The 72,089-nt window shown below is 35.4% G+C and overlaps 1 protein-coding gene across 2 annotated transcripts; it reads right to left on the bottom strand.

The window, feature by feature from the left end:
• Positions 1-16,051: 16,051 nt before the first annotated feature.
• LOC118279940 (NADH dehydrogenase [ubiquinone] flavoprotein 2, mitochondrial-like) lies at positions 16,052-25,733 on the bottom strand. 2 transcript variants are annotated; one of them, XM_050698723.1, is made up of 6 exons: positions 25,606-25,733; positions 24,825-24,947; positions 21,165-21,352; positions 19,052-19,259; positions 16,805-16,881; positions 16,052-16,359 (listed from the first exon to the last, which is right to left on the bottom strand). In XM_050698723.1, the coding sequence occupies exons 1-6, from the start codon at positions 25,654-25,656 to the stop codon at positions 16,233-16,235; spliced, it is 774 nt and encodes a 257-aa protein (XP_050554680.1). In that variant the 5' UTR covers positions 25,657-25,733; the 3' UTR covers positions 16,052-16,232. The 2 variants fall into 2 exon arrangements, with proteins under 2 accessions (XP_050554680.1, XP_050554681.1); XM_050698724.1 differs by lacking the exon at positions 16,052-16,359 and adding an exon at positions 16,571-16,717.
• Positions 25,734-72,089: the final 46,356 nt, after the last annotated feature.

Consider the following 72,089-nt stretch of genomic DNA (forward strand, 5'->3'; position numbering starts at 1 on the left):
CAAAAAGAAAAATAATCTTGAAAGTACAATGTAAGTTTAGCGTTGTATCAGAACATATTTTTGACTCGGTACAAATATATTTGAAAACTTTGTTAGCACTTATCTGGGCAAACATATTATTTATGATAGTGAAACGCCCATATAAACTAGTGATTCCAGCAAATACAATACCATATTCACAGTAGATATCGATCAAAATTAGAATCACTGTGAAACTCTCGACTAGTCATCAATACTCCTTAGGTACGTACCATTTGTCAACTCCACACTAAAGGCCGTAATGATTGTTTTTATTAAATTTACTGGGCTTACTCAACTTTAAAGGGAGTTTTGGTTGCAAATCTTGATTGATAGCTATTACGAGAGCCCATCAATTTTCAGCCCAAAGCCGCATTTGCACTTTAATAGGTACAAAGCAGATACGTATCCATTGTGTTATGAAATCAATAGGCTGACAGTACGTAGCGATGTTAAAATATTCACGTTATCATTATATCGCAGGCTTTTACTTGATTTAGTAGGGTGTGACGTCTTTATCAGCTGTAGAGACTGAGTTAGGGATTTGGAATCTCACACGCGTTGATACAAAAGATTAATTGTTTATTATCTCTGTTATATTTACTTAATCCGCTTAATTAACGGGGATTATATATGTGATGTGGTGCGGTGAGAATCGGCTGATAAGCTGTAAATTAAACATAAGCCGCGGCTTTGTACGTCACTCTTCTGTAATCAGTCTAGACTGCAAGGTAATAATTTAAAGATAAACATTAATTTTAACTGAAAAAGCATTCGGGTTGCTAGCGAAGTTTTTTATAAACATATTTTTTTCGTGGTTCTAGATACGTATCATTAATATTATATAAATACTCAAATGAGTTAAATATTCATTATTCCGTCGCTATGGAGCTTACGAGGTCGAAGAAAAGCCTTCAGTTAATTCGGAGTTAATTAGGAATTCTGTCGTAAGGCTGAGTAGGCTAATACTAGCCGACTAAACAATGCCATTTGACGTCGTTTGTTCCACGTCGGTAGAGACAGGGAACCCTTCCCTCTCATTAAATATGAACTACATGCGGAGGTGTCTAAGTAACATCGGTAGATTACTAGCGATCTTAAAACGTGGGTAGAATAAGTAGAATCCCTCGTATTCCCTCCCAGATCTAACACATGCACATAAACAAAAGTCGGGTAAGTTAGAATCGGGCCAGTCCAGTGTTAATAGGCTGGTTGCTTTTGTCTAGCATGTATGTAGGAACGTAATAGCCCAATGAATGTACTGGAACGTTGAATGATGAATGACAGATGTGAAGCATGATAAACTAAGAGTGAAAGGGATGACGTATAAGGTGTGAAAGAGATAAGAGTATAATGTAAAACATTGAAGGTTAAAAGAGACTGGAAGAAGGACGGAGAACGAAAGGACGTGCAAAAAAAGAAAAATAAAGCTTCAGTTTATATCAAGAATCCAGTGTTTAATTCAGTCCCAATATCCCACAAGAATGTTTAATTCAACTCTTACCTTAGACAAATCACTATTTTAGCTAATAGACCAGAGTCTGTAAATAAGTATGCCAAATAATAATATGCTGTGATATAACAATAATAAGGTATAATTTACTATAACTTAAACATAAGACAAGCAAAAAGACGAACTTTAAATTCTTATTACAACGATATACCAGTATCTTTAGAAAGAAGAACCCTAAAAAAGTACGCATTACAATAGAAGATTTAACACTACATTTACGCCGTTTGGATAAAGTCTATTCCCTAGGTACTTTGGTAACAAAAGTTTGGCTTTCCTTCACTTCACGTTAGATTTAACTAAAGTCTGCGTAGACACTTCAACATGACAGACGCAAATGTCTTGTGTAACATTACTAAGTATAGCTTCCTTGCGTGTGTGTTATAGATGCGGTAAATAGTCTTGTGTAACTATTTAATGAAATGAAAATGCATAATATTAGCCGAGATATAAATGTATACAAATTAAAATAATATAAATATCATAGCAGACTGAAGCCTTTTATAGACCAATTTAAAATTATTTACAAAATAAAAATTATATACCCCATTCTCAAGTTATTTTAATCAGAAATATTTTAATCAGATAATTTGCCCGGAGCAGGGTTTCTGTTGTCCTATTTTAAGAACACAAGGGCCAAAATTGAATAGCACGCACCTGCGGTGGCTCTAAAATCCAGACGTCTGTAGGCGGTGGACTTATCGGCTGACTAATTATACTAACAAAATGCTAATTAAATTACATTACATAACATTGTGCTTTTTATTAAAATTATAGGGGTTTTTCTGCTAGAAATCCCTTAGTCTGTTATTTTAGGTATTGTACTTGAAAGTGACCTTGGTATACTTCTGCTCATGGACTCATTTAGTAATTCTGGCCACAGCACATCAAGAGCCGTGAAAGACTTGACGGATTACCGGCTAAAAGAGAAGGAACATGCTTTTTTTCAGTAAAAGTTTGACACTCCGTCTCGCCACATCCAAGACATTAGATGATTTCTCCTACTCAAAAAAATAGCATATTAAGGAGTTTACTATTAAGTAAAGGTAGACAACTTGCAGACATTATGCTGACTTTGTTAAAAATCCGACATACAATAGAAACTAGGAGGATTGCTCAGTTTTCCCCATCTATTAACTGGCTAAATCACAACTTAACCTCTTGACTAATTAAGGCTTATACTAATAACAACTACAAAATCTAAAGAGCTACTCAACAAGAACTAATTGACTTAATTAAACCCACTTTGAGTAAGATTAAATTCTAACAAAACCATCCAATGATTTGGTTCAACAAAATCTAAATATTAATTTACATTTTCATTTTAGAACTAACTTTCAAATCGGTAATTTAGAAAAAGAACACGATATATTTTTGCGCGTGTGAGTGACGTCATTGATTTTGTCTTTTGTTTCAGAAAAAGTCAAGTTTGAATTTAGAAAGAGAAGACGATAATATATATCCGTGTCCTTGTCATTTTGTGTCTGACGTCATTGATGTGTCAATTGTTTTAGTGCTGGCAACGTAGCAGAAGAAAAATAGTTGAAATTAGAAGGAGCACGAGATATATGTATATGTGTCTTTCTCTGTCATTTTGGGTTTGTCGTGTCATTTGTTTATGGATTGGCAACGTCGCAAAACTATGTTGTAATGTAAAAGCTTCACGTCATATTGCGCTCCACCGCATCGTACCGCACCGTCAACTCATAGCAGATCGATCATAACTTTTAAACTATTCCTTCAAATTACTTAGTGTACAGGACAAAGTTTATCTATGTCAAATATAGCAGTTACTAATAATTATATTAGTATACCAATTGGGTTATTTACTTCTTTTATATAAAGTAACATCGTCCTAGTTGCAAGCGCTCGGGTTCGATTTCCAGGTGGAGCAAATTATTAATACAGAGTTTCTCACAGAGAAGTAGTGTAGCGTATAGCAATACGTTTGCCTACTGTTACATGTTTCATACTAATATAAAAAAATGTGAAAGTTTATTTGCTTGGATGTTTCTTCGTCAATTACCCTGAAACTACTGAACGATTTTTTATTAAATTTGGTATATGGACAGGGTGTGAGTGGACTTAAGTGATGGAATAGTTTTTATCCCACGGGAAAGCGGGTGAAGGCGCTGGCAGAAGCTAGACAAGAACTTAAAAAAAGTTAATATTATATACTCACTTTGGCTCATACCCATTTAGGTAATAATATTCAAAATCCAATACCAAACTCAATTGTTCATAAACTATGTAATTAAAGCTTATAGTTAGATTAGTAACCGCAAGTAAATAGTGACTTGTGGTGGCTTGAGTCGAAACTAATTGTACTCGAGTACAGATAGCTGGGGCCACGCTGGGGCTGTTTTTCTTTAATTTGCGAGTAGACTAAACTATTGAGAGCTACAAGACGAGGTGTCTCCATACTAGTAGGTAATGTTTTTCTACGCTGTTATAAGATAGGGGGTGTTAAAATGCATACAATTTTTGTGTAATGGTGTTATAATGTACTAGCTAATGTCTGCGGTTTCGCTTGCGTAGATTATGGAATTTGTAACTAATAAACTCACTTTACTCCTTAGTACATTAGCTACCCGCCAATAAAAAACCCGTCAAAATTGGTCCAGCTATTTCGGAGATTAGCTAGAAGTAACAGAGAGACAGACAAAGATTATAAAGCATATTATTTTGTTGTATGTATATTTAGGTATAATATGCATGTAGTAAGTAAAACTTAGACTGTTATATATGTTTTCCGCTGCTTTACTTGTAAAAATAATTGGCATGATTTTACAAATTTTGAGTCACTATTTTTATTCAATGCTTTAATCATTTAGTTTTAAGTTAAGTTTTTAATAAAGATTGGGGCTTGTAACAGCCTGTTCGATCGCTAACTTGTTCCTAAAATTCATTATAACTTGTTGAGTTGTTCACATACTACGAAGAAGGATCATTTTTTTCTTCACATAAGTTTTTTTGTTCGATAAAAATTTATTGCTAACCTTTTGCTTCAATTTTCTATTTTTCTACTCAAATAAGTACTTTAATATTATTATAGGAAGTTCGCTTTTGCAGGAAAGTCACAGTTGTCCAGTATCTTTGAAATGTATCTATTCTATTTTTCTACTCAAATAAGTACTATAATATTATTATAGTAAGTTCGCTTTTCCAGGAAAATCAGTTTGTAGCTTTGATATTATATCTAGGTACAAGAACAAGAGAAAATCAAATTCCATGTTTTGTTAGGGCTTAGAACAAAAATAAGTGCTGCAAAAATATAACGAATTTTGCCGTATAATTTTAGAATTTGAGGTAAAAATATCTACGTACGAGGTTATTCTCGCGTACATGGATAAGCTTTTGAAATAACATATTTTCACTATACCTAGCGATTTTGTTGAAGAAAATTTTAAACCCTGAAGTCTACACGAAGCTTATCACCATCACCCACCATGTTAAAGCATGTTCTGCAGAACCATAAAACCAAAATCCTTTCTGTAATATGTCAAGAAATTTTCGCTTTAAATATTTATACAATTTCTGTAATAAATGCATACACGATGCGAACGCGAGCAGAACAGAAAACTACATGTAACTTCTACACCCGAAATCTAACATCGTACACGTAGAAAGTATGAAACTTTACCAACTAATAGCAGTTACTACGACTATTATAAGCTGGTATGAATTAGACCCTGGCCAAGTATTCGGAAGGTAATTTTTGTGTAGATGTAGGTAGGTAGGTTAGGTACAACACCGCATGTCGCGCGCACTTGTTTCACGTAAATTATGGGTGGCGCAGACGCGCCGCGACCAAACTTGCCGTTTTTGTTTCCAAGATTAACGATGAACAACGGCCCTCGAAAAAACGTGTCACTGAGAACGGATATTGCCCAAAACTTTCCCGCATAAATTTACTTTGTTCTGTTTTATAGCGTTTATGTAAATAATGATACAGCCCTTTTATGAGTTTCGTTTTCTTCCCTTGATGTTTATTAACTACTTGTGGGTTCAATCTGCAATAAATAAGATGGGATGCGTAGGTAACTGCCGCAATAAAAAGGCACTTCACATTAGCATGTTGTATAAAGTGAATTTAATCCAGGTCTGGTTTTGTTGAGTGAGTTAATAATTTGGAGTGCCTTAACTTTACATAAAGGTCATTTCATTAGTAGGTACCAGGGCATTTACCGAGTGAGCTGACGAAGTCAGAAACATGTTGAAATTCCTAGTATAATGATGTCCACACATCATTATAATAGGAACACACAGATATAAATAGATTTAAATATATACACAGATATAAATAGATTTAGATAGAAAAAATACCCAAGAGAAACCCATTTAGCTGTAGCAGAAAACCATCAAGAAATCAAAGAAATAAATACAAAACAGTAACTGCCTATTCTTAGACAAAACAATTGTATTGTTCTACGTCTTTTACGAACAAAAAGTTACACATAAGAGGAATCAGAACAATTCGAGGAAGAAAAACAATAATCCCTTATCCATTCTTGCCTATAAATGTTAAGTTAGACAAAGTTATACGGAACAAACTGCCTTCGGTCGTCGAGACCTACGTATACGGAAGCTTCTACTAACTGTTTAGAATTAGGACAAACCCCTTTTTATGGCAGGGACCTCAACATAGTAAGTGGAGGTATTAAAATAAAATATTTACGCGCTCGCAAGTTTGCGCTCCATTTACTCCGGACCCGCCAAAAAGTGGATGTTTGTGACACAATGAAGTTGTTCCTTCGATAAACTAATAATAAACATGACACTTCATTAATTTTGGCCACTATTTACTTTAAAATAACGTTTAGATTAAGTTGCACTGGATCTCATTTTAAAGATATTACCTATAAAATCTCTATTGATTTACTGTCGTACTTAGAGACATTTAATGATTACTTAAACTATTCCTTAATAACGATTTTGTCAAAAACGATTGCTAAGGACTAGGTTAAGTAACCATTAAAATTAAATGACTCTGACTACGGCGGTTAGTAGCATTCGATGATTTTACCGTAAACAAAATACTTTTTACTAAAGTTATCTAGTCTAACCTGATCATCAGACAACTTATAATAACCGAGTTTGATAAACACTCTATTTTCGTCTGAAGAAACTTAGTCTTGGTAGAACTTGGTGAACGGCCGACGTACTATTTCAAAGGGCGCTGAAGTTTCAATATTATTTCAAGTACTTTCAACCGCAAGCAAGGCCATAGGATTCGAAACTTGGAAAGCTTTGCTTTAACCAAGTCATATTTTCTGGGTGAAATGATTCATCTGAAGGTATAGATATACAGTTTACCTATAGTGTCCATTGCAGAAAATTTTACAGGTTATGTTATGACTCATAATCGTGCTTAAAGTTAAACATTTGCAATTTAATGGGAAAGCTAAAGAAACGTGTAAAACTGAGAGAATTATTGGGACACATGTGTGTGGCCTTTCTACCAATCCTTATAGAGCCAAGGTATGTATGTATATAGATATATGTATGTGTAAATTAAGACCAAGTTCCTACCCTAGGTAGTAATTAATCTTACTGTAGTACTCAGAGACATTTACTGATTACTTAGTAAAGATTTTGTTATGTAACCATTAAATGACTCTCAGTAAGGGCGTTAGGCATTTAAACATAGTAAAATAAGTCAGTTTTAGTTTCTCATTCGACTTTGACTGCACGGTTGGTGCGGTGGTTGAGCAAACGGTGGCCGCGTAACGTGTCGCGGGTTCGATTCCCGCATTGAACTACTCTTTGGATTACAATCCACAAATTTTTGTCCCAGGTCTGGGTGTGATGTGTATGTAAATATGTATGTTTGGTAAACGCATCAAAGAAAATCAAAGCGTCAAGCAACATTTCTTTAAAAAAATCTTTCTAAGTGAAAAAAATAAGAATATATCAAATGTATAATATACACCGCTTATCTTTCCGGGCAAGTAAAGCTGGCTGAGATCCTGTGAACAGGACTATAATTTTTATTGTGTTTAGTTCTTGACATGAATCCCGTCGCTATTTATGTAGGAAGTATATTTTTGTCGGTTGACTGTGTTTATGGGTCGCCTCTGTTATTGTGACGTAGAGAATTTTATGGAGGTAATACTGTATTGTCCTTGAAGGAAAAGGGATTTTACTCGCTGGCTTTTATTATGTGTTTATCTATGTGATCTAGAGTTAGCTCAAAGTCCACGTAAGCCGCACGCTTCATTTGACGATTGAAAGAAAAATGTTGGATTCTTGCGAAGAAAAAATTAGGCGTTTGTCTAGCCAAGGCGTTTACGCCATGCAGACGCCGCGCTGACGTCGCGTTGTCGCGGCGTTTAAGCATTAACTGAGTGAGAGCATCGAGCTACGTCGGCTTACGACGACGTGACGCGCCGTCCCACGGCGACGTTGCCGTGCCGTGCAGTAGAACGACTCGGCAACGTAGCGTGATACGTTACCGCACCGTTCCACGGTGACGACGTCGTGTCGTGGAGATGTGGACGCCCTTAGCGCCGCATTAATTCAGCGCATAATTAAGGCAATGTAGTGTTTTTCAATCGTTAAAAACCTAAATTGGTACCTAATTACTTTAATTTTATTCGAGTAGATAATACTGCTAATATAAATAATACAATAAGAACCATGATCAAACTCCACACAGTTTCTAAAACGAAGGAGAAAGACAATATTTTCCTATTGCTGTTTTTCCTAATAACTTCCTGACGCACTAACAAGGGGAACGTCATCCCCTGGGGAGATAACAAAGCGGCATACTGCCACTAATTGCGATACTTAATACACATCTGTAAGTAAAGGACTTAATTAGTAATCAATATCCTTATACCTCAACTGGGAAATATGTGAGAAAATTATTAATTATACACACGAACTCATATTTTGTTACAGGTGCCTTGTTGTTCGTAGATATGGTTACGATGTGCAGATATTGTTGAGATGTGTGGCTTAAATTGTTAAGTACTAGAGTTTTAAGATTAGTATGATGCATCTTACGTCTAGTTATGAATAATACCTATTCTATCCTATCCGTAGTTAAGAATCACACAATCAAATATTTTCGGCAACTACTCTATTAAATTATTAAAATCGAAATCTAAAATTGAAGATAACTAACTTTAGGTTGGTAAGGACCAATTAAATACTTAGTTCCCTCTAATACAAATCAAGGAAAAATATCTCAAAAACAATGGATTTGTATTATATTTGTAAAGAAGACTGTTTAATAATTTTCGCAATTATTTTCTTAACAAAACATGGACTTGATTTGTACTTAAATTTATCGATTGTAATGGCTCTTATGTAGTACGATTTACATCATAAACCGTCTCTGCCACCCCTACGCTCAAGAAGAAGCATAATGTTACGTTGTTTTGTTTTTAATTTAGTCCGTTTAATTGTTACTGCCTTGGCACTTGCCTTAGGCTTCAATATGGACTAGTCTCACAAGGCAGTGTAATAAAAAAAACAAAACAGTTTATATGGCAGCTTTATAATTCCCATCGTATTAGTATCACGTAAATTGACTCTTCTATGAATACATTTTCAATATAATAGTATCTTTGATGTGTTAAAATTTAAACTGCTATAATTACAACAATTTAAACTGCATTGATGATGATTGTATCAAAGAATATTTCTCGTTTATAAAGTTTGAAGTCGTTAAGAGACCTAAGGCCTATGTTTAGGAGAGTCATGCTTCAGCACGAGGTTAACACAGGCCAAATTATACTCCCTCCCAATCCCTGATTCCCCAACAACCCTTAAATTTCTAACTCCCAAAAGGACGATAATGCACTTGTAGCGCTTGTGGTATTTCGGGTGTCCATTGGCGGCTGCGATTGCTTACCATCAGCTGATCCTATCCTATTATATCCTTATACGATAAAAACCACAAACAACACATTCATCTAAATCACTAACAGACATCACAGTGATACAAACATTTATTTCACACAAACAACCCAACGGAACAACCTCTACGAATAGGAAAATATTTAATGGATCCTTCTCCGTTTGCTTAAAAAATCCTAAAAACATTCGCGGCTTGTGAAAACAACTGTTATGGCTCAATGTTTTGAGGCGATTTGTCTCTGAATGGTACTTAAGGCCCGTCCGAATGTCTTTTATGAATTTTTAAAGACACCAGTAAAGATTATGGGGATATTTAAATCTTTGGAACATTAATACGCTTGTTTTCCAACTTGTAATCATTTTAATGTCTAAACTTTTGTATATAAAAACTGGTTAATTACGTGTCATTTCTAAATCCCTTTTGTCGGGTAAACGTATAAATGTAGGGGTGAATGTGAAAATAATTATTCCCATTTATCAATTTCGTTTCCGACAGATTTTATTGCTTCAAAATCGCTATCGAATGGGTTTTGAATAGAAATATCAATTGCTATTTTGTTTTATACAGGTTTTGGTTTACTGATGAGTTTATTTGATCGTAATAAATAGAACCGTCAAACTTTTTTAATTATTATTTTTTTCCACAGGTTTCCAATTTTTGCTGATGATGCCAATGACGAACAGTCACTAAGGACACATCTATTTGATTATAAGATATTATTGATACAGTTGATTTTGCAGTAATTCGTTTTAGATTAATAGATTTTAAAAAATGTAGCTCAACAATTACAATTCCTACACAACACTACTTTGTACCCATTTTCATCAATGATTAATCTGAGACTGCCTGTACCCTTAGTACGAGTTTGCTTTCCATTGAACGAAAACGAAACGAGAGCGCGTTCAGCGCTCTGATTGGTAGGTTCATTCGTGCTATTTCGTTTTTCGACTCCATTTCGTTAAACGTAAAACAAACTACTACTACTATTACTACTACTAATGGTACTGAATTTATTTTAAGAACTTTACCAACTAAGTTAGGATCACGACAAACTCTCAATCAGATTTACACTAGGCTTTGGCTTTCCTTTACTAGATATGATATGACAATCTAACTACAACATCTTTGACACTAAAAACTTTTAGTAAAGTAAAGTAAAGAGCAAAAATCAACTCCGAACGACACTTTTAATTTTCTTCGTGGAAAGTTCGTGTGATATTACGTGGCGGTTGGCGGTGTGTTGGGCAGTTTCCTAAAGCAATAACAACTCAGCCACGACGTCCGGCGAACATTAACTAAGGCATTATCTTGTTGCTGCTCTTTTCAAATATTTGAACATTTTATTAGGCGCCAGGCTCCAGTGTCCGCGTTTTGTGAAAGATAAAATGATAAAATCGTGACATTTCGTCCGCAACGCGATTCGATTTGATAAACACGTCGCTTGATTTGATTTGAAAGGTTGTGTTCTTTGTTTAGGTACTTAGAAAAAAATATTTTTTACACTTATATATTAAAAAAACAAACGTTGCCCCACACTAGTATTTTCTCCTGTAGTGGGTGCGTTTTCAAACATACAAGTTCACATACACATGACACACAGATCCGAAACAATAATTTGTGGATCACACAAAGAGTTGCTCCGTACGGGAATCGAACACACTACACGTTGCACAGCAGCCGGTCGCCCTGCCACCGCGCCAACTGTGCAATCAAATAAATATTGTTGATGCCTATTTAAAGTTCTTAGAAGGTATTTTCTAATACAATAATTGGGTAGTACAGTACTTGTCTTGTCTATACTACCTATTAACACAATAAAAGTTGACTGGTGATTTACAGGCTCGCCTTTCATTATTACCATTACAAATCTAACAACATTACGAGAGAAAATTCGGTTAGTAGTAGGTAGGTAAGTCCCTGTCGCTAAAAATACCTACATTCTATTTTGATATTCTGTAGTATTTCCTACATATCAAATAACAAAACAACATTGCCATAAATCAAAACGATGGCAATTATAAATATCATAAAATATAAAGAACATAATCAACAACATGATCAAACCATAGCATGCATAAAGAGTAGGCTCAGCTTGTATTTAAAAAACCATTTAACACGTAAAGGAATCCAATTATGGCGAATAACGAACCCCGTCCGTAACACACATACCGCCTGTATGAGAAATTGGGTAAATATGACTTTGTTTAAAAAATGCTTCGTAAATACAAGAGCCATTAAATCAACGATCATACGTATATATCTGTCTTTGCGTGAAAAACGATGAGTAAGCGACATTCAATCATGTGGCTATTATAGCTATAAAGCTGAAAATGAAAAACAGATGAAAGTAAAATGTCTTCCTGTAAATAGATGAACACTAAAAGGTGAGTAGTGTACAAATTGCAACGATAACTAGTATACACCAACACATCGACACAACTATCGCTACACAATATCCCTGTGTGGGTATTCCGTAGTAATGTGCATAAAAACGTTTGTCAATTACGCACACATTGGTATATACTATAAATTATTGTGTCGGTATATGTAAGAATTTCGTAAAAGATTTTATGAATAAAAACAAGGGTAGAGATAAAAATAATACTTAACAAACATTTAATAAATCGAACAACGAACGATCGAGCTACACAAATTATACCCATACAAATATATCTAAAGGAATCTTCTCGTCGTATATTTATATTGTTGAATCCATTACAATATTTCGTAACATTTATTGATTGCACGTTTGGCGTAATGGTTAACGGTTTAAGACATCAGACAAAGTGTCGCAGGATCGAACCCAGCACTCAACGATGAGTTCTTTTTGTAGTGTTTATCAAATATTTTTAAACAACATCTAATTCTAAATTTCTAATGATTTGATACTTGAGTATTTTTGTAATGTTTGTGGCGACCATGGAACTCTCGGGTCATTTTATTTAGCCCGTTTATAAAGTAACTACCGTCAATTCTTTAAATGTTTTCCAAATCACCCAACTTACAAAATAATTGCATTCTTAGTTGTCAATTTATGAGCATTTCATTTTCATAGTTTGTTGCTACATAATTCGTGTGCAAAGCTCAACATGTCTCAACACTTCACAAATTTGAAAAAGGCAGAAGTAATTATTTTGCACGAACAAAAGATCTCATTTAGTGAAATAGCAAGGCGCTTAATGATATCGGTGAGTAAATAAGATAATTATTACGTTGATATTCTGGGTAATTGATTGAATTAATTATTTTCACTTATTTATTTAAAGTTCTCTAAAATTATATTTTTAAATATAATAAAATAATGTTATTATTTTTGTTTTATAAAATACAAAAAATAATAACATAAAAAAATATGAATATTAATATTTGAATAATGAATACTTTTTTATTATTATTGATGAATTTATTATTAAGAATAAATAATTATTGCTTAATAAATTTAAAACTTAATCTAATTTAATTTATATGAGTTTAATTTATATTAATAAGATACTAATAATAATATTTTCTTAAATATCCTTATAAATAATTTATTATTAATCCTGTTGTAGCTTAAAGGATTTTAGTAGCATTTTATTACTGTGTAAACCTATATAATTATAATAATATGTTGATTACAAAATATTGTAAAATTGTGTTTACAACTAAAGCTACTTGTAGTTATATTTTATTCCTATTGATAAGTAACTTTATAATGTTTCGTGGTATTTTAAATAATTTATATTTTTTTAATAGTGTAAGACCATGCAGTTATGGGTGCGCAGATATGCGGAGACTGGTGATATTGAAAATTGCCAAGCTGGGCCGAAGCCGAAGGCAAATTCGTCAGCTTGGCACTACGACATCATAGCCAGGCATAAGGCTGATCCCTTTATCAACGCGCACTACAGCAACGGCACACGATGTCTTCACGCAAACAATAAGGAGGCACCTGCATTCTGGTTTAAGGTGCAGGAAGCCAGCCAAAAAGAAATTTTATAAATTTTGATTGGGCTAATAATGTGGTTATATTTACCGATGTAAAGACTTCATTTCATGCTAGCAGCATAAAGTTCAAATTTATTTGTATTGAATTTTTTTTTGGGTCAGTGTTGACTTATATCGATTTCTGAATCAGTTACCGAGCCATCAGCCAAATTATATATAGTCCAAATTAACTACAATGTTTATATATTTTTTAATAATATTAAAATGCAGCCAAGAGAATACAGTGAAGTGATGTTATTGTTATGCGGTTAGAAATTGTCATAATTTCTTTCTATTCAACATGTTGATTCACTTCACTTCTCATTTTTTAATAACTTATGTAACTGCTGTTCAACTTGTTTGAAACATTATATTCACGCTCATCCCTAACCAACTTACAGTATGATTCGAAATGTTATAATGTTAAAAACTTGTTTGTATTAATCGTCACATTTTTTGCTAACATATTGCCCACTGAATATTGAATCTTATAGCAACCGCCTTAAAACACATAATGGAGAATTCTAATAACAAAAATTTGCTAACTTCAACAAATAACAATATTGACTGTGAAGCGGAAATTTGGAAAAAAATGTTTTAATTAAATTTTTATATGTAATAATTTTATTTTTAAATACTTTTTTAAATTTTAATATTTTAAAAAAAATATGTAATGTTTCTTATTGTTTAATAATAAGTAATAAACAATATTAAAATTTAATTTATTATTATTTAAATAATAATAAAAATTATTATTTAATAACATTTATTTTTGTAATAATCATTAATTAACAAAAAATTGTTTATGAAAACAATTAATAACATTTTTTATTTGATTTATATCCAATATTTATACTTTATTTCTATAAAAATAAATTATATGTAATAAAAATAGATATCGTTTTATTTACCGACTTAAATGCTTCTTTTATAGTCTGATTTTATTATACAGAAAACAAAAATAAACTTAACAAAGGCAAACAACGAAATAAAATACATCTAAAAAATACGTTTTGCTGGTTTCGAACCCACATCGGCGTAGAGGGAGACGATTAGAGCAAGCTCGTTAAACCACTCGTCCACGAGCTACTACGTCTAGTTTAGTGAAAATGTTGAATCATATCATCAATTGTAAATATTTTTAACCTTACCCATCAATTAAATTATAAAAATACATATACCGACACAAAATTTATAGTATATACCAATGTGTGCGTAATGGTCAAACGTTTTTATGCACATTACTATGGAATACCCACACAGGAATATTGTGTAGCGATAGTTGTGTCGATGTGTTGGTGTATACTAGTTATCGTTGCAATTTGTACGTTTCGTTTATGTACTTATTAGATTTATGTGCGAAAAGATACCTTTGAATTTGGGCGTAAAGTATTCAAAAATAAAAATCACGGTTTTTCTCACGTAAATTAATGGAGAAATTTTGGCTCTTCATCTTGTACAGCGTACTGTAAAGATACCCTTTAATTTGGGTATTCAATATCGAAACGAATTAACCGCATACCACTACTACACCAACAAAAGGCAACATTTTACTATTCAAATATTTAATATACAACAGTGCAATTCGTTTCATCGCAGAGCAAGTGAAAATTCATACACATTGCACGTCCACCAGTTTAAAAACAAGAAAAAATCTTCAAACAAAACATGAGCGGAAATTTTCTCAATTATACAAACTGCAGACAACAATTAACCGGATTAGTACTATCTCGTTACAAACTTGGTACACACGTACAGAACAAGGCTGCTGTTAAAACAAACTTATAATTATTTACCACTTCTGGCCAACAATTGTAAAACAAAGGCGGCCACCGAACACTACCTATTGTTCTTGGCAACAGTTTTCACCTGTAATTAAAGTTTGCGGCTTGGATTATATTGGTTGTGATTGCAGGCAACTACTTAATTACGGAACAGGGCAATCCCGAGGGAGGCGATTGGATCACGGGCGGCTCCCAAGATTTACTGCTCTTGACCTCACTTGATCTACACCGACTAGTAATTATAACATCCATTTCAATCACTCTAACTATTACTAAGTTTAATACAGCTTGTTTGATTGTTAGTCAAGTGTTCGCAAGTAAAACTGTCCAACAAGATTTCTTGGGTTTGATTGCAGATTCAGAGAAAGTGTGATTGTGGACCCTATTGTGAAAAGTTTACACTTACATTTTCTAAAAACGTGAACATATCACGTAATTTTGATAAATTGACCAGAATAAACCTTCAATTACCCTGGGCATTGGGTTAGTCTACATGAGGGCTAGTTCACATAAGAATCGTGCCTGAAAGTAGTTAGTTTGTCTCTGCCAACCCCCACAAGATACCTTAACGGTGTAATTTCTGTGTTCAAAGCTATGTTCCTCAATTTACGAGCCCCACGATTGATGGCCACGAAAGTAATACACAGTAATGTTTGTCATGGCGTTTGTTCAGTAATTTCAGAGACTTCTAAACTAATTATACATTCGCTCGTCGTCTCCACGTCTCGAGCGCCTCCACTGGAAAATTGGAATTTTATACTGTCGTTTTTCTGACAGGATATTAAAATGTGCACAAAACATTTAAAATTGAAATTTTTAATTTCGTATAACGTGTTTTATTGATATTGTTTTCGAGTGGAACTTTCTCTTTCTTTATTTTAATGTCATCATAAAAAGAAATCCGAATATAAACAATGTTTTTTTATTTCTAAAGTTCCATAATTAAGCACCTACACACACAAAGATGAATTCGAATACAACATAATATATCTGCAAGTTTACTACAACACAAAATTATTTCAAAATTTAAAAGTTCATAAATTAAGCTAGAAATAAACGTTAGCCATCGGAATGAAGTACCAAGAAGTTATTTCTTCTTCTTGCCGTCATCACAACTTGTGAACAATGCTCTCTGGATACAATACCCTGGTGGTGGGGGACACGTGAGGAGTGAGGTCAGACCGCAACAAGGCTCAGCTGCGAATCTACCACTTCTGGAATCCAACATAATAACATTAAAGCTGACAGCACTATTATAACATAACACCCAAAAAGGGGTCGCGAATTACAGACGTAATGTTATGTTATAAGCCCCGTGTAATAAAATAAAATACAAATAATACCTATTAGTCTTGCTTTTATAACACACTAGCCGACCCGATAAACTTTGTGCCGCTTCAAGCATAATTTTTTCTCACCTTTTAAAACTTCCCTGTTCTTCCACAAATAATTCTAGACCAAAATTTGTCAAATCGGTGCAACCTTCCTCGAGACTAACGAACAGCAATTGATTTTTATATAAGTAGTATATCATCATCATCATCATCATCGTCAGTCTGTTCTTGTCCACTCCTGATATAGGTATATTATTATGAAGTATCAAAATTGCCAAGAATGTAATTAAGAGCATGTTAAAAATAAACTTTATTTGTAACTTACTGAGGTCCACACGGCGGTATACCGCCACATCTCAATGTTTGAATAATATTGTAAATATCGCAGACTGTTAAGTCCTCCTGTAAATATAAGACGAAAAATAATAATTATTAATATCATAACACGAAGTCAGTAAAATTTTGTTTAATGTCAAGCCTTTTTAACCCCGAAGAGTAGTAGTGTAATACGGGGTGAGCCTATTGCCATATACTGGGCACAATTCCAGACTCCGTGCTGAGAAATTTTCGAAAAACGGAAATATCCCAGCATTACTTTGCCCGACCCGGGAATCGAACCTGAGACCCCTTGTCCAGCAGTCACACTTGCGACCAATCGATCAACTGGGCGCGAAGTTAATATATCTAGCTTTATCGAGAAATTATTTAGAGAACACTTCTTGCAGTTCAAGAGTGACTGAAATCAAGAGGGGTCAACACAATCTTAACCTTTTTAATTAAGTAGGGTACCTATTACATAAGTACTGCAGTCCGAAACTCCAATTTTAATCCATTGTAGAAAATCATTAATGAGAGATTAGAAAACGCAAATAAACACATTTTTTTCATATGTTTGCTATATGAAAAAATATCTGGGGGCACGGTAGTGCCCCCGCTAAGACGAGCCAAGCGAAGCGCAAGGGCACTACCTACCTTTTCTCGAAGCGCTTCGTCGTATTTTTGAACCTTCATAACTTGAGTTTGGGTTATACCAGATAAACAAAATTTTCAGGATATAATGTCAGTGGTAGACTTAATAAACCTCTAAAGTTTCAATTGCATAGCTCTTATACTTTAGATTTTATTGATATCTAAAATACCCCGATTTCGTCACTCACTCACTCACTCACTGATGATCAACAAAATTCTTAAGGTACTTCCTGAAGTCCTAGAAAACTGAAATTTGGTATGTAAGCTAGTATTAGTACCCAAACAACAAAAAAATCCTAAAACTTGGAACTTTTACCCCCAACCCCTTAAACTAGGGGGTGAAAGTTTGTTCGAGACTTCCGCAACTTTTGACGCTAGAGGTCTGAATGCGGCCGCGGAGGGGTAAAAATCTGAAATAGGGAAACTTAATTCCCTATTTCCTGCTTGAGATCTGAAAATTATACACAAGTACATAGAACAAAAACTTTTCATCAAATCAAAACATTATCCTACCCATAAGTACTTAGATATGAATAATATTACTACACTTCACTTCGGTAAGTGTTTATTAATCAACCTATACTTTTGAACATAAGCATCGTAAGTATAGTATGCGCCAACGCCCGCCGCCTGCCCCCTCGTCCCCGCGCAGTAGCTAAAAATAATCGGCCCGTCAGCGAGCGCGGCACCCGAACGCGGGCAGACGCGCGAGGGCAGACGTCGTTGACGGTTGTCTCGTTGAATGAAAAGTTTTCGGAATATTTCGGTGATTTAAAAGTTTGCTATCGCGGAGAAAAAAACCATTTGCCTAATATTTAATTGTTAGTAGTTTAGTAGGTAAAAGTTTAGATACTAGTGTTTTAATTTTCATTGATAAAAAGTATTAGGATTACGTTTCCAATTTTCTTATAAATTTAGTAGTTTAGTAGGTGAATTTGTCGCTCATTTTATCTTTCTATCATAAGCAACCTACAAAAAGAAATGAAATCCCACAAAAACATTTCATGTTAAATGTTGCCAAGACGAGACCATATAGCTCGCACTGTCAAAAAGTAATCAGATCCCGTGTAGAGCCAAGTTTCTAACCCTATACTTTTGAACTGGCGAGTTGGCCGCACGGAAAGAGTTTAGAAGATTGAATAGATTTTTAAGCTCAAGCCCATATGACGAATAGCAAAAAGTCCGTGCGGCCGACTCGCCAGTTCAAAAGTATAGGGTTAGAAACTTGGCTCTACACGGGATCTGATTACTTTTTGACAGTGCGAGCTATATGGTCTCGTCTTGGCAACATTTAACATGAAATGTTTTTGTGGGATTATGTTTACTGAGTAAGTCCAGTCTGACCCGAAGATGCACAAAAACCTATCTAGAGACATACTAAATGAACTAAAAATCACTGTTCACTCAAGTACAATAATAGAGAAAAGTTCTAGGTACTAGTTTCGAGAGTACTGCGTACGCTGCTCATGATGAAGTGAGAGAGACTGAGACTCTGAGACTCATGCTGAGAAAACTAGTAAAGCTTTTATCCAATAACGTACATGAGTAAACCGTAATTTTTAGTTAATTCAAAGAAAATCTTAAAAACTATGGATATGCTTACATAATAATCGTCATCAATAACTACGACGGGAGCATTGGCACATGCTCCCTGGCACTCGACGAGGTCCACTCCAAACATCTTGTCTTCAGACAGACCGCCGACCTTGCAGCAAGTAGCATCTTCTACCGCTTGAAGTATAATGTCAGACCCTCGCAACATACACGGCAAGGTCTTACAAACCTTCACGTTGAATTTGCCTCTGTATTCCCTGAAAATTAGTACTAAAGTTTGAAATACAAAAGCATTTTTTTTTTTTTTAGGGGGGAAAATCATCCAATGACTTCTCCCGCCCTGGGCGAGGCGAGAGGGAGTGTCAGACTCTTACTGACTAAAAACCACCCCGTTCCTTCTCCTGCTTTTCGAGCCGGAGCCTCGGTAAACCCGCTAGGTAGTCCGCAGCTCCGGATCAGGCATCAGCCCTACTGGGCCCCATCTGTGGTGGTCTGATGGCTCTTTGAGGCGCGCGCGGAACGCGACGCGCCGCACGCACGGGTCTGGTTCTGTTCGGGCGATGAGCTACCCTTGCTCGCCGACCGCAGGCCCGCACTTACGGTGGCCGGAGATCGTCCCGCGATCCCCGACGCCCAGAGTGTCTCTCGCGACGGCTGGGGCGTGAGGAGGTTTGTTCCCTCACGCGCCCCGCCTCCTCCTTAGCTAGCATGACTGCTTCGCAGAAGGAGGAGACGGCATCCCAGTCCCTCTCGCACCGCACCATGGCTTGAACCAGTGCCGGGCGCGAGAGGTCGCCGTCGCCGACCACATCCCTGAGGACTTGGCGGTGCTCAGCCCACGCAGGGCACACCGCCACTGTATGTTCTACAGTGTCCTCCGGGCGGTCCTCGCAGTGAAATACAAAAGCATAGTGTTTGATTTTGATTTTAATTAAATACTATTTAGGTAATGTTAGTTCTTGAGTCAACAATTGTTTATTTTGCCTTTTCAGCGTTTCAATTTTCACACTTTTATGAATTAACTAGCTAGTCACGCGCGGTTTCAGTCGCTGCTTAGTTCCCATTCATCCTATTTTGATGTTTTATAGTCTTCTTCAATAGATTGACTAACCAATACAAAAAGAACTAATCAAATCGGACCGGAAGTTGCGAAAATTTGCGCGTTCTAAGAAATAAAAAAATGCTTTACCTTAGGCCTTTAATACATTTGCTTACTACCAAGTATGCCTATGTATATGATGAAGGAAAATCAAGAAACTTCAGAATCGAGATAACAATTCAGATTTGCACTGCAGCAATTAAATAAAGTAGCGTTAAAGATCAATTAATATCACCTCTTTCAATTTTGATCAACCCACAACAGACTCGTATCTATCTACCAGCTAAAACTAAGCCAAAAAGGTATACAAATATAAAGAAAAATCTTGAAGATAAACAACTTTATCTACGATTTTATAATAAAAGGATTCCGTTTGAGGATATTAGATGAAGAGTATTCAGTATAATCTGAAGAGTTTTATTGAGATTCAAAGTAACCATTCTTGTTATTTAGTTTGTTTATCCCTTTCAGATCTGTCTGTCATTTATTTATTTATTTACTCACGAGAAGATATTGTTCTTGTTTCACAAGAGTTTTAATGTTAGCTATATTTCCTTTTAGAGTATTATTAGGAAAATAATTTTGATGAGTTGAGACAGTAACGTCTCAATGGCATAAAGGTTAAGTTGTTCACTTCTACACTATGAAAACCTTAGTTCCCAAGATAAATAGTAATTTTCTAGATTTTAAACTTTGTCTCTTTATAGTTCAGTAGTTTTTGCGTGAAACAGTTATAAGCATATGTACATTCTCACAAATATTAACATTATACTTTTATGGTATACAATCGCTGCCGCCCATGGTCACCCGAATGCTTTGGGGTCCATGGGCGGCCGTTTGGGTGTTAGGGATTTAAGGGTTGTTGGGAAACGGGGATTGGGAAGATTGGAAATCGAGGTAATGAGGCTTTCGGTAACCTCACTCACGAAACACCACAACGCATTGTTTCACGTCGGTTTTTTGTGAGGCCGAGGTATCACTCCAGTCGAGCCCTTCGTACCGAAGCATGGCTCTCCCACACTAAATTTATTATATTGCATATATAATATTGCAGGATACATACCTTTTGCACATAGTATAAAAGGTGGCCCATTCATAGACCCTCATTCTTGGCATGCTAAGTATTTCTGCGACCTTGTGCATGGCTGATATAGGGATCCAGCCAATTTGTCTCTGCACGATGTCCAGTGCCATCGATACGGCAGACATTTGTGAACCTTCCGGATAGTTCTGCACGAGGGCTTGAATCCTCTGCAAACATAATATAGTGAACCTTGGTTAAGTAGGATCTAGATAAGTGAGACACCTCCACAACTGAAACACATACTGAGGTTGACCACAAGTATTATTTCAGTACAATCACTTAAAGCAAGGTGAAATTTTTATTCAGAGTAATTGGGTCGTCTAAAAATGACATCCTTTTCCAAACTAAAGTAGTTGGCTCAGAATGTATTATTCCATATAACTGAAGCACGATTCAGGATAACGTAAGCAAAAATACAGACAAAAAAATAAAGATTTGTAGCAAGAAGAGTCAAAAGACTGACACAGGTTGTTATTTTTCGTGGATAACACTTAAGTTACTGTAATTTAAAAACTATAGGACTTATATTGTATATTTTCTCAGTTGGAACCTCACCCATAACCTTATGGACATCGACTTCAGAGACACCCTGTATACCACACGTTCGTGATAAAATATAGAGGTAAATTTTAAACCTTAATGGCTTCGCAACCACTGTACCAATTAATAGCTTTTATAAAAAGATGATGAGAACTCTCTCCCATCCATAGTCTCCACCCATTAGTGTAATTGGTGACAAAATTACTGACAAATACATAAAATTTTACTAAAACTAGTCATAATCGGATTACTTATCATTTAAAGTTCACTGTTAAACTGTACATATGTTTGTACTATTTTAAACCAATGATTAAATCAAAATGATTGACAAACGGGGCTGGTATGTTCTAAGAATAAAAGCACCTTTAGTAAATCTCTCTCTCTCATTATTTTAAAAATACCTCTTCTTGTAGTATTTAGGATATAATTATTTACAGGTTGGTTATCACGCATTATATTTTTTCCTGTGTAGAAATGAATAGGAAAACATGGAACACAGCAGCTGGTGTCTTCGAACTTCTAAGACCTGACTCGTTGAACTCCGCACTGTTTAATAGACTATCAAAACTTGGAACTTAGCTCGTTTCGCTATCCTACATAACTTGAATACTCCAGTGTCGCTTAGAGAGCCGTTTAATTTGCTAAAGATAAAAATATAATAAAATAGTTTATTATTATATGGGAATTAATTAATTAAAGACAAGGAAATTAGGCTAGGAATTGGCTGTTTCTAGCCAGCCATGTTACATCTTTGATCACATCGTCACTTACCATCAAGAGAGATCACGGTCAAATGCTTGTCTAGTTTTAGATAAAAAAAAAATACAGTTATTTGTAATTGAAAATTGGTAAGGACTTAGATTTGGCTACTACAGATAAAATGCTTTACATGAGCTCAATACAAAATTTAGCAGCTGAATCTGATGACAAATAGTTTGCTGTTTGTTCTTAAAAAAACCTTAATCTAAAAACCAAAAAATAACTCCCACTGCTAGTTTAAAGGTCGGTGTTACGAGTACTAAAAACCTAAATTGAGAATCTCCTCACTTTTGGAAAGTCGGTTAAAATTGTTCTTAACCAAAACCTCAAATAAACAAACCCCGTAAAATCGTGACGATTTTTACCGACTAAACAAATTGATGCATTAACAGTTGACACGATGACAAATTGTTTCTAAAACAAAACAAATCGACGCAACCAAACAGTATTTAGGTGAAAAATGTACATTAAAACATTCATGTTTATAACACCCAATAATATTCAACCGATACTACGATACGATCGGGCAACGAAAGTCCCTAACCAAACGTAATTAAAATAATTGGAACGACAAACTCATCGGTAGACTCCCCCTCACATATCTTTGTAAAATGGCGGCTCAATTTTATAAATTGCCACTCAACATTAACGTCAAATAACACGTCATGTTAATGGTACACCATCATGTCGGCAGATCATTATAATATAATTTTAATTTAATTAAACAGTGATCGTTTCAATCTCAGCGGATAAAATTTTGACTGCTCATAAAAATCCGATGAAGGCAAATCCTCTGCTAGCGCCGGCCACTTTTGCCCTCTATGGCGTCTAATGTGTTAATTAATCATCGTAATTTTAAGAATATCATGAATTAAGTACCGACATAAGGAACAGTATTCACATAACTTCTGCTCGTCACTAATCAAAACTGCAAAGAAATTGACATAAACACGCTAGTCCCTTTACTGCCATCCTAACACGAAAGATTTGGCTGTTTGCTTCCGCGTTTCATTATTCACTCAAACCTTTAAAAAAGGTAGCCATTTTGGAACATTATTAAGTGTTTCTATACTTACCATGAAGCAAATACAAAGTGGAGGTGTCATAGCTGGATTACCCTTTAACGTAATGCGTGATACTCTACGGGGAGTGCGGTAAGTTACAAACCACGCCCCTCTCTATTTTGGATCTGAAGCCATTGAATGAAAATCCCCCTTTAACAAAAAACAGCCACATACCAACTACAAAAAGTTGTCAATTGTCCACATTTTAATGTCTCACTATTGGAGCGCTAATAACCAGTCTACACCTTTTTACTAAGAATATAATAATGAGCAGGGCCGTTTATTTTATGTCGTTTTTTTTTGTGTGTACAACCAATTACGGCATCTCCTCTTGGTACTTGCTTCATGATACCTATTGATGCTCATATTTGATGTAACCTGTGTCACGTTATACCCTCTAAAATGAACTTTCTGTACCTAATACCAAACTCATAACACTAAAACCTGTACACATAATCCACACATTCGATTTTACTACAGTTTATTAGACAATAACTTTAACACGTTAGTAACACACAAATAATGCACTGACAAATTAATAATTGATAACAATTGTTGCGCTTTGTGTGTAAAATTATTTACATTACCTATTAGTAATATGTGGTTGGTACAATTTTAAACTAACGTCATTCATATCTCGGATTGGTAATGACGTCATAATCCTGATTATTATTGTTGGGTCATTATGAATTTGAGCAATGCTAACCATAAATACTAAAAAGGCTAAAATAATATGCTCATATGAATTAAGCTTAAATTACAAGTTCAAAACCACATTTGTTATTTCAGTTAATTACAAATTACAATAAACGCAGATATGTTTTTATGAGAAATAATACTTGTCAAAGATCTTCACTGCACATATTGTATAGTATGACCAGCGGACCGGCTACTGCGCTACGTTGAAAGTTCAATTTCACGAGAAAAATCTTAAGGTTGTTCCCACATCAGCAGCCTATAAAGTGGCTGCTACTGACCAAAGTCGTCTTCTCACACAGAGAAGGTTTGAGCACTAATCACCACGCTTGCTCAATGCAGGTTGACAATCTCAAACTTATAGGTAATTAAAAATTATAAGTATAGAGTTGCACACACGCAAGTTTTCCGTTTGTCAGTATTGTATACATAATCGTAGAAAGTGATCACACAACTCGGAAAACCTCACATGTGAGTAGAGGCCTTTGGTCAGCAGTTTCGGCCACTTACAGAAACTGGTGTTATATGACCTCTGGGCCACTACGATCCCAAGGTTGTTCGTAGTGCGTTTATATCTCACCTTCATATTAGCTTCAGTAAATTGAAATGGTATTTTCGAATTGTTTTCTTTACTGTCTCGATGCACCAGCAACATGTCAGAGGAAAGACGTGGAGTAGTGTAAATATTTTTCCGACAGATGACCTGTTGAGAAAATAAAATATATGGACGTACATAGATGCGGGTATGCGGGTATAGAACAGATAAAAGTGAAATGTGATTAAAGCTTTTTGTTCAACTTTACCTAGTTAAAGTATAGTTAAAGGTGTTATGTTTTTACCAATCTCTCTTAATTTTTAAAAAGCTAAGATAGGTAGCACTTTGGTTTTTAACCAACCTATAAGTGACATCTAAAGGAAAAGATAATTGGATGTGTGACACTCAATGTCATTTTTGTAGGGAGCATGGGAACAGACTGATCACAGTCACGGTTTTTACTATAAGTGACACCTAAAGGCAAAGAGATAGTTTAGGTGGTCCCTCACGTTACACGTAATAATGCGTAAGTGCGTAATGATTAGGCACAAGTAATTCTTAGTTAAGAGATGGTTTAGAGGTGATTGGTGAAAACGGTCATAAGTCTACTGAGTTGGACAAGTTATCATTTTAATATACGTAACTAAAGTCTCAACGCATGTCTCAAGAAAAAGAAAGCAATTCAAAAATCAAAATCTTAGAATCACGAAAGCAAGAAATATAAATCTTAAGAAAATGTTAACTTCTTTTGAAATCTAAAAAAATAACAATCTAATATCATCACTAACTTTTTACTATAAAAAGCATTAAACAGACAGATACGTACATTTGATGGACTGCTTCTCAAATTTAAAATATTACGTACAAGCAAAGTCATTGTAATAAAAATGAATTATTTTCGACAATTTTCTAAGAACGATGACTGATTCTCTCTTTGACAATGACAGATAAAAATTGCTTCTCAGAAATGTCTTTGGTCATAAAGAATACATTTTATTTCTTTCCATTAGGATACTACCTTTTTGTTGAAAATATTGTAGCAGTTTTCTCTGAAATACGTTTCACCACTATCAACACACTAAACATACATAATAAAGAAGACCCAACTACCCTACTTTGCTTCTAAATCGCAGAGAAATTTAATAACTATTATCAGAATATACGTAAACGTTCCAACCATTACAGGGAACGATGTCACAAACTAATGTACGAAATATTCTAAATATTGCCGCCCGAAATATTCGGGTAAGTTCGTAATGCCGCAAGAAAACATCGAGGAAAGTGATTCCAACAAACTAAAAGTTGTTACCAGCCACCCAATATTAACGGATATTGGAAAAAGATGGTAAAAGATGGCAGTTGCCGGATCAAGGCTAGTAGACACTAATATTCCCTGGATGCAATATCGGGGTTCATTGCCATAAAACCGCTCGAGGCGAATATCTTGGGTACGATATTGACCTTATAGCATTTCGCCGAGAAAGCAGATATCTGAGGCAATTTCAACATCGTAAATGATGTTTATCGTGGTAACCTAGTGACCCTGTCCCCCCCACGGGCCTCCACCTATGAACACTTGTCAAATGGCAGTGTATCGCTTTCTGCACACGTATCGGTGCCACGTGTAACTAAGCTGTTCTGGTTGTGTACCTTTACTGCGGAGGTAACACTAGCTCTGCTTGTGTTTCATCTAACTTTATATGCTAGAAAGTCAGTAACCGTACGCCAGGTAACTAGAGAAGTATCATTTTGTCTCTAATAGTATCGGCATATAATAAGTATGTATTTTACTCTTTATATCTTTGTTATAGTTAATCGAAGCTTAATGTTATCGATCATGTGTTATGATTAGAATCGTTCACGACCACAAACTCACACACCCAAAGATTCAGTTACACCTCATCAGCCAAAAAATAATCAAGCAGAATCTTAACTTTTAGTCATAAATCATTTTATCACAAAGAAAACCTCAGACAAAATTAATCACATTATTTCCCCAGCGTGACTAATATTTCTCACAAAACAAAATAGTATAATCAACTCGCAAACATATACTCAGTGTCCCATAGCAAACAACAAAGTATTAACAATTCAAAAACAGGAGTTTGAAACACAAATTAGTATCGCCGCAGACGGGTCTGAACACAGCAGACATTGTTCATTGTGAAAACATTCGTTTAAAATGGGACACGTATATGTACGTACTCGATTGTGTATGTAGAGGTACTTTAATAATGATAATAGGTTTTAAAGGGGGGAATTTATTTGTGATTATGGATAAGTTTTTCTATGGGAGCAATATAATAGAAGTTAGGTATAAGTACTTGTTTTTTCCATTTCATTCAGTGTTATTGCATTGTGTACCACACAGGAGTAGTCATTATAAAACTGGTTGTAAACTTTAGAACTTAAAACGGGATATTTACCATGTGTATTAGTTTTTGTGACTTTCCAATATTTCAGCACTGTTGCAAGCGCCATGATCACGGATGAACGGTTGAGTTATAATGATATTACTAGTAACCATGTTAGTTTAAAAACTTATATGGTTATAAACTAGTGAATATTATTGAAGAAGCAAAAATTACGTGTGGTTGCAAAAAGCCTTTTAATCCACAGGTACACTTTCAGAACCATGGAATGTACAGTAGATACGTATAGGCTCACCAATAGACCATTCGATGTAAAGTTATATGGGGAGGTCACATGTCTCACCTACATTCTCTAGAGAACAGGTAAATGTTGCAAAACCCATTGTTTAGACAGAAATATAGCCATAGGATATTCTAAGCTAGAATCCCGTTCAATAGCTTTGTGAATAGGTGTGTCTACAGCATTGTGTAGTTATATTACCTTTACTATCGAATAAGGTTTTTCCACCTGACGGTAAACAATCGCCGCCGTCCATGGTCTCCCGTAACACTAGAGGCGTTATAAGTACGTTGCCGGCATTTTGGGGGTTGGGATGGGGTGTAATTAGGCACCCGGTAACCTCACTTACACAACGAATCACAACGCAAGCGTTGTTTCACGTCGGTTTTCTGTGAGACATTGATATCACTCCGGTCGAGCCGGTCCATTACTCCCACACTTTGTACCTTTAAATTAATAATAACTCACTCGCCTAATAATAAAAGTCAATAGCAAAGTAATAACGTCAATACTTCCAGTTAAATAAAAATAAACGTTCAAATTTCGACGTCAAATTTAATTTCTTGTTGACTGCGGTGGCGTTCGTTAGATTGGAACCGAATTTTCAATCGAGCGACAAAAATATTCGGCGCCATTTTTAAACGCAACCGGTGAGTCGGTGATTCGTTAACACGTCCTGCCTAACTTCTGAATCAAGAATATTCAAATGAGCGCTTCCTTAAAAAAGCTTTCGAACGTTTTTTGCGGAATTGCAAATTCGAATTTCTGATTTTCGATTCACGTCAAATGATCTTTTATTTTTTTTCGGCGGATGAATGATCAAAACACTTGGCTAGAGTCTACATGTCTACATGTAGGATATGGCTGATAATACAGTTAGGGCTATAGCTATGAATTTATCAACAGTCACGTGCAAAACGAACAAGGAAACAGGAAAGCCAAGAAGTGTGTCCATAAGGAATGTTTATTTAAAGAGAATTACATAACTAAGCCCCTCGCTACACTTAAAGACGGTCTGACCAAAAAGACATGTGCAAAAAGTAAATACATAAAAAACCTTTTTGGTGAGAAAGGAAAGTTTAGTATTTCCACAAGTATTTTCATTTCCACTGACCGCCATGCCAGGGAACACTTTTCTGTCAAGTTAAAACGATTAGATTAGGTCGACTTAAATGATAAATTAGGCTACCATTCCATTAAAGAAGAAGTACTTACACTTCGAAAAACTATTAATTCATAATAAGAAAGATATTCTTTGAACCCTTTAAAAGAAAGTTAAAAACAAAAATTAAGAAATCTTTTGACATTTTCATCTCATTTACATTAAACGATCCAAACATGAATAAAGAAAATCTAGCTTAAAGTCGCGTAAAGTAATTTTTATTTACTTTCACTTAGGCTAAAATGTAATGGATAGAGATTTCTATGAAATGGACTTGACATCAAATGAAATCAACCCACTGATTTGTGTTAAAGACATAGTTGTTTTACTAATGGAAACACAAATGATAAAAGTGATTCCTAGAAAAATGTTGGACAAAGGGAAGCTAATGGTTTGACGGTAATGTGAGTTATAGCTTAGTGTGCTTAGTTGACGCAATACGCTAAAAAGGGTTACAGAGTTACAGAGTTTTCAGAGGGTAATGATGTATTGTATGAAACGATTTTAGTGTCTGTGATTCATATTAATTTTAATTCATCATCATCAGCCTATAAGTGGCCACTGCTGACCAAAGGCCTCTTCTCGGACGTACAAGGTTTGAGAATTAATTTTACGTTTACGTTTACTAAATGCGCGTAGGCGATTTCAAACTTATATGTAATTAGTTTAGTAGTTTCCTTATGATGTTTTCTTTCAACGTTTGTCAGTGGTTTCTAAATAATTTTAGAAAGTACATATATGTAATTCAGAAAAGTCACATTGGTACTTGCCGTTTCCAAGTTCAGAACCCGCACCCTCATGCATGAGAAGCGGGAGTCTTAAACCTCCTGGCCACCTTAACATTAATTTTCATTACCGTCGTATTTTTAAACCCAATACTAGCAGGTATTGGCTTTATGGAGCGTCTCCCTATTACTGTATATGTAATAATATTTTATTTATTTAAGCTTTAATGTACACAAAAACGTTTAACAGTACATAATGCGGACATTAATGCCATGATATTTAATTAGTTAGTGTAATTATAAAGAACAATTAAGCATAAATAGACTATATAACTTTAAATGCTATAAGACATTAAAAATGTAAACTATAATATAATACAACATAAATACATAAGTATTTGTGCATGCCTATGGGTATATAAATAACTAATTAATATTTATACTACAACTAAATTACTCCGCTGTTTTTTGTGATTTAAAAACATAGAATGCTGGAAAAACTTAACAAATAAATAAACGGAATTATACAGAAAAAAGTACGTACATAGGTATAACCCAGAAAAAATAATATGTCCACAACGAAGCTAGTTTATGCTAAAGTAACGAAGTACTGAATACTGGTTTGCATGTTTACTGTGCGACATTTCGAGCTGAATACCACGGCTCGAGGCAGGATAATGTCAATCCATCTGACAGCCGACTAGACGCACCCACACCATGCTACAAAAGCCAGGTTAAGCTACCAAGTGAGCTATTTCCAGTAGTTGTGAGAGAGAAAGAGATAGGAAGCCATGTTTAAAGTTTAAACACCCAATTATTGTATTAAGTTAAAATGATGTTGACTTGTATTAGTATGTCACGCATATTATTGCTGTATGAGTAAAGATATAAAAATAATGCTTTTTATTTTTCAGAAGGGTTAAGTAAAAGCTAACTCAACTATAATATCCTCTCTTTCCTTATTGCCAATTTCAGCTATAGTTTATTGCTCAAGCCTTGTTAAATACGTTAATGATGGCAGTCCATGTATTTGAGGTTAATTCTCAAACAGACCATTATTATCCCTTTAAATGATAAAAACACAAAAAGAACTGGGAATAACGAGTCAGCCCACACTCTTTCCTTCAGGAAAAAGCGCTTTATTTACATATGCTATAATTTCCGTATACAAATTAAACATGCAACAAGGAAACGTGTAAATAACTTCGTTAGAAAAACATAACCTCAAACCTCCCACTCGAGATTTTGGTGAAATGCTTCCATAGTAACTAATAACGATACAGTGTACCACTTACTTGTAACTCTAATACACAGACATACTCGAACACTTGTAGTGATGGCTACTTGTGTAGAGAGCTCCAAAGTTCGTACTAACTTTACTACAAGTACCAACACTACTACATACGCACGCACGTTTACTCATACGTCAGTACAAAGGTATTTTATTACCAACACTAGGTACCTGATATTAGACGGTGCTAAAGTTTTGGAAATGGGCCCGAAAGTATGTGTCACTTGACCTTTTTGGTAATTGATATTTTACAACAGGGCGCGTATAAAGGCCTTTTATGTGCGTTATATGTAAAGCTGTTACGGTAGTCTAGTGGTTGGCAAAGAGACTGTTAAAAGATGGTACTGTGTATGATTATTTCAGTTCGGTGTTAATAAATAAAATCATCCCACGTCTTCTTCCGCCTTGGGTGAGATGAGAGGGAATTTCAGACTCTTACTGACTAACAACCCCGCTTCTTTTCCTGCTTTGAGCCCCGGTAACATCTAGAACTTTGTTTAGTAGTCATAAATACTGTAGGTCAACGGCACTACTAACGCTTTGATAAAATTTAAAAATAGCAATACAAGTTGATCACAACAATATCATCCTAAATACTTAGAATTACGGTAGTCAAACAATCCATTAAAAGGTTTCGTCAGTTTCTTTCCAATTAGTTACGAAATATAAAAACGACAAAACATAAAAATAAAATAAGTTTATTTTCCTTTTATAAACAACGACGTTCAGTTTGTAAGTAAGTACATTACCACGGTCCACGTGGCAGAATACTTAAGCTGAAAGACTGGTTAGCAATAAATTTAAAAAACAAAGATCTTCTGTATTTATCATCACAAAAAAGAACAAGCAATGTTAAAGTCAACCGAGTTGAAATGGTATAAAAGTCTTATTCGAAGCGAATCCTACTCCAGGAAAATGTTTACGATGGCTTAGTGCCACGGCGATTGCGACTCAGAATATCGGAGAGTTTTAGAAAAAAGAACTGCTTAGTATTTTGACCTTAAATTTCTAGCAAATACTTCAATTTCTAAAGTTCAAAGAGACATGTACGAATCCGGGGTAAAATAATTTATGTCGGGATTAAGCGGACGGAATAAAAGGGAGTCTTCCAAAAGAGCCTCGACATCAGAAACTCTTCTGAGGACATATTCCACTCCCGCTTCGCAAACTCGGTTTGCAACTAATCTAATATGAACAATTAAAAACTACGACAAAACTTTAGTCACAATAAAGCACACAAGAGTCTGAATATTATGAGAATACAGATAAAACTGTAGTTTCACTCAGCCATAGTAACGTGACAAAGCAAAAAAGCCAAAACAATTCGAAGCAACTCGTACTTTTCTTAGCAACTGCGATAGTAAAACTCAACGATATTTCGAGCTCTATTCAAATAAAAAAAAATCTTGAAACATTATTCGGAGACTGAACTGGTTACGAAACTCTCTTGCAAAATGGGAGTACTGGGGACGCAAAACGGTTCATTCCCTTTGTTTTATGAGACAATTAAGAAGCGAAGGGACGTCGGGGTTGCGCGAAGAGTAAATTTTTGTTCCTCGTAATAAAAGAAGCGAGAGCATTTAAATAGCAGATTGAAAACTCCTAACGATCTATGTTAAGTTCACGACGTAACAAGAATTTTTCGGTAAAAAAGGTTACGGTGCGGTAATTTACATTTTATTATCTTGTGGTCGGATTTATTTAAAGGTGGCGCCACACTACGCCACCCGTTACGTAATGTCAGTTAGAAGTCCAGGAAAGGTTTACGTGTGTTTTATTTAAAGAATGTTTGTATGTTTGTGTCCATTTGTTCGAGTTAGTGTTAAAAGATTTTCAGTACTTTTTTGTTCTACATGACTAGATATAGAAGAATTATAATTTCATGGAGGACGACAGTTCCTTTATGTAGCAACATAATAAAATATTTATTCCAATAGATATAGATTTCAATTGCCATATCTAACGATATTTTTACATCCTCTATGCCTAAAGCAGATTCTAGCAAAACAGAAAATCTAATTGCTCTAGGTATTTCCAACTGTAGAAGTACCAACTTAAACTTTATACATACTTTCTACGGCAGTTAGTTTTTACTTTTTTATTAAATAAGTATATGAATGCCTCAAGTGTGTGATGAGCCCTTAGTTTCAACAGTAATTTATAGACAAAAATTAGCATTTTGCGTTTGTTAATAAAAAGAATTTGAATAAGGGCCAGAACAGAAGCAGAATAAGTAGGAAAACTCCTAAGTGACCAAAAAAGCCAAACTGCATTGTATTTGCTTCGGAAGTCATTAAAATAGCGTGACACAAATCAAGTTTGAATAGGGTTAATTTTTTTTTTAAACGTTGCCCCACATTAGGATTTGCTCCTGTGTCGTGGGTGCACATGACACCCAGACATGACAATTTCACATGCACATGACACCCAGACCCGAAACAACAATTTGTGGATCACACAAAGAGTTGCTCCGTGCGGGAATCGAACCCGCTACCCGTTGCACGGCAGCCAGTTGCCCAGCCACCGAGTCAACCGTGCAGTCATAAAAAAAGTCTTAAATACTAATAATTAAAATAGTACAGTACACATATTCATGTTTTTCTTTTTTTATTGTTGCCCCATGCTAGGAATTTCTCTTGTATCGTGGGTGCGTTTACAAACACACAAGTTCACATACACATGACACCCAGACCTGAAACAACAATTTATGGATCACGCAAGAGTTGCTCCGAGCGCGAATCTAACTCGCTACAAGTTGTGCGGCAGTGCAGTACTTATATCATCACCAGTTTATCCAGAAGTCACAGAATCCATACAAAATCATATATTAAATAGAAAACCCCCACTTTAAAGCTATTTAACCAAGGAAAGTTCACAGATTTTTACCCACATGCATTTTAGACTACAACAACATCAAATCCTCTTTGCTAAACTCTCCCGCTCAATTTGAAATAACGTTCGAACGTTCTAAAACAAACGTCACGTGATTAATTCGCAACAAAAAACAAAAATGGCGTCGAGTCTTGTTTATTTCAATTCTTTAAGTAGTCCATTGAAATGTTACAATTTGAGGGCCGAATAATGCATTTCTTAGAGGACGCAATTTTATTTTTTGATCATGTAGGGGGGGTCAATATAAGCTTAACTTGAAGTTTGTGGGGTCGCCACGCTTGTCCCCCGGCCGTTGGAAACACTTTTTTGCTATATCTCGGAAACTATGCATCGTAATAAAATTTTTAAAATCATAATTTGTAGAAAATTATTATGCCTACAAATATGTTTATATACCTTTTTGCCCTAAATTAACAATTAAAGAAGTTATAAGTAAAAAAGTGATTTTTTTTTAACAAAATTTTCTCTTTTGCTCTATAACTTTTTTTAAACACTTTATAAATAAATGGCTTCAGACCAATCTTGTAGAATATTTTTCGAGAAAAATTTTTCCCTACAACTGTTTTCAATTTCATTCATTAGAAACTCAGTTACAGCGCTCCAAAGTTAACCGGGTTCGTCAAATTAGTCCAGTCAAACAAGCTTAAATTAGGTAAGAATCTCGGAATGCGAGATGACCAGCTGTAAGTTTGTATATACTTGTATATTGATCCCCTAAAACTTGTCTCCAAACCATGGTATATATAGTAGGGTGTAAGCAACTCTTAAAATTCAGGGTCAAAGTTCCCAAAAATCGTTTTTTTGCGGTTTTTTGGAAATATCTCATTTCCTTTGGGTTTTTGGTATTTGTATTCATTATTAATATTGTAGAATACAAAATTCTCTACAAATTCGACTAAGTTTTTTTTATACGGTGAACCGTTTTCGAGATAGAGGGCGAAGAACGCGCGGTCACTGCATCACATCAGACATTTTTTTTTTCAGCTAACCTATCCGTGATGGTTGGTTATGGATAGGATATTAAAAAAGACGTTATAGTTTCTCAAACCATTTTTCATCAAATTAAATTGTTTGAAAGATAGACGCTTCCAAAGTGGAAAATTGACCGTGCGTTCTCCGCCCTCTAACTAGACAACAGTTCACCATATAAAAAAAAAAATTAGACAAAAGTTGTAGAGAATTTTGTATTCTACAATATTGATAATGAATACAAATACCAAAAACTCATAGGAAATGGGTTATTTCCAAAAAACCGCAAAAAAACGATTTTTGGGGCCTTTGACCCTGAATTTTAAGAGTTGCTTACACCCTACCATATATACCATGGTTTGGAGACAAGTTTTAGGGGATCAATATACAAGTATATACAAACTTACAGCTGGTCATCTCGCATTCCGAGATTCTTACCTAATTTAAGCTTGTTTGACTGGACTAATTTGACGAACCCGGTTAACTTCGGAGCGCTGTAACTGAGTTTCTAATGAATGAAATTGAAAACAGTTGTAGGGAAAAAATTTTCTCGAAAAATATTCTACAAGATTGGTCTGAAGTCATTTATTTATAAAATGTAATAAAAAGTTATAAAGCAAAAAAGAAAATTTTATTAAAAATTTTTCACTTTTTTACTTATAACTTCTTTAATTGTTAATTTAGGGCAAAAAGGTATATAAACATATTTGTAGGCAAAATAATTTTCTACAAATTATGATTTTAAAATTTTTATTACGATGCATAGTAACAGTGTTTCCATCCCTTTTTCCAAGATGGCGTCGACCCCCCTACATGATCAAAAAATAAAATTGCGTCCTCTAAAAAATGTAAAGCTCATGTAACATTTCAATGGACTAAAGAGCAACTAGAGCCAGCGGTTAAACCGTCACAAAAAACATACTTTAACAATTTAACAGTGCACTCCGACCGTGTTGTCTTGAACTAAAAACTTTTCCATTAAAACTTCGCAACGGCCCCTTTACGTAGCTATTTAGAAAATGTTGATATTTTATTCTATTAAAAATTACTTAAAATAATAAGGTCTGTTTGTGGAAAGTGGTTTAGTTCTTTGGCACTGTAATAGCTGCTGAACGCTAACGACTATTAGGTACCTACTTTAGCTTCATAGTATTAGCTTTTTTGTTACTATACGACATTGTTTGTAAATAATTTCACTGTATTTGACACATTATTGGCTTTTAACAAGGGTTTTCAATAAGCTAAACGAAAGCAATACATTAACCAGTAGTGTCGGTCAGTAACTACATAAAACTATCCCAAAAATATATTAATTGATTCAGTACTAATCTTTCTTCCTTTCTTTTTCATTTCGGATTTTCTTCTGTGTCGTGAGTGCGTTCACAAAACATACAATTTCACAAACACATTTCAAATTAAAATAGATACTAAAAAACAAAATTTCCCCAACACTACACCAATCCAAACATATTTCACAGGCCATAAACTACGTAGCTATAATAGCTACTTACCCACCGAACAATGAGGAGACATCAAAGCTACTAAGCACCGGTTTTACAAAGCATTTTGTTCCGCCACCCCATTGTCCTCAGGTTAGGAGGAATTATAGGGATCTGTTACCTAAGTCACACATTTTTTCATTAGCAAACAGCTTTTTCAAAGCCTTCATAACGCGTCACAAATTGTATCACAGAAGCTAAACCATTAACGTTCATGTTAAAAGGTTTTTCGCAAAGGACATTGTTTTTTTGACCCTTGTCACTGAGTAATTTTGTTAGCGACTAATTAATTTATATTTTCACTAGCCTCTTGTACTGTGTTTAGCTGTGTTTTTGTGTGGAACGATTGGTTGTTTTGATCTGTATAGTTTGTTTAATAACAAGAGAATTAAAGGAGATGATAATGATGAACTTTATTTCATTACCTCGGTGATCGGGTGAAAGGGGTCTCGGGTTCGATTCACAGGTCGGACATAACATTACTGGACTTTTTTCGAAAATTTGTCAGTAGTTTAGCACGAAGTCTGAAATTGTGCCCAGTATGTGGCAATAAGCTCACCCCCTATTACAAGGAAAATATAACACAAATGGTGAAAAGTACGTGTACGTGTGTTGTATAGCGGCATTACGTGCCGTACCTAATGTACATCTCTGCCTACCCCTTCAGTGATAAAAGGCGTGATGTTGCATGATTTAATTCATTTTAAGTAAAGCTTTCGGGATGTTGCTTTTATTAATAATTATTAACAAAGCTTCTAACTATTTAAACCCAAAGAACCGACAGTTAAGCATAGAAAATATTTTATACAGTAAACCCACCTTTCGTTTAAGGACTTTTTATTTTATTTTTTGCAACACAAGAACCTAGACTAAGTAAAAGTCGTTAGCAGTAACTCAAGGAAAAAAGTTATTTTTATGAGCATGCTCCTTACTCACAAAACTCACAGTAAACAATGTGCCTTCTCATAAAATTTTCCTTGTAATCTGTTGTAATCACAAGTATTTAGCAACCGAGTTAAAAATATAATTGAAACAAATGTAAACAAAGAAACTGAATGTCTAATTTGTAAAAATTCATTTTGATGAAACGAGGTCGAACTCCGACCCAGATACATTCACAAAAACTCGACTCTTCAACGTTTCAACAAAGGAAGTAGGTGGGTACAAAATTAGGCTTCAGAAAATAAGCTTATCTTAGACCCTTATAATCCCTACCCGGAACTTTGATCCTCTCAAAATGGAACAAACCTACAGAGATTGACATTTACAACGTTATCTGTCCCAGCAGGCAGCTCGCTTTGAAACTAGCTCGCGCCGAAATATGATCACCATGAGTCGGGCGCACATCAAACAGTGACGTCACTCCGTCTCGTCTCCACGTCATAAAATGTCTCGTACAAGTCTTCTTTTGTACCCAAAGTATTATTTCACTCATATCTTCCATAAACTCTTTGTTACCCCAAAAAGCCTACTTTGTATAACAAATTTGACGCCATGTATGTGCTGGTAATTCGCCGCAACGTAATATTCATGTATTAAATAACTTTTTGTATTGGATATACCGTAATAATATGCCTTCGTAATTATTTCATGAAGTGCCGTTGTGTATGTGTGAAGGTAACGAGAGATGAAAGTAATTGGATCTGTTATAATACCCCGCATCGATATCAACATGTGATAGCGTAGAATTATTTAGTGATACAAGATACTTACACGTTCATTAAATGAATTAATTTAATGGTTATTAATAACATTTAATAACTTAAGTTTGGCCTAATAACTATTTTATCGTGCATGCTGTGTTAGGCTTTAACTGATTGTTACACCGACAAATGTAAGTATTGTTGACTGATTTGTATATTACCGATTGCAAATAGAATTATTAACTTTACTCTTCCAGCCAAATAGACGCGGTGGCAGGGTAACGTGTAGCGGGTTTGATTCCCACACGGAGCAATTTTTTGTGTTAACAACAAATTGTGGTTTCAGGTCTAGGTATATGTGAACTTGTATGTTTGTAAACGCACCCAGGATACAGGAAAAATCCTAATGTGGATAACGTTTCACAAAAAAAAAATACTTACTATGAATAAAGCGAATACTTTAGCAATGAGCAACTCTCTCTACAATCACAAAACACTGCTCTTTTTTACATAAATTACCGCTTTTTTATTTCCATTTACAATCAAGTTTATTTATCCGCCTATCCACTAAATACGCATTGGGCTTCGCTCACTATTTTATGACTTAAACAAACATTTGTTTTGCACGGACAGCCAGCTACAAAATGGGTAGTCAATGTTATTTTTTATATAACTAACAATAGGCGTATTCGTATCGTGTTTTTAGTGATTCTGTGACTGACAAAACTACAGTTTTAAATTAAATTGAACCGCTGGTAAATGAAACCTAAACCTTTGTTAGTATTCTGAAAGACATTTGTGGAATATAATAATTGACTGTCGTTGATCGAGTGGTCGTGCGATTGCCGATTTCCGAGTCGGGCAAAGTATTGCTGGGCTATTTTCAGCTTTTCTCACTAGTGGCACGGATTCTTAAATTATGCCCAGTATATGGCAATAGGCTCATCTCCATATGGTATGGTATACAATGTGCATTTATTACGGGCCGTAATGTGTACCTCTGCCCACCTTTTCTGAGACAAAAAACGCGACGAAACTAAATAATTGATTAATGTTTGATAGTAGGTATCATTTGATTTTTCCTAGTATAATTAATTAGACAAGCCAAGTAGTACTCGTATTACGTATTTCAATTTCTAAATGAGAAAATTAAGGAATAGTTACTCCTCTAGTACCAGCACTTGACATTTGAAATTGGGAACGTAACAAAAATACAGAAGTCAATATTTACTCAAAACAAAAAATAGAACCTATATTCCTCGAATTTCTAGGTTCACAGAACACGTTTGTCTATTTATAAATGCCTGTGAACGTACACGAGTATCTAAACTAGAGGTAGGTAGCTTTTAGAGCTTCCATGTCAAAAGCCTGTACTAGATATTTAGGTCTTATGAAAGTGTACCTACTAGGAAAATAATTTATATTTAGCCAGCCTAAATATAACTTGTTTTCCTAGTATAGGTGTATATAATATAAGTGGCTAATAATAAAAGGTGGAATGACTTATTTTCACTTCACTTTCAGCTGATTTTTCTTTGTAGTGATTCCGCAAGGGTAACCCGAATCACGATCACAGCCAGTGGAGGAATACCGCGGTGGTTTTAGCCGGTAAGAGTCCGGCAAGTCCAACCATTGCGTTATAAAGAAAAATAGGTCTGATTTTTCTAACGCCAGATATCTATCGAAGGATTATTTCGAATGTTTTACAGGCTTTTTCAAACTGTCAAGCATATGATTTTATTCTAGGAATAAAAAAATCTATTGATTGTAAAATGTGTCCAAAATTATTTAAAATAAGTATAGTTAAAGTAAATCAATGTTAGGTAATCATAATTTCGTACAAAAACCGTCGTTTCGTTACCCAAACCATGCATAAATAAAAACTAGTCACAATATTGTCTGTAACAAGGACCTGTCATCAACATCATTACACAGCCTCTAAACAGCCCCAACAAACTTCAGAACACAACACCAAAATAATTTACCATCCAAAATCTAACATAATTAAATCACCCACCATAATTCCTTGATTCATCCTAACTAAATACAGTATTAACTGACGGACTGGCCTATTCAATAAGCGTCGCCACATCACATACCCTGAATGGGACCCATTCAAATTCCCGACACACTCAAAATTGCTTTGAAATTCTAAAACCGAGACTATAGACCACAACTATGAACTAACATCAAAATATTCAATTACAATCTCTAAAGGGCAATGTATATGTGAAGTTGGGTCACTACATGTGTCCTGTAGAAACTTGTTCAATAGTCTGTCTGTAATTTTGATAAGTAATGTTAAAATAATAATTATATTTGTTGTTTCACGTCGGTTTTCTGTGAGGCCATGGTATTACGTGGTGGTTTGAAGGGCAGATCGGACTTAAAGCCTTTAATTCCTCAAATGGGTAAGCAGAATTCCATGTAGGTTTTGAGTGTAAATGGGTAAATGGGAATGTTGTAACCCGCATTTTTTTACTAATAGCGTTGTGAATCTCTTTTGAAGAGTCTCAGAAATCACAAGCTTTATTTACAGCATAATTTTATTTGAATTAACTTGATACTAAACCTACAACCAATAAAATAAAATCGCTATTGTTAAAAGTTTATTTATAATCTCAGATGTGATAAACTTTGTAAATTACAAACTGCAGCATAGAACTAGTATATAATTAGTCCCAAAGTTCATTTGGGATGCATCAAACCTAAATCCAGTAACTCCAACCTTGTAATAACATTGCTGGTACAAAGGATCTAACCAGAAACGTGGTGGAAGATTATAATGTCATAGATGTAAGCTTGTAAGATGCAATCCTATGCAAGCCCACGAACGGAATCCACCAGAATACGTAATTAGATTATAAGATTAAGCCGCTACAAGCCCAGATATTGTTAATAGTCAATCCTAGATGTGTTAGTAGATATTAATTAATATCATGTAATACCAGAACAATGTTATTAGAACCAATAATTGGATTGGGTATGAGAATCCTTGTTAATAGTAAAGTTATAAGTACCTATAATCCTAAATAAAAAGTCTGATGTAGACTGGTACTGAAAAAGTCTACTGAGAAATTTTCGAAAAACAGTACTTAATAGTTTTCCCGACACGGGAATCGAAACCGAGACCCTTTAGCTGATAGTCGCACTTGCAACCACTCGACCAACGAGGCAACTCTGCCTACCCCTTCGGGGATAAAAGGCGTAACGTTGCATTATTCTGTAAAAATCGGACTGAAACTTCCAGTGAAACGTTTAAAACAAACAATTAAACTCGAAAATCCTTTAACAATTGCACTTACGATCGTTCGAACAAAACAAAATCGTATCTCCCATAAACATTAATGGGGACCCAAAATGGCATGCGAAAATAAATCCATTATCCGTTCTTCTAACTTCCCCGTTATCTGTTAAAGGGGTGGATACAATCGAAAAAAGGACAAACAAAGAGCTATCTCCAATCGTAAATAAGCTCATGGGGATTTTAAGCAATGTAAGTACCAGGGCTACTAAAGTGTAATTGTTTTATGGTGTAAGCCAGTAAACGAGCAGACGGATGACCTGATGGTAAGCAATTGCCGCCCCCCATGGACACTAGAAACACCAGAGGCGTTACAATTGCATTGCCGGCTTTTGGGGGTAAGAAATTTAAGGGTTGTTGGGGAATCGAAGATTGAAAAGGTAGGTAATTGAGCCTCCGGTAACCTCACTCTCACAATGCAAGCATTGATTCAAGTCGGTTTTCTGTGCCGCTGTGGTATCACTCCGGTCGAGCCGGCCCATAAGTGCCAAAGCATGGCTGTCTCACACTTCAATTAATTTACAAACTACGACTAAACAACTACATACTTACCACATCGAAAAGATAACCAAAAATGCATGTTTGTTAACTATTCAAAGATCATATCTAATGTTTAGTCTTCTCTTAATACTGTGTCTGAAACCCTTTCTTTGGTAGCCCGATGTTCATAGCACAGCCACTTTCCATACACCATTTTAAGCGACAATTTTGCCTCACGCTACATTAAGAATGGCCGTAAAATACACATTGAACATCTTGTGTACCATTACCGTAACCTCACGACCAATAACTGTTAAAAATGCACAGAACATTAGCTCCTGTAAGGAGGATTGAAGGTAATGTTTTTAGGACCCCTCTGTATTTTCGGTACGTATGTAAAAGTTGCTAACTGAATAAAATGCTCCAAAGACTGCTACATGTTACATGTTTTATTTTGAAATCTCTAGTACCTATTACGAGTTACCTTTAGCTTTTTATCAACAAAGTGCTAAAAATTGATTAGTCATCCTATGCGGTCTAGAAACAATCTCGAATGAAAAAATCACCAACGCGAACCCGACACCCCTTGCGCGGCAGTCGCATTTGCGACCACTCGGCCAACGAGGCAGTCACTCATTCGCTATGCGTTTCCAATAATAGCAAAAAGCAATAGTATAATGAAAAAAGAAATTATTATACACATATTTGTTCTTTTTCTCACATATATCACATTACACTTATCTCACATATATCACTTCAACATTCCATATTATACTTATATATAACCCCCATAAAGTCTAAGCCTAAGAAACAGATTGAAATGTAAGTCCCTAAGTACTACATAAACATTGTAACCGCACCAAGCCATTAGCCGAGCGATGTGTCCTCTCACGCCCCTCTAAAACTTTCAATGGTTTCCAAGCCCCTAAGATTGCATTGACCACTAAGGACAGTTAGCAAATATCTCACGCTAACCATACCTACATTATCGTTCAAACTTCTTGCTAAACTAATTGTTAACTTGGATATATTGTTTTCAATAACCACTTGAACTCCAATCTTGTTCAATTTTCATGTGACCTTTAATGGAATTGTTTGAACTTTGAGAATTAGAAACATGCAATTTTTATTTTAAACGTGGTAATCCTTTGCATTTTTAAGACATAGTTACTACTAGTCCTATCTAAGCTAGTTGGTATGGAGTGGAATTCTTTGCCAGAATCTGTGTCTGATGGGTATAGCCTGGGTGTCTTCAAGGCCTGAGTGAAGAGGTTGCTTTTGGGCAGACGTGCCCCATCGTATATCGTCAGGCGCGATGGTGACCAAACGTATCAAATATTAAAAAAGAAGTTTCAGAAATGAGCGCCCTCAAAAATAAAAGTGTAACTAAATTATTCTCCTAGATATTTTAGAGATATAAAGAAGAACCCAATGTATCGTACAGAATAACAATTTACATAAAAATACACCTTTTTTATGAAATCAAATATAATGTTAATGAAGTTATTATGTCATCGACTTACGCACGTAACTGTTGGACGAGGACGACTAGTTTCAAGCCATGCTAGAAATTCATATTCAAGTTAACAGCAGGAATTTTATGATTGAATTCATAGTGAATGGCAGAAGACACGGTAAGTGATATTCTGCCAATAGCTAATGAAAAGCACTATTTCGAGGAAATCGACTTCCGATGCCTATGTTCAGCTCTGTAGCGTTTGTTTCTGTGAATCGATGAATGACACAAAACTGACAGCAATACAAAACTGTTTTAATACTTCAATGAATTCAACATAGACATATCAACATCAATAATTCTGACTAATTGGCTATACAATATTGGCATAATTTCTACTACATCCATAGAACGAGCTTTAAACAAAGCCTTTGGGCAAGGCTTAAGGGCAATGCAACTACAAATACAAACGTAACGCCCCAATGAAAGGGTTCGACTGTTTCGATGTATGTGATGCTCTTGTACCAAGCCTGGTCGTATTCGAAGAGCACTTTAAGCCACCGTTTGATTGAACGGGTCGTTAGGACGTGTCAAAAGCCTGCAGCATTAATAACTACGAAAAAAATCGTTGAAAGTGTTAGGCAATCGGTCACAAACGAAAAAGTGTTTTTAATTTCGTGTGGATGACAGGACACTTTGGTGCAGCTGTGATTAAGTTTATTGAGTAGGTCGAATTTTACACACGAATGTGTTTTTGTTAGTCTGTCTGTCAACGTGCTTTGTCACAGATGAACTTGAGTGTCTCACTTCTATGAGAAATGTTATTACTTTCGTTTTACATTTAGGTACGTTGTGATTTAAGGTTAGCAAGATGTATTGATATTATTGTGTTGTGTTGTTATAAAAACTTAGATTGTAAGTAGTTGACGACTATTTTTCATGTCAAGTAATGTTTTGGACAAATTAATTAAAACTAATATGCATAAAACCCAAACTGTAATGATGCGAAAATACCATAATTTACTGCACGGTTTGTGTGGTGGCTGGGTATCTGACTTCCGCGCAACGGGTAGCGGGTGCGATTCCCGCACGGATCAACTCTTTATGTGATCCACAAATTGTTGTTTCGGGTCTGGACGTCATGTGTATGTGAACTTGCATGTTTGTAAACGCACCCGGCCACAACAGGGAAAAATCCCAATGTGGAGCAACGTTTAAAAGATTATTGCAATTAATTATTACTTAATTATGTATTGTTAAAAAAACGACTGCAGCAAAGAATTAAGGAACAACATTAAAATAACTAGTCTAAGCGTTTCCTGCAACAGCGTAAATTTATTGAAAGGAGAGGAAGATTGGAATATTTAATTCGATAAGAGGAATTCTAAGTGGCTTGGCGACTGTAGCGAGGTCGAATTAATGGCGCCATATTCTGTACTACTTAAAATTGTAAGAAAGCTTTAGTGCAAACTATTGTCCACGGGGAACTTGGGAATTTCGTCTTAATAGTTACTTTATTAAGTTAATAATTATGCATTTTATCGAGAGTAAATCTATATAGATCTGTATGGATGTTTATACTTAATACATAAAGCTGAAGAGTTTGTTTGAATGCGCTCTCCGGAACTACTGGTCCGAATGGAATTATTCTTTTTGTGTTGGATAGTAAATTTATCGAGAAAGACTATAAAACATCACGCTATGATTGATCACAATAGGAGCCGAGCAGAGCGGGTGAAATTGCGCGAAAATAGCTAGTTTATTAATAAAAGTAAATATATGGATTCATCACTTACAATTCGCCAACTTAGTCATAATTGTGTGTAATGATTTTGTTTTTGTCTGTCTACCAGACGGAACAAAACAAACTTAAGTTTTAATTATTGTTTTAATTTTTGCACCAATATTGCAAACCTTCGGCCAGTAACCAATACAATATTGACACGTGTAAATGTACAAAAGTTCTTTAATTTCAGAATCCTTTCGAAAATTCTAGGACTTTTCCCATATTCAAATACCTACAGAAGAGGGCGACACGATATGATACAATTTCCAATAATATTCATAAAGAGTTGGAGAGTACCTACCATAGTAGGCGAAAATTAAATACAGATTTACAATTAAATATTTCTTACTGTCTGATCTACTTTTCACAGTAGCTGACTTATTAAGATCAGCAGATTTTTATATGAACTTATCACATGACAAAACAGTTTCTTCAAATAGTTTGTCATAATATGAATACTTGTTGAGTGTATAATAAATCTCAGTTAGCTGAAACCACCAATAAATACCTCAAGTCTCAACCAAACAGTAAAAAACTAGTCAAGAAACTTCCAAGTAACTAAAAAATACTGAAACATGTCAAACCAAAATTGGCACATCGCCATTGGAAATGAAAACTCAACACAAACAAAACAAAGAAGAAATCCACCGTAAAACATAAAAACATTAATGTGGACAACATATCTGAACAACATTATAATCGAGTATAAAACCGTGGCGCGGTAAAAGCGTCCTAGTATTAGGTATGAGAGATATTTTAAAGTGAGGAGTGCTCGCAACAGAGGGAGATAATGCGTCGGTTAATGGAGTGTTGTCGGTGCAGCTAAGCGACTTTCACCATTACTGGATTTGTAACGAAAAATAAACGTGTTTATATCGAACGTGACACTTTTAGTGTTAACTAAAGAGCTATGGTCTAGTCTTGGATACTTTGAAGAAGTCGACGCGAATGGAAGTCTGAGAGTGCTGTTGTGGGAGAAAGTCTTGTTTGTAAGTAAAGTTCGGTTGATACAGTATTTTAAAATAAAATAACGAAACGTAAGTTTATTTTTATAATAATTATCGTGATGCATACTAAATTAATTACAAAACATAGTTTACACGCGTAATTTTTTTGAGAAAACAGTCTACTACTTTCGAGTCACAGAGTCAGAGAGAAGGACTCTTTATCATCAGCAGCGGGTGCAGACGCGGCGACGACACCAAATCATACAAGCAGTATTTTACGTAATTGAAAAAATACTGCTTATGGTAAAATTGACTATCTATTGGTTAATTTATCCCGAACAACCTTAGCTTTTGATAACTTAAAAGTTATACGACGATAAACAGTACAAACGAAAAAAAAATTAAAAGAAAAATCTAACTGCCTCGACACATTTAACGATTACTGAAACTATTCCTTAGTAACAATTTTGTTCCAAAAATAATAGCTAAGGACTGGGTTAAGTAACCATTAAATGACTCTACGTACGGCGGTTACAAATTAGATCTACGTGAATCAATTTATTATCTGCTGGGCTTTTATCTACGTCATTTATTAGTTTTTTGTTTGACTGTGAAGGTTTTGTATGTCTTGAATCTTGTTAAGTATTGATATAAATTAAAACGCCCCTTTATGTATGTTAGGATATAATATTAGGATGTGTATGTTAGGATCATAAAGTTTTTTTTACAAAGTTTCTATAAGATAAGTTAATATAATAAACATATCAAAATAATACAAAAAAACAATGGCTTCTAAAATATCAGATTTATCACTTGTTTACTCGCGTGTCCGTCTAACGCTAAAATAAAAATATATATTCCTTAGAGTGACCGTTCCACATAAAACCCACACATTCACGTCAGCTTCTCGTAAACACTCAATAAAAATAATGAAATAATTTATTATATGGAACGTAAGATTCGCCCAGAGGACATTTTATGGTCGCACAGTCAGCGTGCAAGCACAATTCTCATGTACTCTCCGACAAAAACCTTAGAACCCCTGTAACGTATTAAATACGTAATGAAACTGCCTTGCGACAGTATGAAAAACCAGTATAACTTGACCTCTGTAAAAAAACCACGTACACACTACACACGTAGACTAGAGACGACATAATAGGTGCCTTAAACTGTGAACATAAATTTTGAAAGTTTTCCAATTTGAATTTAACTAACAACTTGAGATTTTCTTTGGTGGTCCATAGTAAAAAGTTTCAGTGTTCTAACTAAGCAGCTCTGGGAGTAGAGTATAGAGTAAGTAAGGAAAAGAACGACAATTATTAACAGGAGAGATTTACTGGAGAAAAAAATGTGTTTAAAAGTTTTACAACACTTTTTTTTAATATAGGAGGCAAACGTTACGGTCTTCTCGGTTCTTAGTTAAGTTCGCAATTAGTTTTACCTACGCTAACATTAGTCTTAAAGTTTCGTTATTAGTTCTAATCTCTTAAATTATAGCAATTTCATGGCTAATTTTGCTGTAATTTATGTAGCGAGCTTGCTGTAGACATGAAAAATAGATCATTTATCTTAATTTAAGAAAAGATGTACCTTGTGCTAAAATAATGCGTTGTTTACGGCCTATTCCACGTTTAATATTTATATAATAAATTATCAATTTGAAGAGATACACGAAATTAATATCTACTTTTTAGGGGGCAAAATCATTCAATGATTTCTCTCGCCTTGGGCGAGGCGCGAGGGAGTATCAGACTGTCTTACTGACTAAAAACCACTCTGTCCCTTCTCCTGCTTTAAGCCGGAGCCCGGGTAATGCGTCCCCAGCTGTGCAATTAGTATCTAGAAACACATTTTAATCATCATCATCAGGAAGACGTCCACTTTTGAATAAAGGCCTCCCCCTTAGTCCTCCACGTAGAACGACAATCCTGCATCCACTGGCTCCCCGGACAAACACATTTAATAAGTGTTTTATAAACACAACACCATACTCGTATATTTTCTATGTCTACAATGCCTAATATGTTTACTGAACAAGATTTTAGGAAACGTAACAGGACAAAATCCACAAATAATGACAAGTCATTCGTCGATCATGTACAAGTAGTGTTTTGAGAGTGACCCATCTCACTCAGTTGACATTTATAACGGGAAAATAAGCGGCCCTACTCATGTATCATTTTTCGATCCCTTTGAACGAATTTGTTGCTAGTTTTAAAGACATCTTTGAGAGTTTGAGTAGACATTTCATTATGATGGTGATTTCTTTTGTGTATTTAGAGTGTTTCAATAACGGTAAAATGTACCTATAGTGTAATTTTGTATTTCAGAGCTACTGCCCAGGTGCCGAGTAAAAAAATTCTAAATAATTACCTACCTGATGATCTGAAACGATCCTTTTCAAAATTATAGAATTTTAAATTATTTCTAATGCTTCTAAACAATTTAGAGGTGGTAAAGTACGTGCAATACATTTGCATCGCATACTCGAGCTGCGCATCTTCCTCGCTTACATAGCTTAGTATCAGTGGAAACGGTCACATGGTTTCACAGTTTCGCTATGTCAACTTCAAGGAATATCACATCTCTGGTGGAAAAGCACCGTAAAAGACCGTACATTTGACAGAGACCGGACAGCAGCCCGTTCTGATAAAATCTGAACCTTTTAAATTTCACATCGCTTGCCAATAGATTCGTCCACTATTAGATGACCTATGAAATATTTTTGAGTTTTTACTTTGTACGCGCTATAGCGCAATTTCATTCATTAGCTCACACAATTTGATTTTGTTACGAAAAATTTTTTTAAAAGCGCTGCGTATTTGTGGCTCTGGGATGAGCAATATTTTTCACATCAATTGATTCAATCAAAGTCTGTGGCCTGCACTAACTAGTTGCCAGCCACAGCTAACATTTATCCATCTGGACTTTTTAATTTTCTAACAACAAAATTTATTTTTAATTAAGAATAGTGATGATGGTATGAAAATTTAAAATCTATTTAATCCGTATCTAATGTTTTAAAATAATCAACAAGACGGAAATTAAAATAAAAATTAGTTATCTACCCTATTACAGGTTTGATCTCCCTGGTTCAGAAAAATATTATTTTAATAAAACCAGGCAATTTACGATTGTATTCAGTATACGTTGCTGATAAGTCATGCACGGGATACATGGGGCTCGGAAAATTACTGGTAAAAAAACTGGGAGATACATAGGATATGTGTTGTGCACCTCTGCCTGTCCTTTGGGGAGTAAAAAGGTAAGCGTCCACATGCCTGCATCGCACGCAACGGATTTTAGTTTGTCTTGTATAGAATCTCATACAACTGCCTCAACTAAACCGCATCGTACGGTCGCAGTTAATGCGTTTGATGCGATCCGTCCAATGCGTGCGATGCGTACGATCCGGTCCTGTGGATACTTATAAAATAAGACATGTTGTTCTGACTGTATAAGTGGATCTGTAGCTAAAATAATATAACTGTATACCTACATATACAGCGATAAAAATTACCAACTCCTATCCTATTGGCTTATTGAAATACTTTTGAAAATGTTCGCGAAAAATTGTTGCTCCGTGGAAATTTAATTTAAGCCACTCTTTAGAAAGTCGTACAGTATTATATTTGTGGAGTTTATAAAGTTATTTCATTTCACTACCTCAGGGATGAAAGTTTGGTTTTATGTGTAACTAATACGTGAATAAACATTGTATTGTAATAATATAAGTCTATCGAGAATACTGAGATTGAACTATTTTTCTTTGAAGTGTCTATCTAGTTTCATAGATGTTCGTTGTTGGTTAAATATAAAGTTTATTCAATAAAGATATTTTTGCAACTTTCTCAATATTACAGCGCCAATCCACATTTTTAAACGAGCACTGTTACAACTAAAACAAAATTACCCATTATTTCTAACTAGCTTCTGCCATAAAGGGCGTCCTATGTGTTCAGATCATAATCAACTCTCATTCCGATCTCTTCAGCTATTTTGACGTGATTGCGTGACAAACATATGCACAAACACATAAACTCGTAAACATTAGCATTTATAATATTGGTAAAATTCACCGGTTATAATCATAATCCCACATAATTATACAAGTATCTACGTTAAAGATATCGAAGTTAAAATCTCACCAATTAAAAATACAAGCCCTACTTCACACCATCAAACTAAATTATCCATAATAACACTTTAAACGACCAATAACGTATCAACTAAGTCAAAAGGCCCATAATACAGCTAATATTATTCCTACATCGTATAACATGCTCGCTTCGAAGGCAATATTTCACCATATTTGACTAAAAACCCTTGATGGGTACGCGGCAAGACTTCGATTATTACTTAACAGTAATAAGTATTCAGGAGGCGTACCTAGAAGTAAGCTTCGCAGCTCGAAAGCATTATACGAGGCTATACGGGGCTATGTCAAATTCATGAGCAGTCTCAGTACAAGCTTCTTACAAAAAATGTCAGGTAAAGCGAAATATCTCGTCGTATCAACTCGGCTTGTGATACGAAAATATCAAGTTTTAGAACGTGTGCCAAATTTTCATTTAGGCAGGTGCCTTAGTGAGGTACCTGTTAGTTTTACTAATAAGCTTTCTAATACATATAATTTTTGTTGAACAATCTTTTCTGAAACCTAAAAATCTAATTATAGCTGCATTATACCTATTCGTCCTTCTTCAAACCGTTATCTGTCTAGGGATCTAAACAAATTACTCGAGATATAACGCGTAGTATCGAAAAAAGCAACGTAGCAACGTCACGCCTTTTAACCCCGAAGAGGTAGGCAGAGGTGCACATTACAGCACGTAATGCCTGTACAATGTTTACCCACTTTTCACCATTTGTGTTACAAGTCCGATATAATGGGGGATGAGCCTATTGCCATATACTGGGCACAATTCCAGACTCCGTGCTACTACTGAGAAAAACTGAAAACAAAAACCAGTAAAACTTTACCCGACGCGGGAATCGAAACCGAGAAACCTTGTCCGGCAGTCGCATTTGCGATCACTCGACTCACGAGGCAGTATCAGGACACAGGTTATCGATATAAAGTCTTTAAAATATTGAAATATACTAAATTTACCAAAACCAGTGAACAAAGAGCTACAAATTCAACAAAACATTTTATTGACGTTGTAAAAAATAATATACGACAACAAATAAAAATAAACCATAATTATCTGACATGATGCAGCTAATTTACGAGTGATACCGCAACACATTACAAATAGGGTAAATCTATTTTTGGTGAGTTTGGAAAAACGATAAACGGAGGGTCGGCAACAAATCATGCTCGTTGAGGGCACGGGGACAAAATGACGGCCATGTTTGCTGAACCCTCGATAGCGACACTTGCACAACAAAGCAATCTCCGGGGATGAACTCATCAACACCGACACGAGATCAAATATTCAAAGCACCATTCAGATTATTGATGCTATATTTCATCTTCATTTAATAAAGCAACGCGATTTGAAGATCGAAACAACTTCTGTCCTGTTTGACTGGGACCCCGCCCGAGAAAATTGACTTTGACAAAGTTCTGCAACATTCGTAGCGTAAAAATCACGTTGATAGGTAATTTTGTAAACTTTTTTTTTATTGTACACACAATGATTTTGCATAGAAAAACTTTGGGCAGCATTTTGAAATGTTTATCGGACTTTTGCCAAATATTTTTATAATGTTTGCTGCATTTAAAATATTCGTCCTGGATTATAATCGGAATTTTGTCGAGAGTAAATATTTGGAAAAAATTTTAATCATATACCGTACCAGTTTTCTGCGAAAATGTACACATTCTTTAATCACTACATATTTAATTAAAACAAAAAAATTGTCGGAGAAACGAGTGAACGCACTAAGTATTTATTTATCTTTTACGGGAACCTCTATCCAAAATCTAAAAAATATCTTCTACAACCTTAACTTATATCTACACTAAAACCAATAAAAACCACAACTTACAATCAACGAAAAAAAACCAACCAACAGACCTCTCCCAAACTACAACAACACGGAACCAAAACTCAATCTCACGAACGTTATTAAATCTAAATCCAGTGGACGGACAATCACGATGCCCATGAGGACAATACCGTACCATGTGCCAATAAGCCAACGAAATTGTTCCTAACAATTTATACGCAATCGTTAAGAAACTAAATCAAGAGTCACGCAGGACGTGTGAAATTAATTACGTGCCAATAAAGAGGGATTGAGAGGCAGTAATAAAATAAGAGCATCGGGAGATCCTAGTAGCTTCGCAGAGGGTCGTGAAGGAAATCTTAATTCTCTATTAGAACCAACTGACGGTGACGGTAAGTGTCAGGTTTTGAATGGTGATGAAAATGAGATTGGTGTTATTGATGGGGATGAGGTGGTGGGTAATGTCATGGTTATTATAAAAAAAAAACATTATGAGATTCTCGTATGTCGTAGATGCGTTTACAAACATACAAATTCACGGAAAGATTTATGGATCACACAAAGAGTTGCTCCGTGCGGGAATCGAAGCCGGTGTCCCAGCCACCGCACCAACCGTGCAGTCCAAAAGTTGTTGTTATAGTTTTGGTTCATAGTGTATGGGTTTAAACCCGATGTTGTATAAATAGTCCCTTAAAAATCATAGGTAAGTTATAGATATAAACAATATATCAAAACTGCTCATGTACCTACCTTTAAAATGAAAAATAAATATTGTCTTCTGAAATTAAAACAAGAAACTAGTTAAAACTACGACGTTTTTTTCCAAAGTATCGGGTTGACAATTTTAATATGCTCAGCGACGCTGCTTGAAACAACGAGCTTGAATTAATTACAGGTAAGTGTAATTATAAAGAAAATTTTAACACAGTACATAATAATGTTATTAATAAATTAAAATCTGCGAGCAAAATCAAATTACAATGAAGGTAATTTATGAAATTATCCTTTAATTACCCTTTAAGTATTCAGTAGCGTCAGGTTTATTGTTTCGCCTTTTGAGTGTTAAAATAAAATTATGATGATAAAAATATAACAAAATTCTTGTTATCCTTAAATAGAGTAGGTAAAAATCAGCTTGTGGAACAATTTCATGTACAGCTGCAGCCCAGAAACAGCAAGCATGTGTCGCATACACTACTGGTGCAGTGTGTGCGACACCTGTAATGTATGGTACATTATTTTTTACGACTGAAGTCATCACAATACCATCTCTTCTACAATTCATAATCACCTATACACTAGTCGAATTGAGTACATTTCAAACACCCAGTTTTTGGTGTTTTAAGTATTAAATATTGTTTTTAACCAACTGGGCAAGAAAACCTGTGACTGTTTACCATCAACCAAGTAGTAAAAAGTAGCCCTTTTTTGCACAGGTCGAAAAAATATTTACAGGTAAACCATAGAAAAACATCAATGGGAAATGATTAGGGCGTTTTTGTCGAAAGCCTAAGTAAAACCCGTGAAAGCAGATCTAAAGCATCAGTTTACTAAGTTTATCCGTTGTAAGTAGGTTTATCCTGTTCTCTATTGGTTCAGAGGTTTCTCGCGCGGAAAATTACATCCCCTCTATAAAAGATTGATACCATTATTTTATATAGTAATAAAAGTTTAAGAATACTTCAAAGGCTGAGTTTGATTTAGGATTGAGTGAAAAAAATGAATGAGGTAATGTAGCCGATCGATTTCAGATGGTAAAATGGCCGGATCGTGTTATCTAAGAACAGTAAAATGCAAAAGATTGAACAAATTGGAGATTTGTTAGAGGTTGTATTAATTATACTGGTATTAAATAATTCTAAATGTTTTTTGGCATTGAATATAATTAGGTATCTACATACATTCATACATTTACTTTCACTTTTTACCAATCATGTTCTAATATTTCGATCCGAGAATCCAATCCCTTATTTACACTTACAGACTAACGAAATTGTCCTAATATATCCTAGAAGTATACGTATTCATTCAAAAAGCAAAACTACATAGCTGAAAATACCTGATTCCTGACTATTTATAAAAGCGGTTGACATCTTCCGTTACCCTAGAACATTCACTGCTCATAAGCAACATAGAAGCTCATAAAAAGGATCACAAGCTTTACTGGATCGCAGAGCAAAAGAAATATTTCCTTTACGGTCGCATCAAGCGCAAAATTTCGCCGAAGTTTATATGAAAGTGCACGCACGAAGGGATTTCGAGAAGTATTCACGCAAAACTATCTCTTGACATCGCAAGATTCTTACATTAAACGCAAACACGCTTTGATAATGGTCTATTTTACTTTACCAGCAAAACAAGGTTCGAAAACTGGATTTTCCACAGCAACAAACTTTATTCCAAATAGGAAATGCTTGTAAATTGAGAAAATGATGATATGGCACATATATGGTTGAATGTGAAAACTTGTCGCGGTGTAAGTGAGACTTGTCGCTCGTTTAAAATTCTTGGAGATGACGTTTATATGTATGCACCACACTTTTATGCTCGAATGTCTTCCCGAGGGGAGCGTCAAAGAACACCTCGCAAGACATGCCTAATGCAACGCGGAGTAAAAGTGAATAAATAAATAAAAAAACATACAAATACACCTATGACATGTCACAGTGTATGAACTTATACATTTTATTTTCCTTATCAAATAAGAAAAGATGGTACAAATAAATATAACGTAAGCAAATTGTCGAAGATAAAACGCAGAACCTTGTTGGAACAAACTTTATCAAAAATTTATTTTGCAATAAAGTGCCTCTACTTTCACTAGCGCTCCACCTACAAAGGTATTCCTTTTCTATGTAATTTTTAATAAATATTTATTCAGCATTACTTCCAATACGTGAGGTATTTCCACACCCTGCCGAGGTAGAGTTCACGGCATCACGCGGATTATAAATTAGATTTCATTTCTACGCGTCCTGAGTTCTGATTTCGTATATATTTATAAGACGCTAGGTAAACGTAATACTGACTTTAGCATAACCTGACAACACGAGGAAATTATTAGTAGGTAAGTATACAATCCTCGAATATTCTGAGATACGTAAAAATATTAAAATGAGAAGAATTTATTAAAATTCAACAAATCTCATTTCAGTCGGCTGGGGATAGATAATTCTTCATAAATAAAATGCGGCGAGGAATCTAGACCGATTTAAGATTTACTGCTCAGCTCGGTTTGGAGGGGACGAAATAAATCGAGGGTATTACAATATTTGAGGTAAGTTTCGACATCGTTTCGATTCATTTTTAAAACGGATTTTCGTAACGCTAATTCTCTTTTATTTATTTTTTAAGTTACCTTCTCGTAATAAGTCCATGTTTTTGTCTTTTCTCAACTGGATTGAGTTGGTTGCGAGTACCCAGATGTGGCTGAATGTTCTCCTATACGAGTATTTTACGTGGAAACACTGCCGTCTGTCTTTCATAGCTCACTAAATATGATATGACATTTTTCGCTGTGAGATTTTTGCACTTGTATTATGCAAGTCTATTATTATGATCGTCGTAGATGTATGTTTGGTATCAGGTAAAGATCCTCTTCTCTTCTCTAAAATATGACGCCTTAATTATTTTCGCAAACTATGATGCCATCATATCGGAACCAAAAGCTCCCAAAACTGAAAAGACAGTCATTCAATTGCAAATACCTAAAAAGAAATCCCATATTGAACGTTCATACATGTAAGCTCGACCGATAAAGCAACCTACACGCATAATTAGACGGGAAATATTCACAATGGCCCAGAATTTTTACACTCAATTTAATGGCGTCACTAAAAAGGTAACCGGCATTGAAATTAATCACAGTTAAATGCGAGTCTGTCAGTGCGATGCTGAACTTAAACATCTGTTAACTGTGCCGTGAATTGAATTATCACAACATCCATTTTTTTTTTCAATTTCCGCGTTTTACTCCGCCGTCGATTCGGAGACATTTTGCGCAATAAATCAACGGGGTTGATGAAATTTGTATTCTAATGGGTAATCGATGTTGTTTAGGAGCATTTGTGCACCGACACTGATGAATTATGTCGATACATAATTTGGAACTTCTTAAATTTCCTTTGAAGAAACTGCTTTGAAGTCTAATTTTTCATTTAAACTTTAATACCTTTGTATTGATACGTTAAAATCTTCAAGAAAAGAGCATACTCGTTTTTAAAAAGCCGGCAACGCACCTGTGATTCCTCTGGTGTTGCTATATGTCCATGGGTGGCGCTGATCGTCTTACCATCAGGTGACCTATCTGCTCGTTTGCCCCTGTACCATTAAAAATAAGGACTATGACAAACATTTTTAGTACAGTTGACAAAAGTGGAAGACTACCCTTTCAAGAATAGTTAAAGGTTGGATTCTTTATTCATGCAAGAGAATCGTCGCCTATAAGTATAAGACGTATAACACAACCTACTGATGGTAAGTGAATACACCGATCCGCTTCTATAAACGTCTTCAGGGATAATGATACCCCAATACCTAAGCAAAGAAATACCGCTACTATACAACTCCTGACTCCTGATACACGAGAAAAATATTAATGACCAAACCTGACCCGCGCACACTAAGTCACCGTTTCCGAACTGGATGAGACTAAAGGATATTACACGGATGAGATAAGCGAAAACACTCTGTAAATGGAAAAGTAACGGGTCAGTAAGTCTGAGATTTTTTTTTTCGTGTTTTGTGACGTGATAAATGGCTAAGAACACGGTGGAGAGTCGGCAACCCGCCTAGACTTGCCGGAGCGAATGCCAATGATCCGAAAAATTGCTCTTATTTTTCCTCATCTCTTTAGAAAATGTTCTTTGCTAACACTGTTTATTGATTGGGAATGAATCTTTCGAGCCAATTATCTACGTGCGTGGTGAAATTCGCGAGGGACCCACTGATACGCTGGGATGTTACATACGTATATCCCGGTAATTTTTGGAAGTTAGCTACCTACCCAAAAATACCAAATCTTTATATATATAATCTTTATATATATAATTCTTCTGTACGTGTGTATGTCACTGAACTCCTCTTAAACGACTAGACGGATTTTGATGAAACTTTTTGTGTGTGTTCAAGAGGATCTGAGAATGGTTTAGATTCACAATTTTGTCCGCTGGACAATGTTTTTTTAATTAATTTTTAATTTATTAGTAGTTGTTGATTTTGGAATGTTTTACATCGGATCCGACGGACGGCGCTACCATCGCAGTGTCAAATATTAATGACGTTAGATATTGTCATAACATTTGAATAATAATTTTCATCAAAAAGGTCCAGGATGTTTTAGCTTATTAAAAAAGTTTTAAATTTTCAAATTAAATTGTAGACAGGACAACGTCTGTCGGGTCCGCTAGTAGTCTTATAAATTATGCATCAAATCCTATTAGGAAAGTTACCTACATAACAAAACAAAAATCAATCATACCTACGTGCTTAGATCTGGTAAACATTTTTTTTTTCAGAACCTATCTCGAAAGTAAATCACTTGGAAAACAAAGAAAATTTTTATTTTGTTAAAACTATTATTTCCCATTAATTATAACATTTTATGTACGGTACTAAACTTGTTAAGTTTTACATTTTTATTGCAGCGCCATCTACCAAACACATGAGAATCTATTCTACAGCCAAGTCACGAAACATTTCAAAGTCTCGTATTACACTAGAGAGATGGCGCTGTTCTACAATAACGATATTTTGTTTAACAATTACGTATTTTATGTTAGAATTAAATTATACATTATAGATTTAAAAAAATTAACAAGTAATAAAGAAATTTTTAGTTTGCCGTATAATACTTGTGTAACAAAACACCTTTACTAACGTTGCACTAATGTTTCAGAGCTTTATCATAGATGGCGCTACCATGAAATTGGTGTTTTAAAATCGTCAACAGGTTCAATTTATTCAACTTTAGGTCACCTATACTGCAACTGACATGATTTAAATACAGCTCTCATAGATGTCAGTATTTTTTTAAATAAGCCTTATCTATAGCCTTACCATCCATGACACGTGAATCATAATATAACTCGTTTTTACTAAACTTTAGGAATAGACCTAGTGTCTACGCATCGTCATCAATTTTATTGAACATGTACCTGCGATTCATATAAAAAAAAAAATAGCCAAGCTGTCAAAACAGATGGACTAAAATTCGTGCGCAATTCAAATATCGAACACTTGCAAATTCGCTCGACACTCGCCCACACGATATAAATTAACAAATTGTAACATAGTAGTACCCACTTAACATTAAACGTAACATAATATTATACCGTGGCTTTTATTCCCAGAACGCAGCTACGTATAATTCTAGTTAATTAAAATTCATTTTGTCAGCGATTTGTGACAACTGACGCCCGACGGCTTTTCCAAGAACTGCTGACAAATTGTCAAGGTGTGTTAAAACAAAGGTCATGTGCCCTAATATGACTACATAAGGTACTAGACACCAGCACATCAAAATACCCAAATTCACTTAATTTCTTCAAAAGACTTTCTGCTTTATCAAAAAGATTTAAGGTTGAAAATACATGTCCCGTCTGTACAAACGAAACAGGTAAATGTCATAAAGATTGGGGTAAATGTTAGTTTAATTAACTCCGGGCTATAAAATGTGCTTGATATGCTTTGTGGCTATGTTCATCAAGGTACTTGATAGAGCTCGTACTAACTACAAAATAGTTTTCCAGTTATCAAAGTGCAGCAATATTTTCGGTTTAGTAGTCATAGTTCATTTTAACCCTTAGCGTGTCAAAACACAGATCCACATGAGACACAATGTGTTTTCTATTATTGTCTATATGTATACGAGAGGTTAATACAGTTTATGAAAGAGAATAAAAGGCTGGCAATGCTGCAATAACTCTGCGTTGTAAATATCTAATAGGTAGTGCTGATTATCATCCGATAATCTGTATCCAATAGCTTGCTTACCTCTCGTTCCAAATCATTGCATCCCTGAAACCAACCCTAAGAAAATAAAAATAACATACCTACACCACAAATAAATCACAAATTAAAATCAAACTTTCTACTTCAACTATAGATATGCTAGTAAAAAATAAAGGATGATGACGGGAAGACACATACATTCCTCACAATATGGCAGCTCCAGATGCCTCCCATCCTTATAGGGCAGCATCTCAACACGAACTACTTTTTGCCCAACACAGCTGCTTCCTTCACTAAGTATTCACTAAGTAATTAGGTACTAAACTAAGTACTTCATGTAAGGAGGTATGCATCCGCCTTGAACTCATGTTTTATGGTTTCGATTAATGAGGTGTGGTTCAATTGATCGGAAGGTCGGAAGTGCAGTTTATGACGCTTAATTTTAGGGACTAAGAAATGAAGACCAATGAAAGTAGGTACCTATAATGTCTTGTCATGGTTATTATGTAGTAAGTAATGAAATTAAAACAAATTGGTGTCTAAAATTAAAAATATAATTATTACTTGATCGTTTTTCTCAAAACTTACTTTTTATATTTGCTTCGCTAAATTACTGACAATTTGATCACAATACAGTCATTTTGATACTTGGTACAACTGTAGATCGCAATACAACCATTCCAACTATTTTTGTTTTTTTTGGAATAAGGAGTGCCTTATTAGTGACTAATGGCACAACACAGACTGTGTAAAGATCATCCGCATGAGGACATGCTCGGTGACCTTTAAAATCATTGAACAGAGACAACAGAACAAAACCCTAATGTCAGTAAACAGTACTATCAATGTATTTATTCACACAAAAAAGCAGTAAATTTAACATCACACAATTCTGTTCAACTTTAAATATGGAAACTAAAGGCTGTTCTATCTCTCTTAATAACACTTTTTTTTTTTTTTTTTTTTTTTTTTTTTTTTTCAGGGGGAAAATCATCCAATGACTTCTCTCGCCAGGGCAAAGCGAGAGGGAGTGTCAGACTCTTACTGACTAAAAACCACCCCGTTCCTACTCCTGCTTGTCGAGCCGGAGCCCCGGTAAACCCGCTAGGTAGTCCGCAGCTCCGGATTAAGCATCAGCCCTACTGGGCCCCATCTGTGGTGGTCTGATGGCTCTTTGAGGCGCGCGCGGAACGCAACGCGCCGCACGCACGGGTCTGGTTCTGGTCGGGCGGCGAGCTACCCTTGCTCGCCGTCCGCAGACCCGCACTTACGGTGGCCGGAGATCGTCACGCGATCCCCGACGCCCGGAGTGTCTTTCGCGTCGGCTAGGGCGTGAGGAAGTTCGTTCCCTCACGCGTCCCGCCTCCTCCTTAGCTAGCATAACTGCTTCGCAGAAGGAGGAGACGGCATCCCAGTCCCCCTCGCTCCGCACCATGGTCTGAACCAAAGCCGGACGCGAGAGGTCGCCGTCGCCGATCACTTCCCTGAGGGCACGGCGGTGCTCAGCCCACGCAGGGCAGACCGCAACCGTGTGTTCCACCGTGTCCTCCGGGCGGTCTTCGCAGTGATGACACCCGGGCGTTTCCTCCCGCCCAATCAAAAACAGGAACCTACCGAAACTCCCATGTCCGGTAAGCACCTGCGTCAGGCGGTAGGTGAGGACGCCATGGCGCCTCTCTAGCCACTCCTCAAAGAGGGGACTTACCGCTGCAATGACAGCGAGCCCACTCTTAATAACACTTAAGGGAGCAATAGAACTTGACAAAAACTTTGTGCCACATAACTTAACTACTCCATATTTTATTCTACATCTGTAACCTTAGTACAAGTTTGTTTTACGTTCAACGAAATCGAAACGAGCACGCGTTTGGGACTCTGATTGGTTGGTTCATTCGCACCGGCCAATCAGAGCACCGAACGCGATCTCGTTTCGTTTTCCTTCACCGTAAATCAAACTCGTACTAAGAGTACTGTCCTCGTTATGCAAACGACTTATTCACTTGGAAAAGACAAAGAGCTCTAAAGGTGGTGATGAATGCGGAACGAAGTGCGGAAGTCGGATATAAAGGCGTTAATGATAGTCCATGATTAAACATAAAAGTTATGTTACTCATTAATTCTGTTCGCCTGCCTATAGGGAAAATATTGCAAGGCGTTGGGCAAGTTGGTGATGAGGAAAAGTATTTTTGGATTTGATAGCAGGTAATATCGTGGGTTTATCCCTAAATTAGGATTTTCTCCAGGAATTATGGGTCATTGGAATAAGTATTTGAATGATCTTAATTGAATAGGTAGTTTTTCTGTGCAGGAATTAATACCTTAGATCTGAGATCTTAAAGAGTCATCAGCCCTTGCGGCTTGTGCCCGATATGAAGCCGAGGAAGACCTAAAGGTTGCTGGAGCTCCGACTCAAAGAGCTTTTGTAGAAACGGGATGGTTTTTAGTCAGTAAGTGACTAACACTCCTTCTCGTCTCACCCAAGGCGGGAGAAATCATAGGATGATTTTACCCCCTCAAAAAAAGACCTTTACTTGCCAGCCTCATATAGAACTAGTTTTTTCAAATAGGCTTCATAGAGATTTTCTATCTGGAAGACGAAGGAAACAGTCAGACTCTCGCTGACTCAAATCACTCAGTAACTTAAATCTATAATTCTGTAACTGAACCTATGCTAAAATATATATTTACCTAATATCAGCAACTAAATATTTCAATCAAAAAGCCACAAAAACACAACACCTATTTCAGTTCAATAAGGTACAAAGTCAATGTAACCACAATTCCATTACCACGCTTACCGAGTCAATTTTCTCACCTTTATGTGTCGTGTCAATGACCTTATATATGATATTAGGTGTTACGACATTATTGAATATCTTCAGTTGAGGTAGCATAGCTGACTGCGAAGAAATCAATAACCTCGAAAACTGGTTCAAAGAAGTGTATTGACATAAAATATCATCGTGATAACTTCAAAGGTAAGCAAGGTATTCACTGAGTAAGCCTAGTTCTATAGAATATCAGACAAGTTAATTATGAAAAGAGTTTCAATAAAATATTCGATATTCGATAAAATTGTCTTTACCCTTAGTACTAGTTTGCTTTACGTTTAACGTAATCAAAACAAGAACGCGTTCGGCGCTCTGATTGACCGGCTCGAATAAACTAACCAATCACCAATAGAAACGAAAATCAGCAATAAACGTAAAGCAAATTCATACTAACGGTATTAAAGATCCAATCTAAAACTTGCGTGAATTAAACTTGTAGTTACAACATAACCAAAGACCTTGGAGACATCTTCAATTCTATGTTATTATCTGCAATCTAAACCGAATTACAAGTAGGTAGAAACAATATGTAAATAGGATAAAATTGAGAGAATGCAGTCAAGGCGAGCCTGTCACGTTAATTGCCTCTCTGAATAATAAAAGGCGCGACCTTCGCATGATCTATTAAAAGAAAATATCGCTGAAACTTTTATAAGGTTCAGGTCTCGTGTTTGGGGATCGTTTTCATGACAATATTGGCATTGCTCTCGCCTTGAACTTCACTTTGACATAGGACAATGAGACAGGCAAAATTATATACAGTTATGTACCTTTTCACACGAATATAAGGCTCAATACTGACTACAATAATAAAGATGAAATCACTTAGCGTGACATTTTCATCGAAAGCAATACTTAAATGATATTCGAATGAAATGTTTAATTTAATCAAATTCTTTGAATCTATTATTATTATTGTATACAATACTTAAATGTTAATGTGATTGTTTAATAATGAATTCTTATAATATTTGATTTCTAACAAAAGTTCAAATATGTAGGTTATGGACTAACCAAACCAATCACTTTTAATGTCAACTGTATCTACTGATGGGAAGAACGAGAATGTTTAGTAATCAGTTATTATTGTCCAGGCATTGAATGCATCCCAGGAATAAAGTCTCACAACATTTACCCTTTTATTTACTAAAAATATAAATAGTGGTGTAGACATAATGTTATGCTTAATAATTAAATTCAGACTACTGTTTGGGTTAGGTAATTCTCATATAATAGAAATAATATGGTGATCCTATAATCTACTAAACATGGGGAAATCCAAAATAGTATTGATATTGATTGATAAAGATTACGGCTAGACTGGTCCACAAACTCAAAGTCGCTCAGCGGGCTAAGGAAAGGGCTATGCTCGGTGTCTCTCTCCGGAATCGCATTCGAAACGAAGTGATTCGGCAGAGAACCAAGGTGATCGACATAGCCCACCGGATCAGCAAGCTGAAGTGGCAGTGGGCCGGCCATATTAGCCGCAGGACCGACAACCGTTGGGGTAAGCGAGTCCTGGAGTGGAGACCGCGTCTCGGTAAACGTAGTGTAGGACGTCCCCAGGCGAAGTGGAGTGACGATCTGCGCAGGATGGCTGGCAGGAGCTGGATGCGAGTCGCTAGTGATAGAGCAAAGTGGCGAACAATTGGGGAGGCCTGTGTCCAGCAGTGGACTGCTATAGGCTGATGATGATGATGATGATGATGATAAAGATTGCAGAGAGCCGTATCAGACAAATCACTTCAAACTTGCAACCGGCTGACTTGGAAGTCAATGGAGGAGACCTATGTTCAGTAATGAAGGTGTGTGTGGCTAATACAATGATGGTGACAAAATAATACTTCATAATTAACTAAAAATAACTGTTTACTCACGTACATTAATGGAAAAAAAACTCAATTAGTTTAGCCTATTCGTAGGATGAGTGACATCGACGCGTTTGCGCACGCTGCTCATGATGAAGAGTCCCTCTGTGACTCGAAACTAGTAAAGCTTTTCTCTATACATATTCGTGGGTAAACCGTGATCTTTACCTAATTTAACTAATACCAACTGGTAATTTAACCTAACCAGATCAAACAGCAACAAAACCAACCATCACACATCTATAAACATATAAACATTAACAACTCCTCTAAACATTCGCACACCGAAACTAACTAAGCTAAACCGCCATCGGTAACAAAGCAACAAAGCGACAACGCAGTAGTTATTTACAATGGAAAGTTCCCGTAATAAAGTGCAGATAATAAGCACAAGTTATCTGAGCCAGCAACAACCTCAATACAGCGTGGTCGTGCACTTTTGTCTAAAGATAAAGGGAGACTGTCACGGCCCCATTAACGGATGCATCGGGTTACACTGCGTCTAGTACTTAGTACTTTAGTCACCAGTTACTCTTTACCTGTTCTATTAACCTAGGTTTGTGCTGAAGATTTAAGTGAGACTCTGCCGGTGAAAAGGTTGTTCTGGCTTTTCGCTTGTTCTAACTTGATTGTTTTGATTCTGATTAGAAGTGATACAAATAAGTTGCGTTGATTCCCATGATAGCTTGGGTCTATGTAGAACATTTAAGGAAAGTATTAAATATGTATTTTTTTAACACCTTAATCTACTAGTTTTTATTACTGCACTGTTAGTGCGGCGGCGAGGCAACCGGCTGCCGCACAACGAATAGCGGGTTCAATTCCCGCACGAAGTAAATCTTTGTGTGATCCACAAATTGTTGTTTCGAGTCTAGGCATCATGTGTACTATGTGAACTTGTATATCTGTAAACGCACCCACGACACAGGAGGAAATCCTAGTGTTGGGCAACCTTAAAAAAATACTACTTTAGATTTCTTCTTTGATAACAGCAAACTGATATAAATAATTCTTAAACTTCTAATATAGGTAGTAAAAGGTTTGGCAATAGTTAGGTATTTCATATTCCAATACGACACTATGAAACAGTGCACATAGATAAAATCAGATGGGAACGCTAAAACCATCTGAGTACTTACTTACTAGCATTAGTAGCTCATCTAGGACGTAGTACGCCTAGCATCTACATAAGTACAATGTCTAACGGCATTTGTCACTGGAGCAATGCAATTGAGGAGTTCTTGAATAAACCAGCTTACGTTCTCTGAATATATTGGCGCCCGACTTACTCCGGATTAGCTTCGGAGCGATCTGCTACTATTCGTGGATTCAGGTCGGTAAGAAAGTGTATTTCATTGAAACTTTTTGATTCTACTACTGTTGTCACACTATCACACTATAATAATATAAATTTGAAAATTTGTTTGGATAAGTAGATGTTTAGATGTTTATCCGGCAAACAATGAAACTAGTGAACGGATTCTTATGTGGTATACAAACAGGGTATGAAATGACTTGGGTGCCTATCACCTATTATTACAATATAAAGTATTTTATCCTACGGAAATGCGGACAAAACCACTGGCAGAAGCTAGCGTTTCATACTCGCGGCAAGGATAGGGGAAATTTTGATGTCACCACATTGCTTATTAAATAAAAATAAAAATAATAATAGATATTACAATAACTAGTATAGTTAAAGAAAAGAATCCCTCTTATACGTGGTATGATCTTATAACATGTATACCATAGGACAAATGAAAGAAAGGATTATTTTATTGATGTTTATAATACTTTTATAATTATTTATTATCAATTCCACAAACAACAGATTGTAAACACCTTCTTGTTTCTTTAGATAAATCTTATAACCAATAATTAATTTATACAAATACCTTAAGGAAGACGATTTGTCCATTATGCTAAAACGGAATTTAAATAATAACATCCATAATTCTGTACCAATTAATTACCTTCCTTCCAATAACCATTAAATTTCTAACCCCCAAAAGGCCTGCAACGCAATTGAAACGCCTCTGGTGTTACGGATATCCATGGGCAGCGGCAATTACTTACCATCAGGTTATCATTAAGCTCATTTACCAGCTTAAACCATAAAAAGAAATATCCCATTCCAACAGCGAAGATTATTACAAAACTAACTGCTTGCAAATAGCACAAACTAATAGATGCATCATAAAGTTATAACTAAATGCAACACGTCAGGTATTTTCTATTAAGCTGAGCCTCCATTTCGATAGCAATCATGGTCTTCAAAAGTTCGCATCGTCAGACGTTAACGTGCCTTATCATTTATCAAAGTGCTGTCCTGTGAGAGAGATATTTTAATTGGAATCTATTTCTAGACAAGCGTACAGTCGACCGTTAAGAATGTTATGAATGGAGCGATTAGTTGTAATAGTGATAGAATAATTGCTTTTTTATAAGATGGAAATAATATATAGATATGCAGACAGGTTATGTAATGGTGATAAATATTATTTATTTCTAACAGTGATGGGTTTAGTTGTAGGGCAAAGATTGTGTTAATTCATCGTTGACTTGTTAATTATAAACAGCGAGCTTATTTTGTCTTTTGTATCGACTACATTGTCTCATCTGAGTATAGAAATTAGATAAGTCACCGATAAAATTCATACGTTCATTCTCACAGGCAATTATTGTATTGACATGACTTTAAACGCTAGTGGCGCCATCTAATGAAGAAAAAATATTTTTGCGCTATTCTTATCGCGGAAATTAAACATTTTACATTTCGCTCCATTTACTAAATAATCCATGAATAGAATGCTGATTTATAGTAAAAAAAAAGTAGATAGGAACCCCGTTACTACTAATTTTAAACACGACAGTCACCAGTCGACGTAAATGAAAGGATAAATTGTAGTTGCTTTTTATTGAGATAATAAATCAATGTGGGATGTGAAGGGAGGCCATTTTACATAGTTATGTAAAAAATGGCTGGATTAGGGTTGATGTATCGTCCAATCTATAGGGCTGACCAATCAATGGAGCATGGTGACGATAGCATGCGATATTCTGTTTTGTTTTTATTTTGTGCAACCTCTTTTCAATTATTACGGAAATGGATATATGGTTTATAAATAAAAATAGAAAAAGACAGATTAAGATGCTTATAAAATGTTATTGAAGCGACCTTAGCGAGATATGCCTGTGTTAGGAAACTCCACAAAGGTTTAATGATCAGAACTTTGAATTAAACTGGTGTTTAATGTTCGTCTCTTTTTACGCCTTTACTTAATTTTTACCTGACGACAAGGTGATTTCTTAAATCTTTACTCAAAAAATACTTTTATTGTAAGTTGATAGTCATGTAAAAGATTTGTATTTACTAATATAGCATGAGTTTCTTTGTTTTAGTTTTTAATTAGAGTAAGTCGGACATATTTATTTATTACTTATTAAGTTTTTATTTCATGTTGATTTATATAGTAAGTATTATGTTTAATTTATATTTTAAATTTTAAATTAAATATAATTAGTTTCTATTTATATAACATGAGTAATATTCCACACATAAATCTGAATGAATTCAAACTGCGTTAAGAGGTAATTATAGCGTGTGAAGTATTAAGATAAAAATTTACGAAGTACATATCTTATATCACGTTACATGAATGATAAATACCGCGAACTTATCCGTGATACTGCGGTTTTACATTAAAATGAGGGACAGAAGTCTCACATCGTACGTAACAATAACAACACACATTTTATATCTCAAAGGGGTAAATGGGAAAATTGCTATTTACCCTTTTACCAAATTGAAAGACTTACCTGAGTCATAAGCAATAAAAAAGCCACCAAGCAACTCAAGGATTCTTAAAACCTATACCAAAATAAAAATTACTATCTGCCTAAATATTGTTTAATTTCATAACCACAATAAAATTATAACCAGCTAGAGCTAATACTAGTTCTTAGGACAAAATTGGGAGCATTTAAATGGAATCTAAACATAATATTTCTGAGTCTAGATTCAAAATATACACAAAACGAAGGCTTATAAATTCTTCGTAGGAACAAAACAATGACATCACTGATATCAAAAAGGAAAAATGTAATCAAATACCTAATCAAATGCCATAGAAGACTGTTATAAAAATTTGCATCTCTAGAAGGATATTGCCATATTGCCAATACAGAATAATAAATCATTAAATTGGCGACAAAACATGTTGACCTTAGACTACGCACTAGACAGCTATTTTAAAATTACGCAACAAAGCGAATTTAGGGAAAAATGTTACATTAATAAAAGTATAATTACACTATTAAATTGTCACCATTATCAAACGTATTCTAAAAGGCAAACAAAGCTTCGCAAATTGCATTTAAACAGTCGTTTTACGTTTGAAAATATTTAAAACTAATTAGATAATAATTATTACGTACGGAGTAACCATCAAATCCTTATGAAAAAATCCTAGAAGTACTCGATGAAGTAATTTTCCCTCAGGTCCCTTAAGAAGTGAAGAAACAGAAACAATGTTAAGGAAACTAAATAATCGAGCGATAGATAAGTTTAGCTGGAGAAAGTATAAAAGTGCCTAATAGATAGCTATTGCACAAGCCAGACAGACAATAATAACCTAAACTGGACAAGTTATATCAGTTTATATTCTGTTGTCATTTCTTTTTTTAAATTTTGGGTGTCATTAGAAACTAAACAAGGTACTTACCTTGTACGTGTAAGTACGCCACACGTCCACAAAAGCCTAGATATACTAAACTTACTTTCTTTTACAACATGTGCAGATGTATGAATTATAAATTTATTCATTCTAAAAGAAACAAACTTATTTAGGTATAGTAAATTTGTTAAATTCCCAGAAAGAAAAAAATGTCAGCAAAAAATAATATTATCAAAGTTTGACGAAGGTTGATTTTTCAATCAACACATAAGAAATGTCGTAGAAAAAATGGACGGCTGACAGATTATTTGGTGACGGAAAAATCATCCTTAAATCATTTAAAAGTTCTTCCTTCTTCAATTTGTCTGTACTGTCACGAATCAGCTGTCTCCACAGCTCGGAACGCGTTGCCGACGATGCCTTGATCAAGGTTGTCGTGCACGCGCCGCATACCGCGAATCAAGATCACTATCGCCGTCTCTTTCTACTGCCGCCGGCGCAGCATTGTGAGAAATATTCCAACAGGAATTCAACAACTTATACTTGTAGTTATCTTCTAAGATTGCACTTGCTTTTTTATTTGTTATTTAGCTTAGTTAGTATAAATCCTTATGTGTCCCCTTTTGGTGTAAAAAATTATTTTCAAAAAAAGCTTGGAAGAGTGTACGTATCTCTTCATACAAGGTGAAGTTCGTATGTCTAAGACCATAGTTTCATATCCCCAGTAGGTACTCATACTAGAGATCAATAACCAACAACACTTTCCAAGTAAACATTACACACTTAAGTTCTTTCACTTTTTCTTTTCATAAATCTAGTAATTTATATAGAAAGGTATTTTACTCAATACTCTAGACACTCTAGACTTTCATATTTATTTTTAACATATGATTTTCCAGTAAATATGTTATTGGTCATGGCAGTTGGGTATCCGGTTCAATATTCAATTTCACGGCATGATTCATATGTGATGGATATCATATTCCTGCTATGAAATAAAATGCAGTGGAACAGCTCTGATTCAGTTAGGAAAGAAAGTGGAAACGATTGTGATACTAAATCATTCCGAAAGATAAAACAGCACCTGCATACAAAAGGTTCACGAACCATTTGTTCCGAACACCGAAAATGTAGGACAAAATTTGCTTTTCATAATGGTGAAAACATTAGAGCACATGTCAACGCTTCCCCAAGGAAGGGGGAAGGGCCGTTTGTGTGCATCCAAAGGGTCTACCGCATATGTCACGCGAGCAAGCTGGCGCATAACGGCTCCCAAACGTCTGTGAGTCCGCCATGCGTGACGGCCACGATACGGGCACCGGGACCACGACCGCTCCCCCGCGATAACACGCCATTACATCATTTTCAACCTGTGCCGCGTAATTACACCACTCATGTGCATATTAATTAAATTCTCCATGAGTTTGTTTACTTATTTAAATTTTAATGATATCTGGCCCAACCCATACCGTGACATTATTTAATATACATATTGTCACTCGTTTGATTTCCGTAATCATATTGGCATGCTCCTGTCTTTTAATAAATACCAAACCAAGTATCTACTTGTAATACAAATGTACTAATGTATCGCTTAAAATTTCTTCTGTCGCTTCAATATCGCTTGCGCCACGTACGGCAATAATGTATTGGATTTAAAGATTGCAATAGAGTATCGAAGAGGTAATACTTGTCTGCTAGCAACTTCTATTGACCCGTTTTCCTAGGCTTAAACCAGACGATAAATGTGTAAAGCCGCTAATAAATGTATAGTTAATCTTTTACAAGATTAGCATTAAAAGATTGCAAACAGAATTCAAAATTTGCAGTGTATTAAGCAAACTCAAAAATGGAAACGTAAACGAAGCTAGAATAAACAAGGGAGCAAGTATTTCAAACAACAATTACAAAAGTCAGCACAATATTCAATTTGCTATCTAAATAGCGTAACACAAAAAGCCGGCTGAGTTAACAGAGATATCACAAAAACAAATGCAAAGAAATGGTTGAAGGTCAAAAGAAAACCAGGAACAAAAACTGTTTGACCTTCGACATTGAAATGTAATCCGTGTCTATAATTGAAGATGCTAATGCTAACTACGTGATCGATGTGAATGTATTCTAGCAGAGTGCGGTTACATATCAACCCAATAACATTAAGGTACATTACGTAACCGGGCGGGCGCGTAATGGCCCGTAAGTGGCGGGTTACTGGTAAACACGCTTCGCCGCCGGTCCAACACAACATCATTTTACAATGTAGCCGCTCGTAACGGACACCCAAATTCCTGTTAGTCGGGTCAACAAGCGAACCGATTAAGATACCCCAGATAAAAGTATACAAGACAATAACGTTTGACCTCCGAAAATTGATCAGATTGCATTTCGCCTGGAGAAAAATCAGAGACACGCCCTCGAAAATTACATGGCAAGCAAGCCGCAACACGAACTTAAAATGTTAACCCGTGTTTTAAATAGTGTCCGAATTTAGTACACGGCACGGCATTGCTCATGAAGGGTCGATAAATTAAGTTTCACGCTGCTGAGAATAATTGCGGAATTAAATTCGCTTAATTAAATCGCGTAGTCATTCGAAATAAGTGATTATAGAGGTATTTGTGCTAGCAATTCTAAAGAGAAGAAACAATGTCATGCTATGCAAAGACCCGTCCCTCATTTGTCAGCTATTGTGTAGTAATGCAAAGGTATGATGCATTGCAAGCCTTAGGAATCCTATATACCTGTTACTTATTTATGTTAGTACTTACTCAACTACTAAAATTACCATACTTATTTTGCAAGCACCAACAAGTTAGGTGGGTATTGCAAATCTTTGTCCATGTGCATAGACGCACACTCCTTCGTAGACTTATGTAACTTTATTGTCTACGGCACTTCAATGGCTAGTGCCCATCAACTAAGTATATTGTGACATTAATGATGCACTTTCTTAAGGAATGGTATGTCGATTTCAAATAGCATAAGATTTCCTCAGAAAATTTGCATAATGAATGTACATACTATTGCAAACAGATCTTTGCTAGATATTTCCTTTGTAGATTACCAACAATAACAGGCAAAACGGGATCTTTGCCGTGTTTAAAACTACTGCTGACATTTTCGGGATTCATTCCATAAACCTATTATTTTGTCTAACAACGCAACAAGGATCCATTCATTAAACCTATTATTTTGTCTCACTCTAGAATTAAACTCGTGAACATGAGCATATCAACTAGTCACGCTTATACGATTATAATCCCTTTTTAAATCTTTTATGTTAAAAACGTAAGCAAAGTTTTGTTTTACTCGTAAAAGGAAGCCCTACAGGGCTTGTGGGGACGATATTGACTCAAGTGGGGTTTCTGTATGTTTTGTGGTTAGTTGCGGCTTCGGAGCTTTGACATCGTCTATAAGCTGATACGTTGACATAGGTGCGTTAGGACCTTCATTGAAATTACGTATGGTATCAAAATTTTATTTATAGTTATGGGCTTTATTCTGGTATGATTGAGGAAAAATACATTTAGAATCTATATCCTGGTCAGTTATGTTTCTTAGTAACATCGCAATAAGGATATATCCGATTTATGCGTATTTTTTTATTTATTTATTTTTTTGGATATTATATTAGATTTGCCCACACAGGAGTACCAAGCCCTGGATACATTGAACATATGTCATCAGCGAAATGGTTTAAATGATCAGTCTTGACTGACTGATAAATCAGTCTATAACCTAAATACCTTGCTGAATAAAATTGCCAACAAACTATCAAAGTAATCGTATTACTGATGAAATCAGACACAAATAATGTTAAACATGACAGAAACTTACGTATGCAGCAATATATTAAGTCCAGACAACAAACGTACTAAACAGGTTACGAAATAAGCACTAACTTCATTCAACAAAACATAGTTCGCCAAAATCTAACAAGTAGCACAAAGCCATTAATCAGAAACCTACGTGCTCTTAGCACAGAGCCTAAGTCTGTACACAAAAAGATTTTTGCCATTACAAAACCATTATACAATAACTCAGTAACTGCTGTACCACCCATCAATTTTCCCACAGAGAGGCGTAAACTGATCTAATTATATTTAGGAAGCTTTGTCTTACATCACAGAGCTGTTGGCTACATGAGATTGCGTAAAGACGTACGTACGATACATCACTTTCTCTAGATAGCAGGCTTTTATTTGGGTCGGCTTGAC

The sequence above is a fragment of the Spodoptera frugiperda genome, chromosome 15 (assembly GCF_023101765.2).
Source record: "Spodoptera frugiperda isolate SF20-4 chromosome 15, AGI-APGP_CSIRO_Sfru_2.0, whole genome shotgun sequence".
Taxonomy (NCBI): Eukaryota; Metazoa; Arthropoda; class Insecta; order Lepidoptera; family Noctuidae; genus Spodoptera; species Spodoptera frugiperda.

Coding starts and splice junctions, on each gene's coding strand:
- LOC118279940 (XM_050698723.1), bottom strand. CDS start 25,656: ATGACTTTGCTTGTACGTAATATTTTAAATTTGAGAAGCAGTCCATCA. Junction 19,260..21,164: donor TTTTATACTATGTGCAAAAG/GTATGTATCCTG, acceptor ACTAATTTTCAG/GGAATACAGAGGCAAATTCA. Junction 16,882..19,051: donor TTATTGATGACGATTATTAT/GTAAGCATATCC, acceptor TTATATTTACAG/GAGGACTTAACAGTCTGCGA.